Raw genomic sequence first — 72,089 nt, forward strand, 5'->3', positions numbered from 1 at the left:
ATTTATAACAATACATGGATGCACTGAATTAGAAAAGACAGTTTCAGAGCAGTGACATGTTTTTATTCCTACAGTGCACTCTCCACTGAGATTTGTCAAACAAGCTGTAGGAGAGATGTGTGTTCTTGGAAAGGTTCTGCTGCATACTCTCTCCTCTTCCTTCCCTTTCCCCTTGTCCTTTTGTTCCTCTGGTTGTGAACAGAGAACTGCTCTGCCAATCAGAGGGTGAAGGAGAAGGGGTGGAGGTCTTGCTTCATGGTTAAAAAGGACACAGCAGCTGGTCAGCTGCAATCCCAGCTCCTGAATAGAACTGAGCACATCTCTTTGGTGGCCCAGACAGCTCTCATTGCTTTGCAGCTTGGTAATTGAAGACTTTATCCAAATTTCACCCCAAAGCTGCTATGAAGGGCTGTGAAGACTTTGAAATTAGAAACAGACTTAATTTTACTTCTGAAATTTCTAGGGAAGATTGGGTGATTTTTCACTGATAGTTAGGTGTCCTATACTGCTGCTTCATGAGTGTTTTCTCAACAAAATGGCTACATGCATTGATAGATCTCACACCAGTTTTCCGGACTAAGAGACAGTACGTTTACAACCAGACTTTATGTATAAATTTTAATTATTGTATTTAATATGTCAGAGATGTTACTTTAGCACACTGAACTGTGTATTCAATTTAATTTGCAAATCTATGACAATATCTCTTTCTTACCCCATTGTAGGAAAGAGACAGTTGTACCTATTTAGAAACTATGTATGCATCTATATAGAATAAGCACACCCTTTGGATATTACACACATTCCTACTACTGAAACAATTTTTTCCACTCTTCCTCTCTGTCCAGAATGCAAAAGGAAGTTTCTTCCATCCTTTCATAAACTTTCAAATCCCATGAGCAGTGTACCCTTGTAGCCCTAACTTTCTTTGGTTTTGCTACACAGAAAAGAAATAACAAGGAAAAATTTCCTGTAAGAGGTCCCAACATGGATCTGTCTGTAAAAAGCTGAATCCAAACTGAATCTAAACTGACTGCTCCTTCCAGAAAGGCCTTATGGAATATAGCTCAGTGTGCAGAAAAAACACATTTGCAATGGTGTACATACATATATATACACATACATATGCAGAAGTTTTGACAGTGACAAAATTTTTACGTTCAGGATAGATTTTGTCACAGATATTCAACTGACTGGATGAATAAACTCAACCTGTCCACCTACAAATATGGGCACAAAAACATCAGTGAAAATAGCCCTTGAATCTGATCTGCCATTGAGTTCACATCCTTCCATAATTGTTTTGGAACCCTATACTGTTGCTGGGGTCTGCTAGAAGACAGTGCTAGGTTTTCTGGGGGAAAATTTGGACATAAGCATTTGAAAGCAAAGATGTTGACTTCTTCTGTTTTCCAATGACAAAATTTGAGTTCCGTTAATTAAAAAAATAAAAACAGCTTTCAAAACAATTTTATCTTCATTTGCTTTATTGTAACTTACAAATGTAACTATTAACAAAATTAATTTATGTGGGTATGTGTATTCACGTATTCATATTTACAAAAAGGGTAAAGAAGGATTATCTTCTTCTTAGCCAATCCTTAAAACTGCAGAAGCAAAACATTAGTGCAATTTAGGTGACAAAGAGTGTGCAGTGTTCAGAAACAGCAGATATTAAGAAAAACACCTGTATCAGGAGTTTGCATTAGTAAAAGTAAAATGATCAGAATTATTAGACCCCTTGATACAATGGTTCTTATACAATGAAACAACTGTGTTATTACTATTATCATTACTATTATTATTAATAACAATAATAACAATAATGACAACAACAACAACAACACAACAACAATAATAATAACAATATATTTATATTATATATAAAAATATAATAATAATATTGTTAACATTTGGGTTTGTTTTCCACAATATAAATATAATTCACTGAGAAGTTGTGTCATAACACAAAACAAAGAGTTAAGATTATAATTACTGATTTATTGGATAAACTGCAACTTACTGCAACAACTTCAAATGCAATCAGTTCCAGCAGTGTATTTTAAGTACATTTTGTTCATAACTATTATATTTTAAAAATTTTTCTTATAAATGCTCCTTTTCTTCCCCTAGAGTGTAACAAAAATATCTTCAAATCCAGAAGTTCTCTACTCCCTGTGTATTTTTCTCTGAGGAAATGATTGCTTTGTAATCTGCTGTGCATCTCATCCACATAGGAGCAAAGTGGATTTTCAGGTCTGACACCTTTCTTTTGGATCAATAAGGAGTCATTGGAAAGGTGTGTTTGAAAATTACAATAAAAATACATGTATGTGACTCCTGTATAAATGAGTCCTTAAATATGTATGAAATAGAGAGATGTTTGAATCCCTCTTCATCACCAGAGCTCAAGTGGGTTCTTGGCTGGGCTGTGCAAGTGAAGTCGCATTTTGTCAAGGAGATGTGCAGAGCGTTTTTATTTCAGGCAACTTTTTCCTTGAGGTTAAATACATGCCTGTACATAGAAAAATTGGGTCATGCTCTATTAGGTTTTGCAAAAATAAAGGTAGGCATAAAGTAGACTTTGTAAAAGGCCATGGAAATGCCACTGCATGGCTGTGTATGCCTGAGCAGCATGAACTGTTGTGGGAGTTAGTTTTGAATAGTAATGATCATGTTTCTTGGAATTGACCTGGAGTATAAATGATAGATTTTTACAAAACTAAAGCTTTATAAATGAAAGACAAGAATCTGTTCTTAAATTTTAGAAGGAATCAATTATTATGACTGAGGTACAAAGACTGAGCTGGTATTTAAATAACAGGGTTTTCTCCAGTGGGTCTGTCCAAAGCCAAACGTCAGGCTGGCCAGGAAGGCTTTGGGCTGTTTGAGGTTTTTTTTTCTCTAAGCTGTATAAGCTTTATAAACAACTCCCATTGCCAGGTTCAACCATTATGTGGACTAAAGAAATGGGAACTGGCTACTGCTGCTATGTATCAAATGTCCCTCATTTCTTCTGATAATTTTTACTTTTTTGGTTCAGTCAGATTTTGAGTAGTCTTGTCATTAAGGTTGTTTCCACACTGTGGCATTTGTTTCCGTTTGGATCTTAACTTGCCCTGATTTAAACTAATGTCTGTATTTGCTATTGCTCTTAAATCCAGTGATTCAGGACTATTTTTATGACATATACTTTCAAAAAAGGCTGATTTATCAAGTCTGTTTTATTTTGGTTTTTTATGACAACATGTTCTAATGTTTTCTGAACAAAATTAACTCCTTACAAAACATTTAAGCAACTGTATTTTTAACAATATATTAACCTTATGACTTTACTCATCCTTTCTAAGGACCTGAAATGTCTTCCACTAGAAAGACAGATTTTATTCATATGTATAGAAGTATGCGCACGCAGACATGTCAAATGTAAGATGAACCTTGATGCATTCTACAGATAATGTATATGCCATAGGCAGGCCCTTGTACAAGAAATATTACATTGTTCATGTTCTATTAGATTGCACCTCCAAGTCATGTGGATTCTTCAATCTTTTGAAGAATTTCATACTGTTGACAAAATACATTTAGACTGGATAAACTTCCTTTCCTGTTCACATTCTCCTTCCCTTTCCATTTCCTTTTCCCTTTCCCTTGCCTTTCCCAGAAAGAAAATCTTTCAAATAAAATATTTTCTTGTCCTGTGGGCTCTTCCTAAGTGTTTCACGGCTCATTTTGGTCTTTCTTGCTTAAAAGCTTCATAATTTGGATGGGAGTTAATGAGTCCCAGCTGTCCTGGCTCCCAGCATATGGGCCTCAGCATCAGCAGAACTGCCCTGCTCCTTTATGCAAGGCCATGAAACTTGACATCCCTTCTCAATACCTTTGTTACATCTTGTGTGTTTTGATTTGTTCCTACTTTTTAGACGATGCTTGCCTGTCAACAAGCCCTGAAAAAGGAACTGAACTTAGAACATGGCACATTCCCTGTGTAGCTATACAGACAAAACAGCCCTGCAATTGTCCATTCTCTCTTCACTTCCCATGAAATGTGGTGCCAAAATCAAAGTTTTAGACTTGATAAAGTCCTACATGGAAATCACCCATTTTAACAAAGGTTCTACTCTCTCTACAAAAAAATTAAATGGGAGAAAGCCCCAAGTGTGGCACCCACTTTGAATGAATGTAGTTGTGTTGACACAGTCAAGAATGTACTTTATTTTAGAGAGATAAATGTGTGTGCATATATATGTATATTTACACATATATAAACTAGTTTTCTGGCTCAGAAAACACGTCACAATGAGCAGTAGAGAATCTAAGTAATTCTTATGATAAAACAAAAAATAGCATAAGGCATCTAGATCAAATACAGTGATAATTATGGGGAAAGGAAATTTTTTTTTCCTCAACTCTCAAAGAAAAGACTGATGTTTGTATTTTTCCTAGGGATTTTCCATTTAAGGTAGATGTTGATACCTAGCTTTTTAGGTATTCTCTGTTACTGCTTATAGCATTTGTGTACCATAACAGCTCTGTAAGTCACATAATAGGCTGTCATTCACTGAAGTAATTTATCAGAAGAGATTGTTTGAAGGAATGGTCTGAGTTTTTTGTACTTAAATGGATATGTGAAAATTCACACAGAATGGAAAGAAAAGTCTAATTAATTGTGAAAAATATTGCTTCTTAGGGTCTCTTTAACCAGAACAAAAAATAAAACAAATTAATTTAATCCTATTTCTGTATCAGCTTGATTAGTTACAGAAACAGGTATTTTAAGGATATTTTTCTGTGATTGTTTGATGCTAACTAAGTGCATCAGGCTCCTCAGTACAAAGTTGATAAAGTTGAAAGAACTGACTCAGCCATCAATTCTGAGAGCTATCTCAGATCATATCCATTTGCATTTATAGCAGACAGCATTCAGAAGCAAGGTCCCATCTAGGAACAGACTTAGGACTGAGGGAAGATTTTAGGGCTTCATGTTTGCAGACTTAAATATTTTCATCCGCTCCTTACTATTGTAATAAGTGGCAAGAATACTGAGAGAGCAATTTTGCATAACACACAGTCACCCATGAGTAAGGTGGATGTACCAAATGGGAGTCTGAGAACTGGAAACTGTTATAAAGCAGTAGTTTCTTCAATTTTCAACAAAAAGTAACTGATTGGAGGAATTTTTTATGAAGAATAGGACAGAGATAACATTATGAGTCCATTAGCAAAGCCAGGCTGGCTTTATTGGACTCATATGTAAATTTTTATTTATGTAGTGTCTTTAGTTCAAGACTGATTTTTAAATTTTCTTTTCCTTTTGGGGCGGTCATGATTCTTGCTTTAAATATGCAGGGTGGGCATTTGATTTGAAGTACACCAGGCTTTCATGATAAAATTATTCAGTTTTGCAAATTGATTTTACAGTAAACTAGTTGCCTTACAAAATTCTAATGATGCAATGTCAGAGAAGAGCTCTTTCCCTCTCCCCTCTCTCACTATTTGTGTATACATACAGTCACAAACCTGACAACCTCCAGGGCTCTCATGCCCATGAAACTCATTTCACAATTCTTCCATTGTGGAATATCTACTACAAAAAGAAGTAACCCTTTTGCTGATGTGTTTTTGAGGCTGCATAAATTAAACTCAGTAACAGAGATCAGGGCTAGTAATTTTTGAAGGGAAATGTCTCTGAATTGTCCTTCTCAGTTCATCAATATGTGAATCAGTAGACTATGGTTCTCCCTCAGCTGAACAGAGGTCAGATTTTGGTCTCTTCCATGGTAGTGCTTACATAGGTTCAGGGTTTCTTTCCTTTTTTATTTCTATAAAAAGATATATTCTTTCAGATGTGTTATTGCTACTACAGTGCCAAAATTTCTTTTGTCATTCAAGGAAATTAATTTATAAGAAATGGATATCTGTTCAGTTAAACTTTTTTATGGCCAACAGAAATTGAATGTAGTCCACATCAGTAGTCATACAATGGAAGACATTTATCTCCTTCTAATCCTTTCAAAAGGAGAGACCTTGCCTGCTTCCTGGTAGAATTTGGCCCAGTAGCAGATATTTGAGGAGGTGGACTTCAGAGACATTCAGGTATTCAGACATTCCATTAATATATACAATCCAGGGAAACCAGAAACACAGTAGCTCCTTCTGCAGCCTCCAGGTATTTTATTTTACTCCATGTAACTGAAGAGATGGCCCTTTACATCCAAAGACAGACCAAAGTCAGAGAATGGGACTCACCTCCAGTGAAGTCCCTAATGGCACAAGGAAGTCAAATCATCCCAAGCCATCAGGCACCAATGAATTGCAATGATGTTTAATAAGTATGTCTCAGATTAATATCTTCTCAGGTACTAGGTAGGGATCATAACCTTGCTGGATAACTACTAGATCAACTGGTTTTGTGCTTGAATGCTGCTTGACCCAGGAGTATATCAGAACAGAACTTAGTTAGGAGTAATAATATAGTATTATTAACATCCAAAACTATACTCTTAAAATATTCTTGGCTGCAGGTATGAGACATCCATATGATCTAGGAGCAACCTTTAGATTTCATCAGGATTCCATGATAGGCACTTCGGCTGAAATTATAATTCATCATTGCATGTAGATCTTTGAGTCAAGAGATTCCATCCTTCTTGTGCTCAAATAAACAAAGACTTTGGAGTTTATCTTCATTAGTTGCAAATTAAAGCTGATGTTAGAGACATGTAAGGAAAAGGTTCTTTGACATCTTTAAGTGAGCAAAGGTGATCCCTAATGAAAAATAATAACTGTTTAAGATAAAGGTTTGCATAGCTGAAAAAGAAAGCACCCAGGTTTACTTTTCAAACAGGCATGAGGAAATACATGCTGATGGCTTATACAGCATGTATGTCAGGTTGTATATTACTTAACTGGTTTAAAATCAGTGCAAATGTTTTGCCTAAAGTGACCATAAACCAAACTTAACAATAAACCCCCTCAAACTTGTCAAAAATACAGAGGTTTTCTTAATATATGCTTGTACAACTATCACTAGGTTTTATATCTTTTAGAATTCAAGTGACAAATTTTGAGGGATCCTTATTGTTAGCTATTGAACCATTTCTTTATTAAGGAACTAAAAATATATATATTTCAACTATGTTCCAGAAGATATAAAAATATATTTTAAAAAATCAGTGCTGAAACAACACAGTTGGGCTGGAAGTTGCTGAATTGCTCCTAGCAGCAATACTAATCTTTGTAGTGGAGATTAACTTGTGTCACACTTAATCCAGATAGTAATACAGCAAATCCACTTAGACTTTACAATTTATTTTACCATTTTCCTTTTTTATCTATTTATTGAACTTCCTTAACAGAAATTGTCCATGTTTCATACTGGCTGTGCTTCATTTATTCTGCATTTCCTTGGTAGCTTCATTTTGTGATAGAAGTCTACAAAAAGTCTAAAAGTACAAGACAGGAGACCAATGTCTTAAAAACATGGATGCTCTAAAGAAAAGCACCCATGAAGAACTATAAATATGTGAAAACTGTAAAGGCAGGTTATCAAGATATATTTCTATATCTTTTTACTGCACTTATTCCTCTAAAAAAAATTAATATATATACATATAAATATAAATATAGATATAGATATAACACAATTTATTTCAAGGAAGAGTCCACACAGCTATATTTGAAAAGCAAATATTTCACTTAATGTTTAGTTCCAATCACCACGGTATTACTATTTATTGGTGTAGTGAATTTATGAAAAAGAAATGCCAGCTGCCTCATTACATCATACTGAAGTGTTGCAAGATCTGACACAGATGTTTTGGACCATAGAATTGAGGGAAAAATTTGGGTGTACCCATGTTTATGCAGCCTGGTGAGAGAATGCATTCCAGTAAGTTAAGGTTATTTTGGAAGAGTCTTACATATTTATTTCAATTGATGTTCAGTTGAAACAAAAATCTTTCTGATAGAGGAAAACTTTATTCAAATGGTTCCAGAAAAGCACAGCCCATACTTTTTCCATATTTTCTATACACTTTATATCTTTTTGCTGGCCACAAAGGTGTTAAACTTTATAATGTGAAAGGGACAAAACTATTTGAACTAATGGTTTTCTAATGAATTTTGCAAATGCTGATATGTCTACAATACATTTCATACAGTTGATACATAATGCTCTACTTCTAAAATGGGTCTGTGTAAATTAACTTTGAAGGGTGTACATACTGGTCTTTCACCCAGTAATTGCATGATGTGAACCCCCAGAGCAGCTGATTTCAGAGCTCACCCTGGCAGATTCTTGATGATGGAAATTTGCCACAACAATTACTTCATCTTCCAACAAACCACATGTGCATGACAACAGTCAGCAAACAATTACTTAAAACCCTATAATATAATTTGTAATTTGATATAATAGGCTTTTCTTTCAGGGTTCGCATTTCCATGACAAAGCCTGGGGAACTGGGGCACTTCTGCAAACAAGCATAGGCTCTGGACATCATCAGTGGGGAAGATGGCTTTGTCCTTCCTCTCTTCAGTGCTCCAGGCTTGCACAATTTCTGTACTGCCTGGAACTTGTGATTAGAACTGTGACAGTCATCATTTTGGAAAACTCATTAAAATGCTGCCATTTATTTCTTTTTAGCCCTGAGCAAAGCCAATGCCCATCTTATGTTTTCTCTAGCAAGTCAGCAAGGGGGGAGGAAAATAAACCTCTAGTCATGATTTATGGAAACAATAACACTTCCTTGAGTTTTAGAAACATCTGAAAGCAAACGTCATGCCCTTGCCTCCTCTCCAGCTTTCTGTGATGTTTTCCATTCTCCTGTCTTACAAAGACCAGTAAAGGCTGAGTCTCAGGAAAGATGTGTTGTGGTAAAAATATTTGGTTTAATCTAATATTCTTCAGCAAGGTCACAAATCACTAGCTATGCAACATTTGAAAACTACAAAATTATTGCAGATTCAGGCCTTGAAGCCCTTCTGTTTTCATTGTTCATAGACAGAAATCCTTGATGTATGTATGACGTATGTATGATAGATCAGTTTAAATTCTCCCCCTCTTCCTCCTTCCCCTTCTCGCTGCCTTTAGACAAGTTATTTTGTTTTAAAAATGTGTGACTTTTCTAATCATCCATTTATGGGTTAAGGGTTTTGTAGCAATAAAAGGACTTAAGGCCAGCAAAGAGGAATTATGCAGCTTCTATTGTAAGGAAATGTAAAATAATTGCAGTTTTATGTGTGGTCAAGACACTTAAAGGGATGTGAAGTCTTTATCTGAAGATGTGAGTTAATGTTTTGTTTAGACTGTGTCTGCCAGACAAAGATGTGAATATACAGAAGCTCCTACATTCCATAAAGAGCAAAACTTTTACTTTTTTGTCTTGTTTCCAAATTAACTCAAAGGTGGTAAATTGACTTTTTCTGTATATGTTTAAAAGAACAAAGGAAAAAAATGTTTTTCTGAACTTAGTAAGTAGTTGGGAATATAGAAGGGCAGTAGTGACATTGTTACACACAATACTACTGAATCACAGAAAAATATTATAGGCTACTTACAGAAAGCATACTTTAGCACAGATCCATAGAATTTGGTTTTCAGGAATGAAGTAACTTACACAGAAGGGAAAAAAGCAACTACTATGAATAGGTAATGTGCTGTCTGCAAGGCTGTTGATTTTAGGCTGTTTGTAGCTGTTATCTCAATTTGCTCTTCCTTCCCTGAGTGTGTCTCTGTGTGATTTGTTTTCACAGCCCCCTGCCCAGATTCAGAGGCAGAGGAACCCATAGGTTCAAATGAATGATAATGAGCATTGTTAGAGAGGCAAGAAAATTGAGTCCTTGCTCTGGCTGCCTGGCCAAGAGCTGCAGGATCTAATTGTCACAATGGTAATGAGACCAAGCAGGCAGCAGATGCTCACATGCCTTTACAATCTAAATCCCACCAACAAATTCCTCCCACAAAAACTTAGAGGGATGTCTTGGCACCCTGGAGATGGTGATAGACCCAGACTCAGCCACATGCCACCTGCTAGAGCCTTTGTTAAAAAAAAGAAGGAGGGGAAAAAAGTGCCTATTATGATAACGAAGTTGTTTGCTGTCTCTTGCAATGATTTTATGGCACTAGTTTTACCATACGGCAGCTATTGAACAAAAAAAATAGGAACATCTAATTCTTTATAGAGAAACATTTTCATTGAGCATTGTTAACCACTTACTTGAGAAGCCAGATGTTCAGTATGTTACATTTTTTGCTGAAAAACCCTGCCTGCCTTTTTCCCATTACAACTCTCATTGTGTCTGCATCCTCCAGCATGTTTAAATCTTCACATGTTTTCCCATTACACTGGAGCAGGGAGAACATTTTCTTCTTTTTTTCCCAGAAAAATCCAGAAGAAAAAAGTACAGATACCCATATGGAGTACTGCATAAATATTTACTATAAAAGAAAGTAGCCAACATATTTGTTCCTTATTCACAAAGCAGGCTGGGTGATGGATTGTGCCTGAGGTTTTGAAGAGAGAAAGGCCATTATGGGCTCCTTAAAGACAATAGTTTTTAATGCAATCTAGCTAAATTCTGCAGTAGAGAGAGGTTTGGATCCTTCCAGGAAATATTTGCCCAATAGCAGCTGTTTTAGAGAAATCTGATGAAATGTCCTTTCTTGCCACAAAACTTTGTGTCCAGCTTTGCAGTCCTGTGGGGCTCTTGCTCTTTAAGACATTTTTAGTGTCTCTGAAGCTGTTCAAAATCTTTCTGGGCATTGGGCTGGTTCCTTATCAGCCTCAGCATCAAAATCATAAAATAATTAAGGTCAGAAATAGTCTCTAGGACCATCAAGTCCAACCACCAACTTAAAGCTGGCAGATCCACCAGTGCCATATCTACAAAGAAGGCAAAAGCATCTTAAAAACTCTGGAGTTACCTCTGGCTCTGCCATGGCTGAGCATGGCTGAACTCTGGCTGTGCTGAAGATGATTATCCGTTTCCTTCTTGAGAAGCCCCAATATCCTTGGAACATTTTAGTCACTAGCAGCTGCTGGAAGTAGGTGCATAAGTGGATCTGGATTTGGCTTAGGTTGTCAGTGGAAGACTGAACATGTGGTTTTTCTGGTAGAAAGACACTTGAAACACCATTATGGTTTTTTTTTTTAAATTCCCAGGAGTAATGGAGGATGTTATAGCTCCATGAAAAGCTCGGGTTGAGCCAGTAATTTGGCAGACTATGTATTGCAGCCCTTACTAAATTCACATCTACACCAAAGTTCTAATCTTTTATTTCACAGAAACCCCACTCACGCAAAGAAAAGTATCTCAAATGCAGCTGCTTCTTTCTGCTCTTTATAACAAGTGGCCTTGTAAGTATCATCGCATCCTAGATTTTATGTTTCAGGGTACAAGAGCAATACATTTGTCAAAGCAGAGTTGCATCAGTTTAAGAAACAGAAAGCCTTTCAAATTTGTTCATATAAAGTATTTCAAATTCCAGTGCATGTGGAGTATGGGTTTGCTAACATCTGGAATAAAACCAGGTATTGGAAATCCAGTGCCAGTACACCACCTGGTAGGATTGATTACAGTACCTCAGGCTGAGAGCACAGATGTTGCTGGTGCTTTCCCTATGGGGGAACAAAGAGGCCTGGGGTTTCTGCCTGCAGAAGTGACCATCTCAGCCCCATGGTGGCTGCACCACTGGGGCACAAGAGGTGAAAGAGCACCTTTGTTTCTTGAGTTCCATTTTGCATGAACTGAAGGTTATGGCAACTGTTCCCTGAAGCCTTTGGCTCTTTGCATTTTATGTATTTCAGTTGCAGGGATGATAAGAAAGAAAAAATGATGCCTTAGGAAATGGGTGGTTATATCTGCTATACACAACAGGACCTACAGCTCAGTTGGGTGGCTTTGAAAGAAAGTGGAACAGGGCCACACAACATTACACTTGTTGGCTTAAGTGCAGTGGAAATGTGTTACAGTCCTGATTGGTGTCTTTTCCCCAAACATACATAATGTTCAAACCTTCTACTGGCTCTAGTGTATGTATTGCTCTTAAAGTCAGTTTTGGATAAACAGCTATCAATTATAGATATTTTACTTCATACTTTACAAAGAAATAACTAAACAAAATGACAGATGCATGAAAATGATCAAACAATGGAACTTCCATTGTAAACTCTGCCATATTAACTAAACCTCAAAAAAATTCAAAAGCATCTGCTGATATATTGCAGGCATTTATTTATAATAGAGATCTAGTAAACTGAGAGACTTATGCATATTTCTCTTTTTCACTTGGTAAATCTTTGAAAGATAGAAGTTTTATTGGTGCAGAAAGAGGCTGAATATGTAGGTACTTACCATGCATGGAACATTTATTTACACAATTACGCATTGCAAAACTGCCTTGTAAATTTACTCATGTAGCAGAAAACATGATCCCCTGCCTTTTGCTACGATGATTGATGATAATATAAAACCTAATTTTAAACTCACATTTCAAAAGTTTTCTCTCCCATCAGCAGGTACATCAAATTTGGTGGTTTGATGTATTTTAATGACCCATCAGATTTTTTTTAAGCAAGTTGAAAAAGTGAAGGTCAGGGGGCTGAACTAAATTTCGCTGTTTACTCCTTCTTTGTCTTGAATTTTTGTTTCAAGGCTTTGACTGGCTGTTTTTTGGGGCAGGAAAATACTTTTTCCTGGTACAGCTTTTGCCTTTACCAAAAGGCTTCTGGATGTCTCTGAGGTGACAGAGAGGCCTTTGAGACAGCTCATGGAGGACACTGCACAGTAGGGGCAGTACTCTGATGGAAACAGGTACTGTTAAGACAGATTATCTTCAACATGAAGTACTGTAAACCTTAGGTATACATAGTCAAGATACAGATTTTGTGGAGGTCATAATTGACAATATTACACAGACTTTCTGCTTTTCTGATTTTTCTGCCAGAATCCCTGACCCCATTTTTGACTGCCTTTTCATGTGAACTAGGTAACTGATGTCTGAGACACACTGTTTAATATTCCACACATCAATATGCTCTGCCTGAGATATTTGGTTTTAACTAAGAAGACTGTGATGCAGAAGCCATATTTTTGATAGTCCAATGGTCTTTTCTCCCTTTAATATCTCTTAAAGTAGGCCAGTCTCTGATGCCTCTCAGTTCTGAAAACAACATCAGGTATAAGCATGACTGATGAGATAGTAGACTGGACAAATCCAGCATTAATTTGTGATGAGTTCTGTTACATGGTTGTCTATGCAAAAAAATGGACTGAAATGTTACCTTCCTTCCACATATTTGAAAGAACAGTATCCCATTTACCTTTGATCAGCTTTTTGGGCCCAAGAGTGAGTATAAAATGGCAACACTCATTTGCCTACAAGAATACTCCTCACTCAGTCTGAACTCATGCTGCAACAGATGGAAATATTAGTTTCATTTTGGGACACAGGTATGTTGAAGAGGTATGGAGGAAGAAAGAGGGAGAGAAGAAGAAAGAAGGAAAGGGAGAGAAGCAAGAGGGAGATGAAGCTCCTTGTTTTTGTCATTCATTGTGACGGAAATGTTCTTTTAAAATACACTACTGACTTAGGAAAACTTGTCTTTCACATTCATTGCACATGTGCCAAATAAAATTTTATCTTGAAATGTCTTGTGCCTGGGAGCAGAGCTCTTGTGACATTTTGTAACATAATGCAACATAAGGTAATAATTCATAGAGAAGTGAATAAAACCTCATTTTTGTATATGTGTCTTGAGGAGGGGAATGAACCAAATGGCACAATGCTAATTTTACTATGCTTCTGTCATTGTTAAGAATATATTTTTTTTCTCTCCCTTCCTTGCTGAGGGACTATTTATCAAAATAGTTCTTCAAAGTAAAATTCTTTTTCACCTAATTTTTGCATATATATTTTGCATCTAGGGGATCATAAACTTTTAGAAGAAAAGATAGGCTTGAGAGCTCAGTAAAACTCAGAATAACAAGACAGACTTTAAATTGTATTGACCAAAAAAATAAATCTCCTTTCAGCTAACAGAAATAAACCTCCTTTCAGCTAAGGGAAAAATAATTAACCTGTTGTGCAGCTGTGGTTTCTGAAGCAGTACTATAGGCAAATGAAAGTGAAATTTAGAGTCAGTTTGTTTTTCTTCAGTACATCAGTGAAGAACTGGAGTGCAACTTTTGGGAAGAGCCTTATGGTGAATAGGTCTGTTTCAGGTGGAAATAACTGATATTAGTCTCAAGGAGGACAGCAGCACTCCAGTCATGTGCCTAAGAGCGCTCACAATACCACGCTCACTAAGAAGCATCTGCTGCCTGCACGTGGGACTCTTTCTTTTCTTTCTGAGGGAAATCTGTCATGTCAAAGGTGGACTGAAGTTTAAGAGACTTTCAGACAAAACTCTGGATGTTGGAGATACCAGCCTTGGTAGTGCTGTGATTTCTCATAAACACCAAAGAGAAGCATCAATTCTAGAAATGCTACATGCTTAAATATTGCTCCATCTAAGCAAACAATCTGATGATATGTTCCTCCTCACTTGCAGCTTATCAAATGAAAAAAATAAAAAAAATAAAATTGAGTCTTTTTCCCTACTTTAGTTCAGAATTCATGTAAGAACTATTGTGCCAATGACATTTTTACCAACATTATAAGTGCAAGATGTCAGTTGCAAGACAGTGTGGACTTAAGTGATAATATGACATGTAATATGACTGATAAAATTGTAAAATAAAAATAAATTCAAAATGGAAAAAAAGAAAAAATGTGCTGTAATTCCTATTGGTAGGCACCCTGCTCTCTATTATGATACAGACTGTCTCTGAGAAAGACCAATGTGACAAAGTGGAATTACTGCTTGGAAAATGATAAAAATTACATAAAACAAGTTCTGCATATCTAAGTCTACTACACAGTTCCTTGGAAGAACATGCATAATAGTTTTAAAGCAGTGGAATTATTTTTACTATAAATTATTCATCTCCTGTACTCATCATGTAAAGGGGTGGTGACTTCTTTTATCAAGAAAGTACTTTTTATTGACACTAAGAACAACATTTAATTGAACCACTTTTCCCAATTATCGTCAGAAAAGGGTTTACACTTGTACTTTGGAAAAATGTTTTAGGAAGATTTATCAGAGCTGCAAAAAAAGTTGTCCATGAACTAATGGAATTATACTATCTTTGAATTCTTTCCACTAGAACTTAGAATGGTCACTAATTCCTTTCTTTGCTCTTTTAGTGTTTGCAAAGGGGTTCACTAAAGCCTGAATTGATATAATTATTGGCTTGGATTGTTAGAGATTTAGGCCAGATGGCTATGGGTTTCTAAAGTCCCAGTTGCTTGTGTTAGCTTTTCTAGTTTGCCTATAGGGTTTGGGGATCAGCAATTTAAAAGGGCTGCAAACTTGTAAAACAGTATTATTCATGGGGGCAGAATGTTCATCAGCGTGACCCAGTACTAAATACATTCATTATGGGCATTTCTATTCTGCACAATTTGCCACACGGTGCTAGTTTGTGGAAGAGAAAAAAAGAGACAATGGCTTATAAAATGCTTTTGAATGCTTAAAAAGAAGGAGAGTTCACACTGAGCCTCCTCTGCTTTCTTTTTCAGCAAAAACCTTCTTAGTGACTTTGGCTGAGCTCTGCTGAGAGTAAGTAAATTGGGAAAATAAGAGATTTACTCTTTACCTTTTTGGCTATGCCATGGGGGGAACATAAGAGAGGGAGAAGAGCAATAAAGAGTGATGGTATCTTTATGGGCAATGCTAATAAACAAATGGACAAAATTAGCAGAAAAACAAAGAGAAATATAGCAAGCCTGTGGATATAATGATAAAAGATTATATAAAAAGGAAGTAGAAGTCACATAAATTGATACATTTGAAATGAGAAGAATGCATCAGCTTACATGTCCTGACTCAGCCTGAAGCTCACACAAGGATCTGGTTTGCAAACATTTCTGGTTTGCACAAATACATGCTCGACTCAGATTTAAGATTATGTTTTTGTGTGCAAATGTGTGGGAATGTAGTTTTCTGCAACAGAGAGGGGAGGAATTTTTCATTCTCCAAACAATCTGTCTTGTGGCTTCTTTTCCTTTAAAATACTGGGCATGTAGAAGGCGTGCTTTGCACAGACTGTCACGGTGGAGAATGAAATGCTATTTCAAATTGGTTGAAAAAGATCATCTGAAGTAGCACTGGAACAGCAAATAAAAAAGCTCAGAGACAATCGCACACATGAACACACAGAGGAACGGGGGCTCAGGCAGAGGCAACTGCACTGAGGGCAGAGATGCTGCGAGAGGCAGCCAGGGAAGGACCGGAGAATGCAAAATGTTCCTGAATTGGGAAGGAGGACAGTTTTCACGGAGTGGAGGAGCTCTCGCAGGGCTCCGGGCAGGAGCACATATACTGGGAGCACGCACGTTGTAGGAGAGCAGCAAGAAGACGCTCTTGCAGAACGGATATCGAGACGTCACCCCCCAGCTCTTTTACTAAGCAAACCTACTCAAATGCTCACAGCTAGTTAAACAAGGGATAACCCAAAAGTATGTAAATAAGGAGCGCGATCGCATTTCTCGTGGCAAGAAGGTGAGGAATTAAAATCACAAAACCCTGCTTGAAACTGCCATGAAAATTCGGAGGGTGGGGAGGAGAGACGTTGATTTAAAGTTTCCCATTAGTCATTTGTACCCCCAACCCCCATCTCTGGCGGCAAGCGGGCGCTGGCCGAGAGGCCGCCAGCGCTCCCGGCCCCCCCGCCCCGGCGCGCCGTGCTGCGGGCCCCCTCCCCTTCCCTCCCCTCCCTTCCTCTCGCCTCCACGGCTGATTGGCTGCACTGGGCTCAGCACAGGCCCGGAAAAACCTTTGTCTGGGGACTTGGAGTGAAGTTGCGGAGGATTTTAGGCTAGAGCCGGCGAGGGAGTGCGTTCAGTCCGACGGAGAGTGCGGAGAAGGACGGGAGGACGGGCTGCAGAGCCATCCCGCCAGCTCCCGGCGGTCCCTGGATGCTGACGGCGGGAGAAGAGCACGCTGCCCCGGAGCATCTCAGCTTGGAAGAGGAGCGCTGAGTCAAATGAGAAAGCGTGGATTGCTTACAGATTATATCTGGATGTCCGGGCACGGTGTGTATGAAAAAAGCAAAAAGTTTTCTGATCTGTAAGTTACTAATACTTGGCTGGCTAGAAAAGGCGTTTTCAAGTCGGAAAGGACCAGATGTGCTTTGGATTTAAGGTACCGAAGGAAGGCAAAATAATTCCTTTTTAACTTATTGGGGGAAATTAATTGCAAACAGTTACAGATGTATCGAATCGGCGGTGAAATGCACTTTCTATTCATTTTTGCACTGATCATAATATCTTGTAATAATGCCGTGCTGGGAAAGAATTTGAAGTACAGGATTTATGAGGAGCAGAGGGTTGGATCAGTAATTGCAAGACTATCGGAGGATGTTGCTGATGTTTTATTAAAAATGCCTAACCCTTCCTCAGTTCGGTTTCGAGCCATGCAGAGGGGAAATTCTGCCTTGCTTGTAGTCCGTGAGGATAACGGAGAAATCAGCATAGGAGCTAAAATTGATCGGGAACAGTTGTGCCAGAAAAACTTAAACTGCTCCATAGAGTTTGATGTGATCACTCTCCCCACTGAACATCTGCAGCTTTTCCATGTTGAAGTTGAAGTGCTGGATATTAATGACAACTCTCCACAGTTTTCCAGAGCTATTATCCCTATTGAGTTATCAGAGAGTGCGGCTGTAGGAACACGGATCCCTTTGGACAGTGCTTTTGATCCAGATGTGGGAGACAACTCCCTTTATACTTACTCCCTTTCAGCAAATGATTTTTTTAGCATTGATGTGAGAACCAGGACTGATGGTGCTAAGTATGCAGAGCTGATTGTGGTTAGAGAGCTGGATCGCGAGTTGAAATCGACTTACGAACTCCAACTCACTGCCTCTGACAAAGGGGTGCCTCAGAGATCTGGGTCATCCCTCTTGAAAATCAGTATTTCTGATTCCAATGACAACAGCCCTGTGTTTGAGCAGCAGTCATATATTATCCAGCTCTTGGAAAACTCTCCTATTGGGACTTTGCTCATAGACCTCAATGCTACTGATCCAGATGAGGGCGCCAATGGGAAGGTTGTGTACTCCTTTAGCAGTCATGTGTCTGCCAAAATTATAGAAACTTTTAGGATAGACGCAGAAAAAGGTCACCTGACCCTGCTGAAACAAGTGGACTATGAAGTAACCAAATCCTATGAAATTGATGCTCAGGCTCAGGATATGGGGCCAAATTCTATTCCAGCTCACTGCAAAATTATAATTAAAGTTGTGGATGTGAATGACAACAAGCCAGAAATCAACTTAAATCTGATGTCCACAGAGAGAGAAGAGGTAGCTTACATTTCTGAGGGGTCACCCCTGGACACCTTTGTTGCCCTGGTCAAAGTGCAAGATAAGGACTCTGGTGTGAATGGAGAGATCATTTGTAAGCTCCATGGCCATGGCCACTTTAAACTTCAAAAGACTTATGAAAATAACTACTTAATCCTGACTAATGCCACTTTAGATAGGGAAAAGAGATCCGAATACATCTTGACTGTAATAGCAGAGGACAAGGGAACACCAAGTCTTTCCACAGTGAAACACTTTACTGTCCAAATCAGTGATGAAAATGACAACCCGCCCCGTTTCCAGACAAACAGATATGAAGTTGTTATCTTGGAAAATAACTCTCCAGGAGCATACATCACATCAGTCACAGCCACAGACCCAGATCTAGGTGACAATGGGCAGGTGACATACACTATTTTGGAGAACTCTGTTTTGGGAAGTTCTGTAACCACCTATGTGACCATTGATCCCTCCAACGGGGCAATCTATGCCCTGCGAACCTTTGATCATGAAGAAGTAAATCAAATTGCCTTTGTGGTCCAAGCTAGGGATGGAGGGAGCCAGCAGCTCATTAGCAACACCACAGTTGTACTCACCATCATTGATGAAAATGACAATGCTCCTGTCATCGTGGGGCCGGTGCTACGCAACAGCACAGCAGAAATATCAATCCCTAAAGATGCTGAAATTGGCTTTCTTGTCACCAGGATAAGGGCTACCGACAGAGACTCTGGTATGAACTCTGAACTCAGCTGCTCTATAGCAGCTGACAAGGAAAACAGCATCTTTGTGATGGATCCCCAAACTTGTGACATCTCTATCAATGTGAGTGTTGAATCAGTTGCAGCAAAACAATGGGAGTTTTTGGTGATAGTCCAGGATAAAGGCAGCCCTCAGCTTAGTACTAAAGCTCTTCTGAAATGTACCATTTTGGAGCATGTTTATTCATTTTCAAGCACTGAAGCAACTATGGTAAGCCAACCCTCCCTGGACATCTCCATGATAACAATTATATCCTTAGGATCAATATGTGCTGTGTTATTGGTTATAATGGTTATCTTTGCTACGAGGTGCAATCGAGAGAAAAAGGACACCAGGTCTTACAACTGTCGCGTGGCCGAATCAACCTACCAGCACCATCCAAAACGCCCCTCCAGGCAGATACACAAAGGGGACATTACACTGGTGCCGACAGTTAATGGCACTCTACCCATCAGATCTCATCACAGAGCTTCACCATCATCGTCCCCGGCCCTGGAGAGGGGTCAAATGAGCAGCCGGCAGAGCCACCACAGCCACCAATCACTGAACAGCCTGGTGACCATCTCCTCGAACCATGTGCCTGAAAATTTCTCCCTGGAACTCACCCATGCTACACCGCCTGTTGAGGTAAGGTCCAGACCTTGGTTTTGCACATCCATTTATGCAGCCACTAATTTGGAAGCATACACACACCCCTGTCTGCAGTCTGTGAGAGCAAGAGGCAGACAGGTCTATGCCTCATAGATTTCTCTTCAATATCTCAGCTTTTCAATTTTACTCCAGTATCAACAGATTACATTATCCTGAGAAGCAGTGTTAATCTGTTGTTAATAGCATTATTACTTAGTTCTTCCCTGTAAGGTCAAAACAATGGAGTGGAACATAGTGTTTTGCACTGGTTAACTGTTCACTCTTTCTTCCTTGCCTTCCCTCTCCCTACTCTCTGTACAGCTCCATCTGAGAAAGAGTGCCTGAGTATTTATATTCAGAAACAATCCAGGAAACTCTTTTTACTAATGGGGTGCAAACTAAAACATTCTGACACAGTTTGAGTACAGCTGCAGTAACACATTATCACCGTGTCTCAAACTTTGAGAGTCCCTCAGTTTTTACTGCAAATGTTGGGTCATGGCTTAAATAAATGAGAGATGTGTCCTGGTAGCTCTTTACATATAAAGCAAGGCTTTAAATGTTTTCATGTTTTAAATTAGTATCCTGGAATGGTGGAGGCTTGATTCTAATATATTAAACCAAAACAAAGCACCTCGGTTTAATTGCTTGTTTTACTTGTTATGGAATTAATTATTATGAGTTCAGAGGCTAATGAACAGCAGTGAACTTCCTCATTTTACAGAGTCTTCAGATGTTTCTGAAGTCAGACACTACTATTGTACTGCATTATGTATGTGCAGGAATTTGATTTAATTAAATCTTAAAGGACAAAAAAATAAACCACAAACAAATCTGAGAAACAAATTAGTGGTTTTATGGTGAGGAGCTTGAGCTTTCATTTCAAGGAATCATTCTTTCCACCTTTTCTTAAGCAGGTTTCTCAGCTTCTCTCAATGCTTCACCAAGGCCAGTATCAACCAAGGCCAAATTTTCGAGGAAACAAATATTCCAGAAGCTACAGGTAAGAATCCAGATTGTTCTGCTTCCTATGAATGTACACAGATCAGAAAATACAGACATGTATTTTTAAACAAAAAGTGGACTATAACATACCTGAGATAATGTAATTCTCCACAATTCACTTCACAGATATGCCCTACAAGATATGGATAAATTCAGCTTGAAAGACAGTGGCCGGGGTGATAGTGAAGCTGGAGACAGTGATTATGATTTGGGAAGAGAGTCTCCAATTGACAGACTTCTTGGGGAAGGATTCAGTGACCTTTTCCTTACAGATGGGAGAATTCCTGCAGGTAAGAGCACAATGGAAGCTGAGCGGTTTATTTACAGTTCTGCTTGGCTGTCACTTTGATGAAACTACTACTGAGAAAGCAAAAGTTCTTTAGATTTCAAGTCCTATGTTTCCTTCCTTTTTTACTTTGCTTCATGATAAATGCTAAGTTGAAGCCTTGATGTATCTACTAAAATGAAAGCTCAGACAAAATTTGCAAATCTACCCAGAGCAATGCCTACTTTTTTTGTCACTCACATAATAAGCTGGCTCTGGATTTTTCCTAAAAGTATGATCTGCTCCAAGTCCTTTGACTTTAAATGACTGGGTGGATGTTTTTGCAAAGACAGGCAGTTGTGATTTGTTAAAAATACAGTGAACTATAATTTGGGAGATAGGTTTTCCACAGTGGATTTGATCCATATGATACAAACTTTTACCATTTAGAAACTGAGTGTGAAAGTGAACTAGAAATATGGATGGAGAAGAAAGAAAAGTGTTTTTCCCACTGAAAAATGAACTTGAGTAGCAAGGGAAAGTTCTAAATATTTCCCAGATTTTAAATCTTGCTACCCTAATTTCTGGAAGCAAGAGCTTAAGAGGTACAGTTCAGGGACAGAGGGAAGAAAAGAAAAAAAAAATCAGAAAAGGGTGAGTGGCAGTAAGAGAAACACATATATACATATTCATGTGTATGAAGTATGAAGTATTGCTTTTAAATTTATGCCTGAATAAAAGTTGAATAAAATGTCATGGGAATTCATGCTTAGTACAGAGAGAAGAACTTTGTAATTACTTTAATAATTATACAGCCCTTGGTTGTACCCTAGATCTTGTTCTTACATCAGATCATATTTAGTTTTCTCTGTATAACCACAGGGCCAGATAAGTTCAGTAGGGTTCACTGAACCAAGTTTATAAATTTAACAAGTTTATTAAAGTAATTTTATAAATGGAGTCCCTTTGCCTTGAAGGGTGGTGCAACACATGACCTTCCTAAAGCGACCCCCATGTATTAATCAGGGTTTTTATGCTAGACAAGACAGAACGCCGAAAGTTCAAATTAGTTTTCTTACACATTTTAACTTTAAAATTTTCTGTGCATATTTTGCTCCAGTCTAGGTCTTGTATTACATATCCAGCCATTCACCTACCTTCTCAAATGTGCTCAAAACCAGAGGCCTTTAAGAGTTACTCTGTTTTCAGAATCTTTAATCTACATCTGGACTTCTAAAATATTTTTATCCTCATCTATCTTAACTCCTACTGCTTATTCCTCTGCCAGCTAGCGTAAGGCGTGTCTCATTCTCTTCTATGCTTTAGCAAAGAGTCAGGGAGGGATCTGCTGGAGCTCTCAGTTGGCCTGGGGAACTTACAGTGCAATGGTGTTTGCACTGGCATCTAGCTCTGCTGCTGCCAAGGAAGAGTGGTCCCTTTACAGTGGGCAAGTGGGAGCTGCCAGCAGACAGGAATGGTTGTCCTCTTAGCTGTCTGAAATGCCTGTGACCCATTTTCAGCTCTTACAATTCCCTCTCTAAACAGTAAGCCTAAGGACAGGATTTCCAAAAATGCCAGGCTAATTAAATTCAAAGTGCAGGAAACTCCTCTCAGTGCAGATGGAACTGGGTTGGGCTATCAAGATTGATATTTAGTCTCACCCAGATGTCGATTTACTGCTATGCATGGCATTAATCCTTCAGATAAGTCTGTTGAACCTCTTCAGACGAGACCTGAATTGATCCCAATATTTGAAAACTTCCTGAAGGTTTCCTGTTCTCAATTCTGAAAGGTTTCTGCATTGTCAGTCTGGACACAGGCAAAATGCTTGTCCTTGAAGGTCCTTTCAGTTTGTCTATTTAAGGTGGAACAAGAAAGGAATGGAGCCAGTCCCTCAAAACTCCACAAATTACCTTATCAGAAAGTTCCATAATTGTTCTTCAAAGACTTGTTTCTTTTTCTTTTTAAATCTTAACCATCAAGCTTTAAATTCTGGAAAAGAAAAAAAAAGAAAAAAGAGGAAAAAAAAGTTGTTGTGCATCTGGACATTTTTAAATTTATTGCAGATTTAAGGACAGATTGTGTCACCATTTAGTTACTTCAGAGTTTCTTTTGATCTTATGTTCAGGTGTCATAATTTATTATTTTAAACCAAAACTATTCCTGATAACAATGTCTGTGAAACTGACACTAGACAAACTTGGCTAGTAATGAAATGCTACATTAGATACTGAAAGTATCTAATGAATTTAAAGGAGTCTTAAATGAGTCTTCTTAATTAGAATTGTAATCCTCACCTTCTGGGATGATTTGAGAACTGGTCATGGATCACTTAGATGTCTTTTGACAGTTCTAACTCTTGGGCATTTTCTGTAAAACGTCATATATGAGAGCAAACACTTGCAGGCATTTCAGTCACTTGTATCAAAACTTCAGCCACTGATATATTCTAGTTTGCTTTGTTTGTTTGAAACTTCCTGGATCAGCAGTTATTTTGCAATAGATTGTGCAATATCCAGGCTGCTATCTGAGCTTGTAATCTCGAAGAAATTTGTACTTTTGCATCCATGACATGGAGAAAGTTTATCCTCATAGGAATGGAAAGGCCATTAGGAAAACAAACAATATGATAGGCTGTGTAAAGTGCAAAAATAAATAGTGCTAACAGTATGAGAGTAGGACTTTATAAATCACTAGTACATCTTAAACTGAAATACTCTGTTCAGTTCTGCCTACGCTACTACAAAAAGATTTTTTGATAAACAGCGTGGATCCAGAGCCAGATGGGAAATGTATTGAGGGAAGAAGGAAAACTTCCAGGGCATGACTGCAAACATTTCTTATGCAGTCAGCGTATACTGAGAAAGAACAAGAAACTCTGTTCTGTGCAGGATAATATTGCAATTTAAGTGATTAGGGCAGGAGTTTCTTATGGTGAAAATATGCATAATGCAAAGAGTCCATCATTTCTGAAAGCTGTCTTTCAAAGTTGGTGATTCAAACCCGTTAGGGTCCCAGCAGCACCCAGATCTTCTGCAAATCTAGCAGGCACACACACACCTACCCTGAGGCGAGACTTTGTGTCCTATGATTAGTTTATTTTGGAGTGGAAAATTCAGCATCTCTCCTGGCACATCCCTCTCTGCAAGTATGTCAAATTGAGCTTTGCCTGTCTCTGCTTCCAGGAGCCATGCCCTGACCTCTTGGAATGTTTGCAAGGGACTCTTGCAGTGCCCCTTCAGTGGGCCAGTTTGGACCAGTGCAGCACTCAGGGCTGCAGTCCTTTGCCCCATCTTATTGCTTCTGCCTGAGAGTCATCAACAAACCAAGAATCTGAGAGAGCAGCTCTATTGTCTTCTGCTCTTCAGCCCTCATGGCTGACCTGGATCACCATCCAGTGGGTGAGAGCCCTTTTTATACCAAGGCCTGAGCCAGCATGGGCCAGTAACCTGAGCTACAGAGCTGCATGTGCACCTGAGAGTATAAATCCAGTATAAACACCAGATTCACACAGGCTGAGAATTAGACCCTAGGTATTCTGATAGTGGATTAAAATTTAACTGATTTAGTTAAAAAGGTAATACGGCAGTGAATCACCTTGAGTTCCACATTCACTGTCATTGTCATAGAAAAGGAGATTCTTCTGCATGTTATTATTATTTGCTCTTTATTTCCCCTGTCCATTTAGTCCCATTTGACTGCTCTGATATGCCTCACTAGTTGCATGTAGAAGACTTCTCTAAAACTCAAGTGAGTGCTTGGAGGTAGAAATTTCTTCCTTTTATTTTGTATTTTTTAATGAGCTAGAACTGTACTAGGGCTTGTGTGGCTTCAAGCCGCAAGTGCTTGTTTTTCCACCTGAAATTTACATATTTATCTTCAGCCTTAGTTCAGAGATTGCATTACTGTCTTACATGAACTGCATTGGTTGTTTTCATTCTTTGCAATGGAGGTATGAGACCATTTGTATTTGACCCCTTCCTGCACACAGAAGGAAGAAGAACATCTCTGGGAGAGTTCAGTCCTGGTGAGTGCAGGTGCTACGTACAGGAGGAGGGGCTGCTCACTCTCCTCGTGTTTCTCTTGCAGCCATGCGCCTGTGCACGGAGGAATGCAGGGTCCTGGGCCACTCTGACCAGTGCTGGATGCCACCACTTCCCTCTCCCTCCTCTGACTACAGAAACAACATGTTCATCCCTGGGGAGGAGTTCCAGTCACCCCAGCAGCACCTGCAGAAGCAGCATCATCAGGGCCTCGAGGAGGATGCCCAGGCAGCTGACACCGGTGAGAAGAAGAGCTTTTCAACATTTGGGAAGGACTGCCAGAGTGAGGAGGAATCAGGGGACACCTGCACCTCCTCCCTCCTCTCTGAAATGAGCAGTGTCTTCCAGCGCCTGCTGCCTCCCTCATTGGATGCCTACATGGAGTGCAATGAGATAGATCGCTCCAACTCACTGGAGCGCAGGAAGGGACATTTGCCAACCAAGACTGTAAATTATCCATCGGGGGTGGCAGCCTGGGCAGCCAGCACACATTTCCAAAACCCTGCTAACAATGGGCCCGCTCTGGGGACTCACTTGGGCGCGCAGCCTTCATCCAAATGGCTACCAGCTATGGAGGAGATCCCAGAAAATTATGAAGAAGATGATTTTGACAATGTGCTCAACCACTTCAGTGATGGCAAACATGAACTCATGGATGCCAGTGAGCTGGTGGCAGAAATTAACAAGCTGCTGCAAGATGTCCGGCAGAACTAATTATTTCAAAAGCCTATTTTTCCATATTTATGGAAAACTGGAAGGGATTAAAAAAAAAAAAAAAAAAAAAATAGACTGAGGAGAACTGGCATTGCCAACTAGTTGCATTTATCATAAATGTGTCTGTGTATGTTGAATATTAAAATACCTTATTTTCATATGTACACAATGCAAGTGTGATTATCTGTATTTTAAAAATACATTTGTACCTTATATTTATGTGTAATTTAATAAATAAATTTTATTTTTGTACACTCACAGCAAGCATGTTTTCCTAAATGTATATAGATGGTACCACCCTTGTCAAACTTAGAGCATTCTTGCCACACAGGCACGTTTAAAAACAAAAAAAAAAAAGAAAAAAGAAGGATACTGTTTCTTTCGAGTATTATTATTTCTTTCAAGTATTCCAAATACAAATTCAAAACACTGAACAAGTTATGCAAATGTTAGTTTCAGTAAATGATCCAACACCTTTTTTTGCAATGTTTTATTCTTATAATAAAGACTTGTAACTCCCACAAAACCTAAAATGTCCTTTTTTATTTTGATGCTTTTGGTCTATGGAATAATTAATTAATGGATTATTGCAGGCTGAGGTCTTTCTGTCTTTGGCACAGAAGTGTTTTCTCCAGTGAACAAATCATGGAATTCAGTGATGGGTCTTTGACTGTGATCTCTGCAAGAAAATGTAGATTTGTTGTGCTGTTGTTACACTGCAAAGACAGTTGAAATCAGTGGTGTATACTTGAAAGACAGCAATAAAACCAGCTTTTCTGACCTCAAGCTGAATTCTGAATTTATGCAAATACAAAAATTGCAGTGAACTGATTTATCTTTGTAAATGACACCAAAATAAAAGGAATGTTGCATATGCCAGAAAAACAGCTTTATTTTGCCTCTGCACAGCAGCTACATTTTTATATTAGCTGTATTACCTGTTGTAAGTGTGCCTGTCCTTTATTTGCAAATTAGTACAGAAATGTTTGAACTTCCTAGAACAGGGCAAGCCTGCAGGTACATTCGCTCTGGCTGCATCCCATCCTTCCATAGAGGGGCTTCTCTCTGTCTTGAAGCTCAGTGAAAAGTCATTTATATTTGGTTCCATTGCTACAGTGGGGGTGATGTAGCTAATAGTTCTCAGATAAAAGTCAATGCCATCCTTTTGGTTCCTTTTTTCAAAACTATTTTTTGTCAGCCTGTGATACACAAGGAGATCTTTGTAGTAGTAAACAGATGGATTTTACAGTTGGGAAACATGGGTGGGTTTTGAACCCCCAGTGCTCATTTCAGGAGTGTTAAGACCTGTTAAGTCTTAAGTGTTAAGTGTAAAAACCTGTAATTTTGGCAGTTATGCTGATGCAAATTTTATAAGATATATATTTTTACCAGAACTGTGAAAAACTTTGAATAATCCAAGTCAACCTGGGCTTAAAACTGATACATTTATTTTGGAGAACTGCACTTGTAAAATATCTTATATTTTTTTATGCTAGATACAAAAATTCCTGCTTAATGTTACCCAAAAAAGCAAGAATTTTGTTGTATGCATAAGCTTCATTTCTTTGTATGCAAGGAAACTCTTCTCCTTATTGGTTTCACTTACTGTTTTCTCCTTCTCCTTATTGTGCTGTAGATAGGACATTTGAAGATGTGTAGGCATTTGTTGACACCTGAACAATGGAGAGATTTTCATCTTGTTTACACAGCAGGAACTCATGCTATGCTTTATTGGGTAGAAATACCACGACCTTACGTTGGGGTGTTAGTTAGAGCACCTTTGAATGCCAGCAGGACTTGAGTCTCATTGAGCTGCTGTCTGTTATGGAGAGGAAGAAATTGTAATACCTCATTAAATATTTGACACCTCTTCCCTGTTTTTACCCTTCATTCCTACTAATAGGCATTAGTGGTCCCACAAGCCTCACCTGGGTCCCATTCTCTCACTCCCCCTCACTCCAGGGGCTCAGACAGGCAGGCAGCTGTTCTGTGAGTGTTTGTCTTCTTTGGCCAGGACTGATTTTATAGCTGTGCCTCCAACTCATATCCAGCTGCTTCTCACAGGAGTCCTTGGATCCTTATCCTCGTTTATCACCTTGGCATGCTGAGGGCTGCCAATGGATCCTTTTGCCAGCACCTCACAACCCACTGCATCCAGGTTCTGAAGCATTGCACTTTGTCTGTGTGGGTACTTCTCATTCTGGGGTTGCTATCAGCTCCTAGTCTTCTTCATGCTTTAAAACAACAAGATCAGGCTGACACTGAAGCCAGGATGCTTCCTGAAGTTGAAAGACGAAGTCCTAGAAAAAGGTAAGTCTTAAAGTTCACAAGGGCGTAACTTCCTCCTCCATAACTAGGTTGTTTCCGTCTCATCTCAACCCTCCCCTTGCAGTTTCTCTCTTCTTCAGTGTCCAATTTTAGCCTTGTTCTCCAAGTTCCCTCACCCTAACCTCATGTTAATTCCTCTTGGCTTTCTCACTCTATTTCCCTTAAAATCTGACCCATACACTAATCCTGCACAGCCCATAGATAGGCGTATAGAGTATATCGTATCTGAATGACCCCACCCATGACTGAATTTTCCAGTTTCTATCTCTTTAGTTGGATCTAGCCAGCATATCCCTCACATTCTCTCTTGTCCTAACTTTTTGATGTGTACTTGTTAATTACAATGTAACTGTAAGCTCCACTGGATTTCTGAATTCCTCTACACGCAATACCTTTTTTGGGCATCTGTACAGCATGGAAAGGGCTGACCTGCATGGCTAAACCTCACCACTTCTGACTTTTCACAGAAGTGGGAGGGTCAGGAAAGCAATTCTGAAGACAGAACTCATGCCTGCCTGGTTATTTGATTCCAGCCTGGGCACACATAGTGTGTGAAGTGTACAGGAGGACTGGTGGTTACGATAAAAACATACAAGGTGGTAGTTTGAGAATAGTTATTAAACTTTTAGATTGTTTTTCTGTTGACCTGGATAAAACATTGCTGTCTGTTACAAAATCAGCAGCAGAATATGAAACTACCTCCACAAGTTGCCAAGTTTCCTCCATAAATAAATGCAGATAGCTGTTTCTCATAATTTCTAGAGAAGGAAATATTAGATATTCAGACTCAGACTACTTTTTGTCTACAAGCTTGCAGGGCAGCCTGATAAGCTTCATTTTCACAGTCATATCATCCACTAGGGATTACCAACCTGTTTTAAATTTAAAACCCTTAAATCAGTTTATGCCTGCTGGCCTATGTCACAAGGATAGTCTCAATGTTTTAGAGAGCCATTGTTTGCAGAGAGGACTTTCTAGAAAAAGGAGATTGCAATGAATTCCTCTGGTAGCAATAGGCATCCAAATATCAAAAAACACATAAGGTTTTCCTAGAGGGTACTTCTGTACCAACACACAATAGTAATATTTTGTATGTACATTGCTGACTGAATCCTGTAATAGAAAGAGACCAGTCTCCAGGAGCAAGAATGTTTAGTTCTTTGTTTGAAGAAAGTTTGAGTTGTATTTATTATTGATAGGAAGCTTATTAAAAGATCTTTAATAATAACAGTAAATGAGAGAAAAATCTGTCTTATCACTGCTTGTTTTAGCGTTCCTCTTTTTCTCAGGCTTCCTTTTTAAATGACAGAAATTATATAATATTGATATACGTGTATGTACACAATATAAAAACCCCAGCACCAAATCTCTTTTGTGTAAAGAACAGGGAAAACTGATATTATGCATACTAAACAAAATAGATAATAAATCTGAATTTGCTGCATTTTGACAACTAATAGAGAGTTAGGCACTGTTGGTGTGGTTTAAGCACCAAACATGAGGATGATTGTCCTGCCCGAAATGCCAGTTCCTACTACTTCTCTAAATGCTGACTAGTTTAATCATTCTTGGTGGTATAATGACAGAAAAGGTTGTGAAAATCATCAAATGGTAATTACCAAAATACTGGTTATATCTGTAAGTGTTCAAGGCCCAGTTGGGTGGGGCTTTGGGCTGAGTGGTCTAGTGGAAGGTGTCCTTCACCATGGTAAGGGACTGGAACAAGATCATCTTTAAGGTCAAACCCAAACAATTCCATGGGCTAGTGGTTCTGGCATTCCTTCTATATATGGAAATACTGAGACTTTTGAGCAAATACAAAGTTTATTAATGGATGCTCAGCAACTGCTTTTCTGCGTGCTCATGTAAGTTTTTTTATATTCACTTCTGAAATGGTTACATTAAAAAACGTACTGAAATAATGATCAGAGTTGTTTGACCACTTATTTGTGTTTAAGCATTTCTGTCACTGCTGCATCACACTTTGCTATCAAGTGCACCTTAGGAAAAACATATGTGGCTGTCAACAATGTCTTTGCTGCACTCTTATCTTCGTTTGGAAGACAGGTGTCTTCCTGTCTTCCAGGAGGGCAGCAGCTTTCCTTGGAATGGAAAATGCAAACCCCCTCCCTCTGAATTACTATGATTTTGAAATCAAGGTGTTCTCAGGCAGAGATCGGGGACAGGAATAACAGTTCTTTACTAGTGTGTATACAAGGCACACAAACAACAATAACTACAGCATTAACAACAAAACAGAACCAGGGACCCTGGGACAGCCTTCTCGGCTGAGACAGGAAAGGGTAGGAGGAGAGGCTTTGCTTCACAAACTCCTTTGGGCAGTCAGTCCCAGTGCTCATATAGGGCTCTGAGGATCAGCCAGCTGGAATGGCAGGAATGAGCAGAGATCCGGGGCTGGTTGATGAGGTGTATCAGCAGCAGTGCCATGGTGGTGGCTGGCACTGCCACACGTCCTGGCAGGGCAGGAGGTGCGAGGGCCAACAAAAGAAAGGACACCTTAACCCCCAACAATTCTTTACCCTGGTTCCATTTATAGTTGCTATGTTTAAGAACAGCAATAGAAATCCAACAAAGGCATTACAAAATATTTAACCCTTACAGTTTCCTTACCTTTTTTTAATGCAATATTTGAATTCATAGAAAATACCTAGAAATTTAATTTCTTTCTCTGCACCTGCAGAGGATTTCAGTTTCCCAAGATTAGAAGAATTGTGAGCCTCCATTTTTTTAGCATTAGGTTACCATAGCATCTGACCTAGGAGACTACAGTATACATGTGTTTTCTTTCTATAATGCAGGCAGGCACATTTTCAAGCACAATTTCTCTCCTTTCAGTATCCCAGGGTCAAACTCTGCCTGCACACAAAACTTGGCCAGCAACATTTTCTTTAATGCAGTTTATATAAATAATAATAATAAAGTGATAATATAATTACTTCAATCAATAAAAATATTCATAATTAAGAACCCTGCTGTATTTTGCATCCTCAGAGCTGTAAATCATAAATGACTGACCACTTGTAAAAAATAATATTCTGCGATCAAGTAACCTGTAACTGAAAAAAGCCTCTCTGAAGAGACACATAGGAACAATTTAAACCATATAGTAAAAACTATTTCCAGCAAAGTTGATAAATAATACTTTGTTTAATTAAAACTCAGTGGAGACCCTGGAAAAACTGGGTAATAATTGAAGCTGAAATCTGACCAGTGCACACATTCTCTAGCCCCTTGCCCAAGGATCAGTTTGAGAAACACAATGAGAAATCAGTCCACAGAGTTTTTACAGCAAATATCGACATGGGCAGCCTTGAATATTTCTTTTGTACTAAACTATTTTCCTGGTTTGAGAGACAGTTGTCTGTTCAGGAAGGTGGGAAACTTCTTGCAATGGAAAATATGACCCCCTTCCCTACAAATTATAACTTTGAAGTTACAGGGCTTTCTGATGAAGATGGGAAAAAGCAACAACAGTTTTTTACTAGAGTAGATATAACAAGGCAAACAACAACAGCAGCAGCACAGCAAACAGAGCAGAGCCAGAAACCCAACCGCAGCCTTCTCTGGGCTGTCAGGCACTTTCCACTTTGGTGCAGTTCCGGGCGCAGCCGGCAGGGGCGCTGGTGGCTCCCGGCCAGGAGCAATGATTCCCCCGCGCCGGCAGGGGGCGCTGTGGTGCGAGCTCAGCAGCCTCACCTCTGGCAATGGCGGTTCAGGCGACAGGGAAAGAGAGGAGGTGGTTCCTTTCCAAAACTTGTGGGGAGCAGCTGGTCTCAGTGCCACTCCGCGTGGTGAGCTGGACCGTAGCAGTGCTCTCAGAGCAGTGTGCTGGCGCAGCAAAGATGAGCAGACTCCCAGGGGTGGCAAATCAAAGTGTAGCACTAACCCCAAAGCAGTGGCAGGAGCAGTGGGATCCTGGTGGATGTGGGGTGTTGGGTTAAAGCATAGCAAAACTCCTGAAGCAGTGACAGAAAACAGGGAAGAGCTGGGTGGGGGATTGCTCCTTTGCACAGCTTACCAATGACAGCTGGTCCTGAGGTTGGGCTGCCACACAGAGGGAACAGCCCAGCATGGAGTGCTCCTGGCTGTGTCTTGGCACAGCACACTCAGGCTCTGGGCTCCCAAGTGGCAGAGGAGCAGAGAAACAAGCTGGCAGGCCCTGGTCACAGAGCCCAAAGAAGAGAAAAAAAATCCATAAGAAAAAACCCAAAAAACACAGGGCAACAGGACCCCAGGTCAGACCCACTGTGCCACATGGCAGCAGTGTTGATCACCTCACCAGAAGGTAGAGCAGCCCCTAGCTCCAACCTCTGCAGGATCCTGGGTCGCCCTTCACCCATCATGATATTCCTGAGCTGTGGGATGGGAGTGGGGGGGGAGGGAGTTGGTGGGGGGATGGCAGTGGCAGTTACAGTGACACTTCTGGGCACAAAAAATGGGTATGGGATACAAGCCATCCAGAAACAATTATTCAGTGCAAAATAGTATTTTGAATTGCAATTTTACCTGCCTGGAAAGATTCATCTCCTCCATAACACCTGAGTGTCTTAAGGTCATAATGGAGATTTAAGCAGACACTACAGATTCGCATAATTCCAGAATCGGCTAGGCTGGAAAACTGCTTTGAGATCATCCAGTCCAATTTACAATCTAACACCGCCTTGTCAACTAAACCATGCACTGAGTTACCATACTTCCTTGGTCCTGCTGGCCACACTATTCCTGATGCAGACCAGGATGTCACTGGCCTTCTTGGCCACCTGGGTACACTGTTGACATTCTGGCTGCTGACTGAACATGATTACTAATTTTCAGTCAGAAGCTAACCAGTACCCCCATGTCCCTTTCTGCCTGGCTGCTGTCCAGCCACTCTGTCCCCAGCCTGTAGCACTGCAGGGGGTTGTTTTGGCCAAATTGCAGGCACTTGGACTTGTTAAACTACCAGTGATTGGCTGCCAGCTGCATGTAGTGCTATTCACCACCACTCTCTGGGCCTGGCCATCCAGCCAGTTGTTAACCCAGCAAAGAGTGCTCCTGTCCAAGCCGTGGGCTGACAGCTGTTCCAGGGGTATACTTAGCAGAAATTATGCCTTAAAAGGACGTATTCTTTCTGCTGTGTATGGAAAATGAAAGTCTCTTATATATGGTACTCTGGTTATAATAAATCATTTTACTTTTTTAAAAGATAAGATTTCAGAAATGATTGTATTTAGATCTCAGAAGAATTCAGACTCTCCAGTTATGATTATGTACAGCTAAAACAGCTAAGACAAGGAAAATAAGCAAAGTCTACATGAGAGAAGACTGTGTTTGTGCCTAACACACTTCAGCTGATCTTGAAATAAGATATTTTCTCTTTATACAAATGTATAAAATACATTTGTGATATGTGTAAAGGTGCACTGATATGAAACTTAGGTGAAATGCAGGCTCATGTCTGAGCCTGGTAACAATTTTATAGGGAAAGATTCTTTCTATTTATTCCTGGGTAGGGTAGTAAGGCTGTTGCCCTGGAAAAAGGCTAATTGTAAGAGTCTTCTGGTCTAATGAGCTAAAGGTGCTGCCTGTGGGTGAGGGGTGTGCGGAAAAAATCCATATTCAAATTAATATGGTACTGTGCAAGAGAACAAGGAGAGGAACAGGTTAAAAAAAAGTTGAATTGTCTTGTTATTCAGGCCTGTGTTGCTTCAAGGAATGGCTGTAATCCACAATATTTGCAAACTGGGAGGTAATGTGGTTGGCTTGTATAAAAATTATAACAAACAACCACAGCAGCCTAGTTCACCTCTGGCAAAGAATGATGGACATTTTTTTTATTCAAATATAACAGAAGCATAAGCTTAGCAAATTGGCAGGCTTGAGACCACTTGGGTTGTTTTGACTCACCTGGCTTTCTTAAATTCTTACAATAATCTGGTCACCTAACTAGAAAGGACATGCTGATTTGTATCCAGGCTAGAAAAATGTTTGTGGCAAAATTATTTATTTATAATCTTTTCAAAGAATCAGAGACTGAAATTACAATCCTTATACATCCTCATGTTTGGATTTTTTTTGGTGATTGTGTGTGATCTGATTGTGGAAAGTCCTATAATTTAAACTTTTAAATACTTTTAGAAAGAGGATATAATTTTGGTATCTACAGTTTCAGTGGTGCAATATATCAATGGGGTTTGCACTGGTTTAAGGAACCAAGTGATGCTATTTCAATCATCCCTTATGATCCTATAACCCTGTGAAACAAAATCCCAAATGTAGATGTGTTTGTTGAAGGGCAGCCAAAATTCAGGTCTCTCTGATGGTTCTCATCTCACTTACTGCAGCACTTAGAGCAGCACATGTTGGAGTACATAACTTCATATGGGAAACAGCAGAGATTTATCACTGAAAACATCTGTAAACTGAAAACTCAGTGGCGTCCTTCAATCATGGGAGGACAGCCGTAGCACATTTTGATGCCCTGTATTACTCAACACAGATTTCTTCAACATTATTTACAAAAGTCTACAACAGAACATTCAGAGAATATGCAGCAGTTCAAGTTAACTGCTCAGAGATACAGTTTCTAGCTTGTGTAATTCTGCACTTCTGCATATATTAAACGACCTCATTCCTTCATATCACAGTGAAACTGCTTTCTAGAAAAGGTGTGCACGTGTCATTAAATGTGGTCTTAAGGTGCAAGTTTTAGACAAAAGAAAGCATGTAATATAGTGTGTCAGCAAAGAGCCAACAGGATTATTTCACAATTAAACTAGAATCATACTTCAAGAGTTTAAATATGAAGCATAACCATTGGTATCCATGAAAACTTTACTCAGTTGAAAATAAGAAAAAAAAGCCTATGTTCTTGTGAAGGACTGCATGCTATAGAGTTCTTAATGACATAATTTCTGAGAAGTATATAAATTCAAATATAAAATAAGAGTCTGTATGTGGAACAGACAACTGTTTTGCAAATAAATATAGTGGGTTTCTTTAGATTGAAACATAGATGCTGAAAGAGAAAACATTCATATGTCTCTGCTTTATTGAAAGACTAAAGGTTAGATCTTACATCAAAAGAAATTGTGTAGGTGTTTGAGTGTGGTTATTTCAGCTATTTACAACCCATCTTCGGTATCATTGCCATGACTAAACACTTTGGAAAGACTGGTGTTAAGAATAAGGTTTTAGTGGTTACTGCATCATTGAAAATGAAGCTGCAGTAGAATGGCAAGTCATGCTTCATCGGTACCAGCTTTATTTACCATGTAGTAGAAGAATTAGAATAGACACCATTTCCCTGAAACTCTTTAAGAACCTCCCAAAAGTCACTGTCATTTTTTTAACAACTTAGTTTATCACTGAGTGATCCAAAAAATTGTCTTCTTCACTTCCTATTCTGCTTGTTATCCCAAATATCCAAGGAAAAGGGAAGAGCAAGGAAAAAACCTGGCCAACTGTTCTGCAGTACCTCACTAAAGGTACATGTTTGGACGTGGAACATGGTTTTTCTGGCTAAATCCTCTGAAGCCAGGTGCTGTGCTGTAGTTGAGAATGGAGACTGGTAAATCTTTTCTGGGGTCTGTCACCTCCAAGGTATAGTTTGTCTGAGGCTGATGAAAACAGGGGTAGATTCTCTTACTGCAGAGCTGATTCAATGAGGCCAGTGGTGCCATCACAATCTGTTTACAGCTTGGCTGAGGCCTGAAAAGGCTGGGTGTCCATCAGCACTAGCAAGAGGAATCCAAATGGATTTGATGCCTCCAGCCAAGGGCTGTTGGCTCCATGGGTGGCAGCCAAACATATGGTGATGCTTTGGGCTGTCGGAACAGGAGCAGCTGGCTCATTGCCACTGGAGGCTTGTGCTCACTCCCTCATTTCCTCTCTGCTTTTTGTACTGTGCAAAAATATTCACATCCTCCTTATACCCTGGGGCTCTAACTGAGCTGGCCAGGTAGAAAACAGATTCTGGAAGAAGCCTAGCTTGGCTTCTTCCCCTCACTTCCCCTAAATTGGGGAGTGAAGGCTGAGATCTGGTATCTTTTTTGACTGAGTGCATTGTCCTCAATAATGGTCTTTTTCACTGAAAGCAGCAACACTATTATTATCCCTCCATGGAGTCAACAGGAAATAAATGAAAGCCCATCTGACTTCAGAAGTGAAAATTGATTCCTTCAGTTTGGAGACATCTTGTGTTCTTTCTATTCCTCTTGGAACCTGAGCACACAGAAACTGCTGCCAAAATTAGGATGATGCTACAAGGATATCAGAAACAGCTCTCATAAATATCAACAGGAGGGGCAGCACAAACAAACATGGGTACAAAGGATAGTTAGGGTCTGTTTGGTTGTGCTGGGGATAAATCTTGAACAAGAGATAGGAATGTTACTCAGGTAGAGGGCACATGGGAAAATATTTTAAAGAAAGAGTATTTTGTGAAGTAGGGCAGAGTCTGCCATAGCTTAAAAAAAACCACATATTGATATCTATGAGAGCTTAGTGCTATAAGACTCTGTCTTGGCTGGTTTGATGATGGAATATTTTTTTTTCTGCTGTATATTAAAAGTGCTTAATATTTTGAACAATGAGCATATGCTTAATGTAACTCTTCACATACCTGGGTTTTAGTTCCCTCCTTTTCTCTTTTCCCTGATTAGACATAGTTTATAAAAAGCTATGTGGTTCCCTAAACCAAAACCCTCAAATGTCTTGTCTCCCATCTACAATGGTAAAAGCAAAGATTGAGAGACAATAAGGGGGATGTATCCTAGGTCAAATTCAAGAACAACTTTAAAAAGAAAAATGGTACCTGGTTTACTGAACATGAAACCTGATCTCCAAAATATTACAAATGGAAAATCCACATCTTCATCTTGCTTTCACATCTGAATTTGTTTTTAAACAAGTATGTTCTTTGATGTGAAGCATTATTAAGAGAATATAGGAGGATCAGAAGCTGGCTGTCCAAGAGAAGTCCTGAGGCCCATTTTGACCAGCTAGAGAGCAAAGAACAACAGAGGACCAGCATCATGGAACAGAATCACAGCTAAAAGCCTTAGCAATCATGGATTACAAGAACTTGTTTGGAGACAGGGGCAACATTAGGAAGAATATAGTATCCTCATGATATGGTCTGTATTACTGAGAGTGAAGGTAATTTTGTGTTCTCTGTGCATGTTTGTTTAGCTGGAGGCAATTGGGAACTAAATGATGAGTAACAGAGATGTATGTTTAAATTTAAATGAAGGCTTCAGTTTAAATTAGGATTCCAGGACTTGCAAGAAAGTTCTGTAACAATTAGGCACTTGGAGGAATTGCAAGACTGCAAAAGGCAGTAAAATAAATGGCAGAGTCATTAAAAAATAAGAAAAAAATTTAAACAGCAGAAGTGAAAGAGCAGAGCACTGGTCTTAGTTCAGAAACTGGCAAGGAACTCTGTGTAAGCAACTCATCCAGTTCCTTCAAAGAGTAACAAGATGGAAATTACAGACATTATGCAGGCCATTTTCCAGTGCTAGCACACAAGGAAAGAAGTGGAAAGTATATCTCCTGTCACTCTCACGTCCTCTTTGGCTATATTCGGAAATGGCATGAATAAACTCTGGAGGGAGCCGCACCCAGTCACTTCTAGCCAGAGGCAGTTTAACTGAAATGCTAGGAACTGGGAGGGAAAATCTGGGGGATGTTCACATAGATGGGAAACCCCTTTACTTTGTGACTTGGAGTTCTGCACAGGAAGTGACCAAATGCTGCAGTGATAATCTGGTTTGCTGTAAGAGTTGTTCTCTCTTTGTGCTCATGCACCAAACCCTTCTCTTCTGCCTTCCTCCCTGAGACCATACTTCTCCCATGCTGGAGGTGGGCGTGAGAGGCCCTGGATAATTTCTGATGGCCAGAATATCCTCCAACGGGATACTTGTCAGCAATTTGAAAATTCTGCAAATAAATGAAAACAAAACCACCATAAAAAACCAACCAAACAAACAAAAAAAGATGAGACAAGCTCTTCTGACTTAGTAGTCAGAATTGTAAAATTGTAAAAGAGATATCAAAGGTTCACTGAAAAGGGGCAAAGTCCCTTTGACTCACCTCAAGCAGATGACAGCTAAAAATAATAGAATTTTAACTAAATTAAAACCTGCCTCTCTCTGTCCCACTTTATTTGCTGTTCAGCTCTGTGCTCTTTTTTTATTCTGGTTTTGAAGTTAAATTCCTGCAACAACTACCACCAAAGTCAGGTCACATGTGTAGTAATTCAAGACTGAGTAATTTTGTGAGCCTTTTTCAATCACTCAGCTGCAGGCTTAACTGCAGCTTCTGTAAAATAAGCTTTTTTTTTGTTTGTTTGTTTGTTTCCCTGTTAAATTTTGTTCAAGTATTTTTTTTTTTAATTGCATGTTTTAAATATGTTGGCAGATTACTCTGAAACCACCTGACTGGGCTTTTGATTTGTTTAATTTTTTGCAAGCACACTTACACTTACACTCCCCCTCCCCCTCTGTTTGCTGATGGTGGTTGCTGATATGTCAAATTAAAATGTAGTCCCAAGTAGCAGAGTCAGACAGATACTGTAAATGACATGAGGTATGAATGTTTGAGTTGAACTAAGAAACAGACATAAAAGGTATTTTAAAATTTAAATTATTCATCCTAGCATGTGAAAGGTATGAAGTGAACTAATTATCAGCTTTAAAGATGAAGGAAATATTTTTTTGATTGGTATAATTTTTTTTAAAAGAAATACTCTGGAATCTTGAAATGTGAAGTGGTGGGTGTTAAGGAAGCCAAACTGTGCTGGAGTCTTCTTTTAATGGCAAAAATATTCTACTCTTCTCCAAGACTCCAGTCAGCAAATGTTTTTAATTATTACCATATGACGTCTGTGATATCTTGAGAGTCACCAGTTTATGAGGAAGTATGGGTATGATCTTTGTGGTGTCAAAATGGCTGCGTCTTTTGAAGTCATAATCACTGAACAGATTTATATCAGCTACTACATCTTGCCAAACTGATGAACTAATTATTGCTATGTTTTGGAAAAGGCTGGCCTTTGATCTCAGGTACTTTTAAATGAAAGGACAGCTGAATGCATTACTCAGAGTTTTATACTGTATCAGGGCTTTCCTGTGTAAAGTGAGGGAAGTTGGAATGAGATGGTCTTTAAGGTCCCTTCCAAACCAAGCCATTCCATGATCTTGGAGGACGTTTGTACTGGTGCCTGAAGTAGCTTGCTGCTCACAGTTTGATGGGGATATTCATGGTTACCTTCTTGACCTCATGAGATGAGTAGCTACCCTTAGCCTTTCCTTTAAGTAGTGATGAGCACAGAGAAAGAACTGTATCCCTTTCGTCAGTTTGGGTCAGCTATTCTGGCTGTATCTTCTTCAGCTGAGATCTTGAGAAGTCTTAGACTAAACACTGCTCAGCCACAACTAATTCATCAGTGTGTTATCAGCATTGTTCTCATCCAGAATCTTAAACACAGCACTGTACCAGATACTAGGAAAAAGAACTATCCCAGCCAAAACTAGGACAGACTGTTCTACCTCATGGGAGTAAGAAACCCCTCAAAACAGAGACCCCAAACCAAAAGAAATCCCTACTCAATATACATATGTGAAACTGTTATTTAGATAAATATCTGTTTAATATTAGAGTGTTCTTAAAAAAAGAAAATTCATATCGTATGTTGTTTTTTTCTTACTTTTACTCTTATTCTTCCTGGGGCCAGTTCAGGACTCCTAATGAGAACAGGGGAGAAAATATGGGAAAATAGGGAATGGGTGTAAATACTGTCACAATTACTTGATGGAAGACCATTAAAATAACAGCTAATCAGCCATCTTTTTTTTTTTTTTCTATTACTTCATAATTATATCTTCCTTTATACTTTGGGAAATAGAGAGAATTTTTTTTAACCTGTAAAACATGAATTAGAATTTTTAACTATTAAATTAGAAATTAAACCAAGGAGAAATTGTGGTTTCAATCTAGTTAAGTTCTCTGTGAATATTCAACACTAAGACACCAAATTTGATTTAGTTATTTACTACCAGATCTTGACAGGTTTCTATACCTGCTCATTTCTCTTCCAAAAGATTACCAGTTGGTTTATTACACAGAGGTACATAAAGGTCAAGCAAAATAAAAACAAGATGGGCTGTATGGCAGAGAAATACATAGATATGAATCAGAATAAGAATGATGTTAGACTTTTACTGCTAGAAAGACTGATACTCACCATCATATAAATTAGATAATATTTTAAGTAAATGCAATATTAGCAGAAACTGGCAAACAAATTGGGGAAAAATATAAATGGTATAAAATATTTATGCTTATTTTCATAGGCAGTCATACAACTTATCAGTTTCTCTTACTGAGAATGTATTCTGCTAGAACTGAAAATAGAATGTGAGAGAGAGATAAGTGGTCCATATATACATTTTTTGTCATTTAGTGTTTGTCTGTGTTCTGAAGCATCTAAGTACATAATAAAATTCAATGACATACTGAAGTATTTTTCCAGTGAAAAAATTAATATTCACAATTTAAAAACACTTTGAATTACAAAAACTGTTTAAATTGTTATATTTTCATTATTTTTTATAAGTAGAAAATGTCATTATTGACATATTTTTCTCATTAAAAACCTGTAAATATACATATTTTTTCTTATTTTGAAACAAAATATGAAGTTAAAGAATAGCCAAAGATTTTTTATTTAATGACTTATAGTATATGCCCATAAATACCTTCTTTTTTCTGGCAAATAAAATACTTTTTTTTTTTCATAATTCAATCCATTATACTATGCCTTATTCCATTATAATCTAAATGAGACTTCCATATATAATATTTTTAAAAATACACTTGATGTGTTGACTGTCATTGTCTTACTTTTCACATTAACTGTTGGACTCAAAGATCTTAGAGATTTTTTCCAAGCTAGACAAATATTTCTAAAAAAAACTTTCCAAGCTAGACAAATATTTCTAAAAAAAATATTTCTAAAAAACAAATATTTCTCTGTTTTCTGACATAATGGCAGCATGTTTGGGACAGTAAATCCAACTGCTTAACTGTGTATTGCTTAAGAGAAATAATTTTATTAGTATTTAGAGAGGCATAATAGCATTTGAAAGAAAACAAACCACTTGATTTGCATTGTCTGTTTCAAATTTTTTATTTTATTTGGAAGGTCAGCATTCTCTACTAAGTGTGAATATAAATGAAAGAAAATTTATGTACAAATTGTTATGCACTACTAATTGAATTACGGGAAACGATTGCTTAACTTCTGTTTGAGGAAACTGTCTACCTGATGGGAGAAGAAGACAAAGTTCTGTCCATCTGAGGGTGTCAATGAGCTACTGACATTCTTCTTAAGTCTTACATGCTTTTGTAAGCTTAATCCTGTTCAAACTAAAGCCTAAACACAACCAAAGAACATACGCAAACTCTCTGCTACCCCTTGCATATTCATCAGCATGTAAACAGAACCCATGAGATGACAGTAAAGGAATGTGAACTATAATTAATCTGTCTTTATAAAGTCCACTTATAAATTATTGCTGGTAAACCCCATCTGTTTTTAGACAGGGAAAGAAAAGCTGGCCTTACAACAAATCTAGACATTCAACAGCTATGAGGGCCCCCTTGGGGGAAAAAAAATAAATCAAAAACCCAAGAGTTCTGAGAAACCTGAGGGAGATGCTACTCATCACTGTTTCCACTCTAGATCTTCAAAAATTTGTGCTAAATAGAGCAAGTTCAACATGAATATTAAACTGAAAATCAAGACCAGAGCTTTTGGCCTTGTATACCTATACATGTTGCTTCCTGATTCCATAATGAAGTAAAAACCAGACTAACACAGGTAAAATCAGGTTTGGTTTTCATTAGAAGGGAGATGTTCATAGTCATGACAACTATATTATGTACTAATTATCAATTGAGTCAGAGACTCTTAAAAGTAGGCCTGCCTGTCCCCTTAAATATGTTTAAATCAAACCCAGCATTTACAATTTCCTTTTAGAAACCAATGAACATTTCTATTGGTTCATGAGGCTTAAAAAGATAAAAAAAAACAAAACAACAACCACACACTATCACAGAATCACAGATTATGCTGTGCTGCAAGGGACCATAGGATCATTCAACCCTTAGCCCTGAATAGCACCATCTGCAAGAGTCACACCATGTGCCTCAGAGTGTTGTCCAAATGCTTCTTGAACTCCCTCCTTCTCTTCCTCCCCTCTCCCAGATTGGCTTTTTTTTTGATGGTTTTTCTGGTGTCACATGAGGTGTTCAGTATTTCCAATTTTTCGTGATTCTGAGAATATCTGGAGTCTAAATCCTTAGCACTGATTTTAGTTATTTTTTTTTGTGTTTCAGCAGTAGCTACATGATACTAAACATCCCACTGTGAAATAGGCAGTACAATATATGATAAAAACAAACTTGTCACATCATAGTGCTGGGGAGGAAATAGGTAGAAACAGGCAATCTGTGGACCGAGGGTAGTGTGAGAAAAAGACAGCTCTAGCTGATAAAGAAGGTTGTAACCTATCTTTGGGTATCTACAAAAGTCTTCAAGACTAAGTTATGCAGATTTATATTGATGTATTCCCCAGTTTATTTACAATTTTGCAATACAGTCACCTTCACTTCACCCCAGTAGTGCCCATATTTTCAGTATTTTAGCTTATATGAGTCAGATTTCATCTCTGCATTTTAAATCATATTTGAATTAATTATAGATAAATGATGGAAAGATTTGACATTTTGATACAAGGTAGAAGAAAATCCATCAATACCAGAATTACCCAGGATTAAGATGGAATTTTGACAGAAAGCAGAAATCCGAGGCAGGCTAATTAGGAAAAAAATGGTCTGAAATTTAAAATGAAAATGTGTCGCCCTGAAAACTCAGCTTCTGAGCTTGCTGACATGGTTTTCTAAAGACTTTCCCAGGACAGTAACTGTAAACATAGATATGTGTACATTCTTTCTGTTACATGTCTTGTGACGGGCATCTCTCATGGCCAGTGCAGTGAGAAAGTGTTATCCTGACCATCCAATCCCTGGCCGTGGTCAGAAGCCTGTAAGTCCTGGGAGGAAAAATAAACTCTCTCTTCCTTTCACCACACCTTGACCTGTGTCCGTGTGATCTGTTCATCTTCAGCAACATCATCTGGTGACCCCCGATGTGTGTTGCAGGTGGCGGTTACAGGGTACTGTCTAGCCTGTGGCTATGGCTGCTTTTGGGCTCTTTCCTACGGAGGGCCTGGTTATGGAAATACGGTGTGCAGTGTCTGATCAGAGAGGGATTGATGTTTCATATGCTGACTTTCAGTGATTGTGTGAGCATGGGAGAATTGAGGCATTTTTCCCTGTGGTTGAAGCGATTTTTTCGCAGTCAGCTTGGGACGCTTTAGGTAATTCCCTGATCGAGGCTCTGCTGGTCGGTTATGAGCCCCGGGTGGTCCAGCTGCTGGGGATCTGGTGAAGGTGCAGCGGCGTTCTGAGGTCGGGTCCCGACGCCGGCTCCCCCGGGATCGCCGGGGCCCCCGGTGGGTTGAACGGGGGCACCGCGGGACTGGTGGGCGTGACCCTGCCTCGGCCAGCGCCCCGATGGTGTAAGCCTGAGGCAGGGTTGGTTCCTTGCCAACAGGCCGTCAGGGGTGCCTCGGAACTGGGGGGCGTAACCCTGCCTCGGCCAGTGCCCTGGCGGTGGAAGCCTGCGGCGGGGTTGCCTCCTTTGTGCGCCCTCCCGGCAGAGACCAATGGGGGGGTGCTTGAACGGGGGGTGCCGCCGCCTCTGGGGGATGCCTCAGGGCAGTCCCATGTCCCTGCTGCGGCTGGGCCGTGGGGGATGGGACGGGCCCGGGCCCTGTGCCGGCAGCCGCGCACGCTGTTCCACTGGAGGAGCAGCTGGCACCACTTCTTGTACCTTTTGCCCCTGAAGACACATTGTTAGGGGCGATTCTGAGTGCTGCCCCGCCCTGCGCTGGATTCGTCGAGCATGGAGACGGGTGCTGCAAGTGGTGCAGACACTGGGCCAGGTTCTGCTGGCCCCATGCTGCGGGTTTCACCTCCTGTGAGCCTGGGTTGTCCCTTGGCAGCAGAGCAGCATGGCGCCGCGGCTTTGCGCACTGTGCCTCTACCGGCGCTGGAGGCGGGCCGTGCCAATCTGGCTCCAACCCACCCCGCCTTGGGTTCCCAGGCATCGCCCGTGCCTGCGGCTGGAGGTGGCCCTCCCCCATCGCCTCCTGTGGTCGCGGCAGACCAAGGTCCTGCACTGTTTACCATTGGCTCCGGTGGTGCTGCCGCGGGGGCAAAGCCAGTGGCCTCCACGGGCAAAGGGTCCCAGGCTGCTGGAGCCTCTTCGGATGGCCTGTAGACTCTGTCCTATTGTCAAATGACTGTGCAGCTGAGCGTATCAGGCATTCCATGTGCTTCTGAATGCTTTGGTCTGGAGGGTGAGGGCATGAGTGCTCTTCTTGTGGCGTGGTTGAATACCACTGCTCAGGGCATCATTGCTCACCTAGGGGATGATCATTCGGATTTCCTGGGGTGCATTTCTGCCATGGGTTCCACACTCATCCCTCCTGTTCCTATCCCTGTGGGACCCGGGTTTGCTCACCTTGTGCCTTTTGAGTCTTGTGTTCGCAGAGCTGAGAACCAGCTGCGAGGAGATGGTGGCTTCGGGTTCCCTGGACCTCCCTGGGTCACTGGACTGCTGTTCTGACAGCCAGGGATCATCCTGAACGGGTCTGCACCCTGTCCGTCCTTGGTGAGATGCTGTCAGAGATTAGCCTCTGTGGGTTTTTGACAGTGTCACGGACATCACGATTGTCAGGTTTGCTGATGGGCCCCCAGAGTGACTCTTGGCCCAATGCTGGCACATTCAACACAAAGAAGAAATCGAGACTGACTCTTTGTTCAACATTTTCTGTTGTCTTCCCTCATGATAGACTAGTCACCCTCCGTGACTTGATGCAGGAACAGTTGGATCACAGTGATCTGGAGCTTCGACCAATCCCTGGGACATTCCTGTTTTCTGTATCAAGAAGAAGTCTGGGAAATGGAGGTTATTGCAAGACCTCCAGAAAGTTAATGCTATGATGGAAAGCATGGGGATGTTGCAGGCTGGCATGCCTTCAACTGCCATGCTTCCTTCTGATTGGCTAGTCCTCATTGTGGCTCTGAAGGATTGTTTATTTACGATTCCTTTGCATCCCAGTGACAGACCGAAATTTGCCTTTCTGGTGCCAGCTATCATTAATGCTGAGCCCACACAGAGATATCAATGGAGATTTTGCCGTAAGGCTTGTGAAAATTTGCTGGCATTTGCCAATGATATGGAGCTGCAAGTGACTCCATAAACAACCTCCTTGAAATTATTTGAGGGTCAAAATAATTTTTGGGATAAACAGTCCTGCATCTGGAGGTACAATTATTTTTTTTTGCATTCAGTGCAGACACTGCATGAATGATGTCCAGATATGAATAGATTTTACATGGTTGTGTCCTTATATGGGACTGACCTCGACACAACTGTCTCCCTTGTTTGGTCTGTTAAAGGGGGACTCTGATTTCAAGTCACCTCTGACACTGACCCCACAGGCACAGTAGATGCTGGAGGAGGTTCTGTGAGCAGTTTCTGCTCATCAAGTTTATTACATTAATCCTTCCATTGATGTAGCTGTTTTGTTTTCATTGCCACTCAAGATTTGTATTCCACAGGTATCATTGTCCAATGAAGACACTTGAAATGTCATTGCTACCTGGAAGGATGGATCTGAGTGGCAGGTTTTAGAGAGTCATGAGGCTGGATCAGCCCAATTGATAGAATTACGGGCTGCTGTAATAGCATTTCATAAGTTTTCCCAGGCACCTTTCAATTTGGCCATGGATTCTGTCTCCGTGACCAAATTGAGAGCCATCCACAAGCAGGTGTTGATGTTGCACATTTGTTTCATTTGGGTTTTTTGGGTTTTTGTTGTTTCATTTGGTTTTTTTAGGTTTTTTGTTGGGTTTTTTTTTTTTTTTGTAATAATGAAAGGGTGAGATATCACCCTGAAATTACAACCTTCTGATTGTATGGAGTATTATATTTTCCTATTATTTATCCTTTTGATTGTTTATAATGTTGCTAGGTTCTTTGTTCATTTTTCTTTTTTCTTTTTTTTTTTGTTAAACCAAAAAGGGTGAGATGTCGCCCTGAAAACTCAGCTTCTGAGCTTGCTGACATGATTTTCTAAAGACTTTCCCAGGACAGTAACTGTAAACATAGATATGTGTACATTCTTTCTGTTACATGTCTTGTGACGGGCATCTCTCATGGCCAGTGCAGTGAGAAAGTGTTATCCTGACCATCCAATCCCTGGCTGTGGTCAGAAGCCTGTAAGTCCTGGGAGGAAAAATAAACTCCCTCTTCTTTTCACCACACCTCGACCTGTGTCCATGTGATCTATTCATCTTCAGCGGCAACAAAAATGTTTGATTTTACTAGTACTTTTCAAAAGGTTTAGTGGTTTAAACCTTTTCTTATGCCAAAAAAATCTCTGCTCAGGACAATGCAGACATTTGTAGGTTTCTTCACAAACTGGATCCTGATAGTGCACCTCATTAGGAAAATCATTGCTACACTGTGGGAGATGAATGCATATAAATATTGTTGTATTACTTATTAATTAATGTTTATTATATTATGCTTAGACTATCAGCCAATGGACACACAAGAATGTTAAATAAGTGATCATGAACAGGGACTTGGCAGATTTGAATTAGACTTTTAACTCTTATTAAATTTTCTTTTGCTTTTCTGAAGAGAATCTTAATCAATCAATCAAGAGAATCTCCTTTTCTGAAGAATCTTAAACAAAATGCTGCAATCACATTATGATCTAAACATCCAAAATATTTTTGAACATAACAACTGTTCCAGAAAGAAATGTTAATGAATTTTCAGCCAACATCACCAAGAACCTAGATCTTTGCCATGATCAGTGACTTGTATCATCTTTCTTCAAGCAAACTATTGGAAGCCATTTGTTTCAAAGCCTGCATTAACTGTAGCCCTGAAATATTTGAGAAAATTAGGGGTTCAAGGCTTAATACTGCAAGCACAGATGGAATTCTCTTGGCATGGAATAACTTAATTGGCATGAGAAATTATACTGAAATTAAGTTTGCTAGGAAGGCAACATGAATATCTCTCCTTATGTGCAATACCTAAAATTTAAGTAGAAAGTATGTATTTTGTAAGTATAAAAATATTACTATTTTAGATGAAATTATTATAAAAATAAAGATAATTGGAAAATTATTTATTGGTTATTATTATTATTAATTATTATTGATTGGAAAATCAAATCTAAATTACTTGCAAGAAGCCCACAAATACTATTTTTTGATGAAAGCAGGGTAACTTTCAGGTAATAGTTAAAATTCCTTTGGAATTCATGGAGTAGTTTAGAGGGTCAAAACCCAAAGATGCATAAACTTTTATGGAGACAAATCAGGGGCATTAGCCTACCTTTAAAATGGGGATGGTGATTTCATTTCCTAGGCAACTAAGTCATAAGACTAAGTCATATATTTTAATTTAAACAAAGATGCAAAGTTTTCTGGCCAGAAGCAGCAGTATGGATGATCACAATCAAGTAAAATGAATTTCTTAATTTACATTTATATAACATTTATATAATTTATATACATTTATATAATGTATAACATTTTTCAAAAGCTATCTTCAGTGAATCTGTCCTAAGGATGTACATCCTAAGATAGATGTTACTTTTATAAATTAATTTTTTAATTTCTATGGAAGGATAAAAGAATCAATTCTTTGGTAAAGCTGCTGAAATACTATCATATGTGACTGGTGAGGCATGAATAACGGTGTGAAACTACAGGAGGGAAGCATTTGTGTGTTTTTTTTCCCCTCTCTTGCCTGCTTTATGGTTTGTAAATGATAAATGAAATTTATTGGCAATACCCTGCAGTAATATTTCAAATTATGTTACAGTATACACTGTGAAAAGTATTGAGTCATAGCAGAACCAAATAAAAAGGCCCCATTTTTTTCCTTTCTGGAAAAATGTGCTGTATTAGAACATTCATCACCCAGTTTCAATATTACAGGATCAACTTCCATAGGGAATTTTTTTTTATTTAATTTTAATAACTTTAAAATTCTGCCCAGTATTAATATTGAGACTTTAGAATTGAGTGAAGTTAAATGTCAGTTTTACAGTGTGACTCTGGGTAGTGGTGGATAATCAGCCCTCAAAGCAAAGCAGGAGAGAGGAGCTGGAGTGGTGCATCCCTGTGGTATTACTGTGTAGACCTCTCTCCTAACAGCAACCCCCCTTGCCCCCTCCCATGATAAAAAAATTTCATTTTTATTATTTTTATTTGTTAATGTTGTTGAATGATGAAAACCAAGATAAAAAAGACACAACCCTAAACCAGGGCCATAGGTAGTGTCTGCAGTGTCCTTTCAGCCCTTTGAAGCAGGATCTTTTTGTTGGCTCGGGTGAGTGGTGGCTCTTTAACATTCTGAATCTGCTGTGGCTGCTGGAGCAGTTCATCACCGAAGAATAGAAAAGGGCCCCTTGCATATCAAATAAAAAGGGGGGAAAAAAAGTGGGGGAGAAAAGGAGGACAGAGAAAGGCAAGTGTCCAGCACACAGACTGTGCATTGTGCATGCAGGGTTTCAAGAGTCTGCCGTTAGGTATATTTCATAATGTGAAAAGACAGACCAATTTTGGCCCCCTCGCCTTGTGAGATCAGTCCTGTCACTGCCATTTATTTTCAATCCCCCATGATTTCTGTATTGCAAACAACCCTTTTTGCATAAAAATGAACCATAAAGGCAGTCAAAACACCTGCTTTACTGACAGCCCCGATTAAAGCTTTGATTTATCCTTTAACGTGTAAGCTGATCTGCTGTTCCTGGAGCCTGGTGCTAGTGTGTAATTCATCGGGGGCTGAAGGTCTCCTTTCTGTCTCCCCAGCTTCAGCTGTGGGCGCCTTTTGTACCTGCTTGAGAGCTGGGCTAACTCTCAAGCTGTGGAGAACACCCACCCCAGCTGAAGGCTGGGATTTTTCCATCCCTACTTGGTCCATTTTATTAAGTGATAGTAAATTACAGGACTAATTGGAGAGCCCCCTAATGCAGGACTCCGTGTCTCTAAGGAACCAGCCCCGCTCCCACTGTGCTCTGGGGAGCAGCCATTCCAGATGGAAAAGAATAGTGTTGGTTACTCCCACTTCATGCTTTCCCATCAGTAAAAAGGTTGACATTTGATGTGGAAATTTTTGGTCATGTGGGAACCCCTTCTTTATAGTCAAGTTTTGTTCTGTAATCTTAAACCTTCATTTCAGAGACTGCAATGGCAGGGCTGTGCACAGTGAACTTCTCCCCAGGCTGAAAAACTGCACGGCAGGTGGGAGGGAGCCTTTCAAGCCCTTTTGGGGCAATAAGTTAAAAAGCTTTATCACTGTAAGTGTAAAAATAGGTATTTCTTAAACCTACTGAAAGGTTAAATTGGGTCAGAGTTTTTTAAAATAAGCTAGCTTGTATCCTGTATATGAATCCTTCCCTGCCCCTCCCCTACCCAAAATAAAAGCAAACAAAAAACCCCAAACTTTAGCCTTTAAAGTATTTAGACAGAATTGTCTTGTGAGTATATTTGACTTATGTACCATCATTGATCCATTAAACCACTAAGCTGCTATAGACACAGAGCATGGTATAGAAGGAAGCTGAGTAAATCATCCCATGTGGCTCAACACACAGAAATTTTCCTATGTGAGATTTCTTTTATTTGAAATGTTTTCACTGAAATGAAAACATTCTGAGGAAAAAATATATATTATTATTTATGAACTGAAGAGGAACAAACAGGATGATTTACATTCCAACTCTTTGTTCTGAAGCAAGATGCAGTTTTGCAATGTTGATTAAGTCAACACATAATCTAACATATGCAATATGATGTTTCATTAAGATCAAAACAAAATTTAATTTAACCAGGTGCACAGCAGAAAAAAAAAGTGCCAGGAGAGACTGAAAACATCTGTTGCACCATGTGTGGTGGTAAGCTGCTACTACCAGTCTGAAAGTGTCTCCACTAGGAAGTGTTGGGGCAGGCAGACATACAGCTACATGCTCCTGCCGGGCAGCCACAGATACCAGTGGAAAGCTGATGAGTGAAAGGATCTTTGCATGGAGTTCCAGTGCAGTTTATGACAGCCACACACTGAACGAGTCTAGGGACAAAGACAAGGAAAAGCTGAGAGCTCAGGATTATATATGGGTAGAGGGGGGTGGATCAGAGGCGCAGGGTCCAATGGGAATAGTGTAAAGTGGTGCATAGGCGAGGTCACGGAGAGGGAGAACCAATGGGATAACAGGGGCAGAGGATTGCCCCAAACTGGGGTCAGTGGGGAAGCAGGGAAGAGAGAACTTTCTGGGGGAAAGTCATAAAAGGTAAAAAGGGGAGGGTTAGCCAACAGGCCAACTGGGTATATAGAACTTGGGTACATTAAAATGGCTGTGCAAAGAATTGTGGGGGAAGATATTTTCCTTATGTTTTTGTATGGGGGAAAGCCTTTTCTTTTATACTTTCACCTTATACCTCAGAGACTTCCTTCCATGTCATTACTGCCCTTGGCTCTGGAGCCTCTACAAACATCCAGTGAAATTAAGCCAAATCCTTAATAATAATCCCCTGTTTAAAAAAAAAAAATAAACAAAAAAAAAATCAATTTTTTAATTGCTGCATTTCTGGGAGCTGAAGCATTAATTTAAAAATAGCTTCACTATAAATTCTTTAAATGATAGAAGTAAATGTAAAATTTATGTTTGCAGTTGAAATAGCATTTGGCATAAGTATAAATTTTAGATAGTTTTCCTGACTGTTCGGAATGTAAAGTAATGGGATAGTTCTATTTGTGCAGTACAGGTGAGCAGATCTGAACTTCGGCACCACAAGGGCTGTGGTGAAGTTGCAGAAGTCCAGAGCAGCAGGCACTCAGCACCTCTGTGTTCAGGTGTGAGATAGGCATGAGCTTGTCCTTACCTAGATGATTTCCTTGCACAAGAGGGAGGCGTGGGCACAGGGAAGGCAGGATCCAACCAGTCTTAGCAGAATGTTGGCAGCATGTGCTAAGAAGGTCTTGAACTGCTTATTTAAATGCTAAAAGTCTCTAGAAATTTGGAAGTATGATTAAGGTAATCTCAATACATAAAAAATTAGTGCTTTGGAAAACCAGTCACATTTTAGGTTGGCAATAACATCTAGATGGTTGTGGGGTTGTACAGAGCCATCAAAGAACAAAGATGCAATAGTTCTTAATGTTAAAGAAACTTCATCTTGTGGCAGTGGGAAAGAAAGGCACTAAAACATCTGCTTATTCTTTGTCTATCACTGCCTTTCTCAGTCTTTGCTTACGCATCCCACACTATTTCCCTGTTTAGGCTGGCATGTGTTTTATAATCCTATATACGATAAATGTAATTCTTGATTTTAAGGCTGGAAAATCTGTTGTATCTGATACTCTTTAAAATAGAGCAAAACCTCTTTAAGAAAATCTGAAACAATTCATGACAAAAATGAAATTCTTGAATAATTTTGCTGTCATAAATACTGCTTTTTGTTGTGAGAAAAAACAAACAAACAAAAACCAAGGGTCAGAAATAAAGATAGCCAAACTAATTTTGCTTTGGTTGTACAAAGGAGGAGACATTTTGTATGAAAATTGTCAGTCCTGATTTTTGCCTAGTGTATGTGAGCTTATCAGTCTTGATGTTAGTTTTAGTTCCTGCTGGAGGGAAAACTTTCAGTCAGCTATGACTAGCTAATGCAGATTTGAAGAAATTACACACATATTATGAAATGCTGACTTTTTTCATTTATACAGAGCATATAAGAATTTTTTCATGTCTTCCTCATCCATACCTGTGTCTGTCCCATGCTTCAGTGACTGTTCTTTGCTCCCTTCAACATATTTTGCTTCTGCAAATGAGAATTAAGTGCCTTTCTTCTAAACTGTCATTTCCATGCACTTTCTCTCTTGCATTGAATGTATAAGCTATATATATATACATACCACATAAACGTATATACATTTTATTGTATAATACAGTTAGGATTTGACTGAAAATATGTCTCCCAAAGCCTGTAACACTCCAATTCACATAGGAACAAGTCTCTCTTAAGAAATTCAGAGATGTTTAATCCAGAAACCATGCCTGTGAGAATATCAGTTCCTCTTTTGTTCGTTGTATATATCAAATTCAGTGGTGCACCAGAAAAAAATAACACTGAATCCTAGTTTAGTATTCCTAATGGAAATAATGATTAAATATACAGGTTAAAACCTGAGCCCACCACTGCTGTGTTTCTCTGCACTAATGTTGACCTATAATGTCATGTCCTGATGGAGACTTGAGCAAGCGAGAGAGATGGGCAATGGATGTTGTGAGGTGGAGAAAACACACTGGAAAAGGGCTCAGGCAGGAATTCTTACTCCATAGTCTCAAGCCTTTACTGAGACTGCTGCGAAAAGGCAGTAGTTAGATGATTTAAAGCAACTTTATCCCCAGCCTATATCATCTCTAACTTTTGAATTTTCAGCATCAGAGGTGCAAGAGCTGAGCAGCTTTAAGTATCTTCTAAAGAGAAGGCATGAAGGTCTTTTGCTAATCGGCACATTACTGTCCTCTATATGTGTTTGTTGATGCACACATCCTCTCATAACCTACTCCCTACACCCTATTAATAACCTAAAGTAACTTTTTTAAATGCCAGCCTTGGATTTAGATTTGTTGATTCTGCCTGACCCTAATTACCATTTTCCAAATGAATCCAGCCTCACCTTAATCCTTATCTTGTATACAGTTTCTCCAGTGATGGCATGCAAATTGCTCCCTGCTGTACCTAAAAGTTAGAAGGAAACAATCAGCATCTGACTGTAGTTTAACTGCACATCTAAATACTGTGTAACATAACCTGTGTAACAGGCTCTTTTTTACTTGACTGCCTTCTAAGGGATGTCAGAAAACTAGGTAAAATAGTCATCTGACTTCTTGTGTGTCAGAAGAAATAAATATTTCGGAGGTACAAGACTAATGCTTCTGTATCATTTCCATGCTAAGCCTTATCAAGCCTTCTTTCAGAAAGTTTTAAAGGCTGCTTTCCTTACTTGCGTTATAACCTTGAAGGTTCTCACAATGGTGTTCTTTATAAAGAAATAGTAATGACCGTTATTAACTATATATTAAAAAAAAATGTAGGTCTTAGTAAACTTTGTAAAACAAAATAAAGGAAAATTTTCAGACTTAAATCTCCAAGCAGAGAGATTGGCAACCCTGAAAAAGCTTTGCAGCCAAATCTCTTTAGGTTGAGGTAAGCACAGGAGAAGGTGCTCAGTGAAATTCTGGCAAATATTCACAGCTTAGCTGTGATTGAAAAAAAATACAAAAGAAAATAGAAAAGAAACCCATACCTCTTATTACAGATATGTAAATACAGATTTTATTATATTATAGATCAGTTTTAAGGTATTTTTCCGGCAAAATGCTTACTTTTATTTTTTGGATTAAGTTCCCCTTTATAAAACAAAATTGCTTTCTTATACAAACCAGAGCAACTTTCTGAATTTTAAATCACCCATAGCACATATAACAAACTTTGGATGTTAGGCACAACTGGTTTGAATTAAAAATTTATTTCTCTTTTTTTTGTCTTTAAAATGTTACTTAACCAAAAAGATATTTTAATAAATACATAAAACATGTTCATCAAAATGCAAAATTAATAGAGTGCATATTTCCTTGCAGATACTTTTGTAATTGGTTTTGCCAAGGGTAGTTTAGTTCAGCTGCAATTCCTGTTTGTTAACTGAGGGCCTATTCATTATATTTTATACAATTTCACTGTATTTTCTGTATCATGTATTATTAATACTGTAAAATTTTAATTTAGCCTTATGACAGAATGGTTTTATTTATTACTATATGCAATCTAGGCTCATAAGAGACAGATATGAAAAAAGACAAGAATAACCTGAAGTAATAAAAAAACATGAACTTGACCTCACAGGGTCCTGCTTGAGCTGGGTCAGAATAAAAAACTTTGTATACAAATATTATGTTGCTCATAAACATTCAGAACCAAACTCTGTATATCACCCTGGGGTTTTGTTTTTCAAGGCTTTACCTATGGCTTGGTTTGTTCATATTTGTACAGTATGCAGAAATCCAGCTCTGCAGTGGGACATAGAAGAGTCAGTGAGACTTCTCATAACACACTCATGGGAATCAATCTCTTCTGGGAATAGCATCCAAACCAATCTTGGCTAAATGTAGGCATTTAGGGATGCTGTACCTGTTCAGAAAGCCAGCCCTGGGAGTACAGCATGCCAGAGAAATTCTGCTTATCAAACATGTGGTGGTCTAGAAAAAGGGGAAAAAAAAAAAAGACCAGTATTGTACAGCACTAGAGGTGTATCTCTTTGTCTAAAGGAGTTGGTTTTTTGTTGTTTTTGTTGTTTTGTTTTTGTTTGTTTTTTTGTCTGTTTTCCTTAAGGAAGAAATAGCTAAAAAGACTAGAGAGGACTGTTTTCAAGTATAAACAGAAAACTTTACAACCTGGTAAGATTTTCTCTTTTCTTATTTGAAATACTCTCACATTTCATAACTGTGCCACATAATCTGTGCAACAATCTGTGGCAGAGATCTGTTATAAAAGGGTTTATATATATATGGTCAGAGTAGACTACTTTCTTTCCAGGTTTTCTAATAGCTGCCAGTCAAAGTTACCTCAGGCAATGCCTGGCTGGGCTGAGTGAGTTCCCACTTGACAAGACCTTTCCTAAGACAGATATAGCCAAAGAGAAAAATGTATTCAAACTGTGGGAAGCCTCATTTTACTGACAAGTGGGCAGTCATATTAAAATTATAGAATCAAAGAATGATTAATCATAGAATCATTAAGTTGGAAGGGACCTTAAAGATAATTTATTTCTAATGCCTTGCTGTGGGTAGGGACAGCTTACGAGGACCAGCTTGCTCAAGCTTGCTTTTGAATCTGAAAGTCTCTAGGATCAAATGGACCCTGTAATTGCAAGCAACGGAACTGGTGAAAATTAAAGTAATTGTAACAAAGCTTGAGTTTATTAGGGTTAACTGTTTACCTTTGATTAGTTTAAAATTATTTCCCTGCATATACATAAAAAGACTCACCTTTAATTTTTTTGTATTTAGAATCTTCCACTGATTTTACTGCTCAAAGTTGCAGCCAAAAGGAGAAAAAGAACATTAAAAAATGTTTCAGAGCAACATGGCCTTCTGTCACACCATGATTTGAGTCTGCATGGCTGTAAGTTTTAAAGCTTGAAGGGAACGGCAGGACATCAATAATTCCTGCTCTCTAATTAAACACTGATGACTCTGCCCAGAATTTTATTTTAAGCAAAAAATGTTTCCTTAATGTTTGCTGTAACAACAAATTGGCAGCAAAGAAAATGTGTTTGTTTTCCCAGTTGGTTCAGAACATGCCAATGGATTCAGTATTGGTTTATCAATTCCTTTGATGGTTTTGTTCATAGTCTTGAGAGACTTACCACCAAAATCTGGCTTTATATTCATATATTCTCTGTAAGCTGCACATGTCAAGGAACCAGGTTCTGCTTGTCTTCTCTCTGCCTGCAAATAGCTCATCTTCTTCTACACAGAATAGAAATATAGCTTGAGTTAACTTTATTAAGTCAAAAGGTGTTTAGAAAGCCAAGTGCTCTTTAGGTTGGCTGTACTTACATTTTGACATTTTATCTTCCTTACTACATAAATCTGCTTTTAAATATATATAAATAAGCCACCCATCAATGTTTCAGGCTAGTTTATCTATCCTATTCTATTTCATTGTCTGCAGTCATTCTACATTTTTCTGAAGACGAGTCCAGACTCATAAGCAACATCAGGCTTGTTCATCCTTTAGATAGGTGATGTTTAATGAATGCTTAGAATTAATTACACTGTTGATTACATGGGAGGGAATTGTCTGCCTCTTGTGAAGATTGGATTAAAACGGAAGTAATTCCTAGTCCCTCCCAAAATACAAAGTAAAATAAAAGTCTAGGGGATGTGCTGTTGGAAAAGTTGACCTTATGCAGAAATGTGCCAGCTGTATGTAGTGTTTAATGGACAGCTGGCTTGCTCTTACATCAAATTACAGCATTCTCTTACAGCTGTATTTGCATATTGGACATTCTCTGTTCCCTTCAAGAATTAGAGACTGATAGCACTCCAGTATTAAGGAAGAGTGTCTGTAGGAACACCTAGCAGTACAGCTTCTTGGAAAAAACACAGCTTAGTTTGATGTTTTTCTGTACACAGTTGGTTTGGGGTAACATTAGAGGTAGATGTATAAGTAAGAAGATACTGCCAGTGACCACAGAAAAATTACAATATTACAGTGTCAGAATAGAAGCTTTGTCATCACAAAACAAAAGACTGAAATACCAGTTAGCGTCTCTGCACATGTCCAAAAGTTATTTTGCCAATTGTACCCAAAACCAACAAGAATTTCTGTACCTCAAATTTAAAACAGGACCTTTGAATGCAGTGGAAAACTGTAGTGTATCCCAGGGGGTTACTTATATAACTTATTTATAGGTGTTTATTCTGGCCATGTTAAAGAGGATGAGAACTATTTGTAATACTTTCTCCTATTTCTTAAAGATAATTAGATTAAAAAAAACAAAAACAAAACCAAATCAACAACAAGAAAAAAACAAATAAACAAAGAACCCCCCAAAACCCAAAAAAACCCCCCCCATTCTTTATAACAAACATTTACTTAGAAATCTAAGAGTCTCTGAAGAGATGAATGCTTTTCTGTGACACTCTTTAATATTATCAAGTCAAACTCAAGCAATTTTTCAGCACTTCTACTTAGCTTTGAATAACAACTACTCCTGCTTCTTATGTGAAAAAATCTGGTGTGTTTGAGAGTGTGTCCTTTGCTCTAAGTTTCTTAGTTGGCCAAAAATTGATATCTACTCCATAATATTAATGTTGCACTTAACAACAAGAAATACACTCCCCATTGTAAGAATTTCTCATGAAAATCTTTATTGCAACTTCCATCCAAATTTTTAAGGCCTAACATTAAATTTATTTTTTTTTTTCTCTCTTGGCTGCATCCCGTAAACTGTTAATATAATCAGTGTTGCACAACAAAATTATTGAGTGGCAAGGCACAGAGTTCCTGAATGTCAGAACACTTTGATGAGATGCTCATAAAGGACATTACAGTTTAATTGGAATATGAGAAAGGTGACATTAATTTGGCAGGGGCCTGTGCTATCCTGCACAAATTTCTTGAACCATTTCATGACACTATGAAAAATGTACTTGAAATACTGTTTTCCTGGAGAAAGAATTAGCACTTGATTCAAGGAATAGAGATACAAAATAAAAAAATTGCCTCCTGTGTGCTTTTTTGTGCTGGTGTTATTAGTATCATAACATACTTATGAAAATAAAAAAATAATTCCTTCTTTAGCAGTATTTTTATTTTACACTGTCAACTTCTGTCTGTACAATGACGTGTGGATATGTGTCAGCCCAAGGGATATTTTCCAGTAACACAGTGTTCTGAATAAGTTATTCGTGAACAGATGAGCAAGTTTCATTATCTTCCTGTGTGATTAAGAAAACAACTTCAACAATTTACATTCTCCTTTAACTTTGTATTCCTAACATTTTCAGACTAACCAGAGATTTGAATGAACTTTCTGTCTGTGGTAAATTCAAAACCAAATCTGACATGACTTAAACATGCTTAGTTTACAGACACTTACTGAGGAAATGAATAGAAAGAAGAAATAGAAGAGATCACGCTGCATGTTTTGCAAGAAAATCCTGAGGCAGTGGGATCATGTAATTTATTTTTTCCCTTTCCTATTTAGTAGGGCTAGCAATTGATGAATTGCTTAAGAAGTGCATTTCAAAGGATGAGGAAAGTAAAAGCATGTGAACGGTTAGTAGGTGACTAGAAGGTAGCAAAACCAGGGGATACTAGAAACCTGACTTAGAGTTCCAAGGATGGGCATTCATACTCCTCAGACTTCCTCTGTTTCCACTCAAAAGTACTGCTGTAAGGATAGAATAACAAACTAACTTCATCCTCCAATGTAAGCTTTCATAACCAGAGGTGAGTTTCATATTCCCACTCTGAGCAACGTTTCCAGTATTTTTTTTCTGTCCACTAGTGATGGAAAATAAATTTCACTGGTGGAAGACCACCTATTTTATTTCAGGAAAGGGAATTTTGACCCTTGGCACAGATAAGTCTACAGATCACTTTGAACTATAAATATATGTTTTGTTTTTTGGGTTTTTTCCCTCTCTCTGTATTCATTATTTTAAATTGAATAAAGTTTAATTTTAACAGGCCTAAATAGATTAAAACTTCAACTTTCTAAAACTATTTGTTTTCCCCATCTCTTCCCCTGCACAGGAAACTCTTATTATGTGGTTTTATCAGAAACATATTTCTGGGATGGGAATAGACATAATTCTAGCCAGCTGAGGAACTGAGACAGACTTCTTTGGAAATCTACTATCTGATGAAACAACAAGGGTTTGGGTATGAATTATTCAAGACCATAGTCATACTATTCAGGAACACTGATATGGGGTTTGAATAAAACAAGCCTGGAATCTATTTAGTGAATTTCTCCAACTTTGGTCTCTTGAGGCTTGATGAGTTCCCCACATGAGAGTAAAAGAGATGCACATTTTTGTGGACTTGGGAATGGGATGAGAGGCGATATTATCATTAATGATGTGCCAGCGTTTTCACCAATAATTCATATCTGCAGGGATGGTTGTATCACAGTTACATTGATTCTATATGGTTGCATCTACCATGAAAACTAAATTTGATTGATACACTCTCTATACTTCAAGTCAAGCATATAAATGAATAATGGTTCCTGGACATCCTTTGTGTTGAGAAAAGTACTCTTGTGGGTGTGGGTGTGGGTGTGTGTGTTCAAATGTGCCTGTGTATCAGATTTTTCAGTGTAAATTCCAAGTTTCTAAGGGAAAGCAAATAGTTTCTGTTTGGTTTTTTTTTCAGAAGTATATTTAATGTAAGTAATTTAAGTGTATTTAATGGTAAAGAAATGAGGAAATATCACATTATAAAAATTAAACTATAGATTTATAACTAATCCATGAAACTGTAAACCTTACAAAATTCTGGGATCAGCAGTTGAACTCACTCTATTTCCACAAAGAGCTACATGAAAGCATATATCTTTGCATTATCTAGGTTAGACTGAACACCTATAACTCAGTTATAAATTCATCATTTGTATTAATATGTAGTAATAATTGTTTGACAAAATAAATAGCCATTTTATGAAAATATAATATAAGAAGTGTATTATCACAGGTTAGAAACTCGGTATCAGTCATTTGAACTGTAACTATTTCAACATGCCAGAAAGAGGAACAATTGAAGCCGTATTTGATTTAGTTACTACCTAAACTTTAAACAGTCCTAAGGTCATGTCAAGATTATCACAATACTCCCTGGAAAAAGTAAGTCAGCCATCATCTCAAAATGAGTAACTTCGCTGCATACAAAGGTATTATCCATCTGCACTGCTATTATCAATTCACAGATTATTTGCTAACAAATCTTTCTACTTTTCAAACAGTCCTGGTTTTTTGTGTTTTGGGGTTTTTTCTGGGGGTTTTTTTCATTTTTACAGATATTCCAAGTCTCTACTTCTATTAGCCTGAGCTTATGGGGCCAATAGCAAGAGAGAATCATCAGTACACAAAACAGGTACATGAAAACTTAAAACGGGACTGAGTCCTGTCTGATCTGAAGAGAAGTAGGTTTAAGCCAATTTAAATCACTTCAGGCAAAGAAGGTAAGAGCAATACTGTCTCAAGATCTAACACTGCGTTTCTTATTTTTTTGTCTTGCTAGGTTACAAGGATAAAATTATTGCTAAAATAACTATTTCAGAATATTAACATCCAAGTAATTTTGGGTCATGATAAGCTCAGAAATGGCTAAAAGAGGCAATTGTGGCCATAGTTCTCTGAATGGACTCAACCTCTTTGCCCTTTGAGTGGTCTCAATTGCATTGCTGTAACTCCTGCCTTAACCTCATGGTACTGCTTACTTTTGTCCATATTTGGTTTGATCTCAGATCTTCTCTTGAGCTTTTCATGTGTATGTAAACATTTAGATGCCCTGTAATGTAATTTTTAAACAGTAATATATGCTATTTATTAGCATTGTCAACAATAGTCAGACCACTTATAAATGTGTTGTTTTAACATGTGGATGAACCTAATCTAAACCTCAGTGTGGCATACAGTAACTTCTTCAAGAGGCAAGGCTGTACTACAGAGAGATTTTGATATTTAATGGTGTTTTCTATGCTGAATCAGCTGCTATTGACAGCAATTCCTGGGTGACTTAAAAGTGACTGTCTTCCAGAAAGTCAGTATGATTTGACCTCTGTCTCATTTGAAATTCAAACATATTCTTCTAAGACACTCAGGGACTGGAGAAAGTATTCTATGCCTACTAATTTTAGAGTTTAATGGAAATGATAATTCTATAGTGAAAAATCAATTACAAAAAACTGCTTTAACGTTAAAAAAAATAGTATATTAAGACTGTTACTGGAAAATAGTACAGAATTTCATTAAAATATTTTGGCTTTGAATTAAAGGAGAGGATCAACAGTGTTCTAACTTTTGGCATTTAAAACACATGTGAATATTTACCCAGCTACTAATACATATTAGCAGAATTTACATTTGAATTCTTGATTGTGTCAAAGTTGTAACTGTACAGAGAGCAAAGCAAAAAAAAATTCTCAGTTTCATAATTTGAAAACTAATTTTCATCTGTAAAGCCAATATTATAAACACTGACTGGGCCGATGTCCCTGTGTTCTAGGGTGACTTTATGATGCTTTTATCTCCAATCGTCTGTTCTGTTTATGCTGGCTATTTAGTTCAGCACTTTTAAACTGATTCCGAGAGTGAAGGTGTGGGGTGAAGAAGCTGCAGTTTGTTTTCAGAAACTGCACTTACTCTCCTGCATTCCTTCTCACAGACTGTGTTGTCTGTAGCAGAGACAGAGAGCTCTTCTTTGCTTTTAGTTATTTTTTGCTTTTGGTTTTAAGATAGCTGAGGCCAGAAGTTTTTTTGGAACTGTTCAGCTATTGTTCAGTTTGGGAACACCAGGACTATAGTCCGAGGGCTCTTTAAGCTGCATTGTGGCCAGAACACTGGACTCAAGTACCAGAGAGAGACTTGAGCCCAGGAGAGACTGAGAGAAACCAAGGCCACAGCTACGAAAAGGACTTTCCCTCCGATATACAGAAAGACTTTCTGAATTTGCCATCTCTTCAGAACAGTGAAAGGTGCCATTGTTTAATATAATTCATTTTTTCATGCTTGTGAGTACTTTGCTTGTTAAATAAACAGTTTTTTTCCACTTTTCTCCAAGGAAATATTTTCTGATCCAGTAGGGGGGTGGGGTCACTTGAATTTGCTTCCTAGAAGGACCTCATTCAGAGGTTTCCTCCCAAATTTGCCCTAAACCAGGACACCCTGTTAGTTAAAACCTTTTGTTTTCCTTTTTCCCAAGGGTGGATCACATCAACAAATAAAAAAATAGTTTGTTTATCTAAAGGAAAATTTTGTTATAAAACATGTTATGAAATTATTTATCTTCTGTCTTTATAACTTTAAATTTTAAAAACTATATATATAATGAATTACCCATGCAGGTTTAGGTTTCTTTTCCTTTTTGAGGTTTTTTTTGGCACTTTTGTGGGATTTTTGGGTAGATTTCTTTTTTTTTCTTTTTTGTTTTCTTAAGATGAGGAAATGAGAATTTCTGCTTATTTTCTGTTCTGATTTTGAAACTCTAAGAGTCACGGTAGTTTCATAGCCTCTGGCAAATGTTAGTAATTTTTCCATGAAATTTATGTTAGAATAGATTTAGCCAGAGGGAAATTTTGAACATTGTCGCTAATTCAACTGCCTCAGGAACAGCTCCTTTATGGGATGTGTGCAAGACAGGTATAGAGTTACTTAAATGAGTCATGGATCTTTGAGTAGGGAAGTTCATATTGTGAAAGATATCTGCATTGAAAAACAAGCTGGAAATGCAAAGGAAGACATTCTCTATGTAAGAGAAGTACAATTTTAAAAACAAACTTCAAGAATCCAATTTAGCAAGGGTTCATTTTAGAAAGAGAATCTTGAGAAATCATAGACTGAGAAGACAAAGTATGTTGAAATCCTATTTCCCCCCTTTTTGCTCATGTTCTCATTACAGCTTCTGTAATAACCTGCCTCAGATTATGAAAAGTCGAGTTCAAAATAACCTTTCTAATTTATACCATGCAAGGCCCCACTGTTATAAAGCATAGAGTATTCACTGATAATGAACCAGCCTTAGGCATTAACTTAAGACCATGGGAATCAAGCCTGTAGGCAGGACATTAGCAAGCCTGTTCATATAAGATTATGCTTCTAGAATTTTCTTAGTTGTCTCCCCTGAATGGCTGTTTTTTGCCACAATATTTTTCGTAGTCTTAATCCTGGTTTGTAATCGGAACCTTGCCTTTGGACCTACCCTCAGATCTTCCATATACATACTGTTGTATCCACCCTTTTATTGCCTTTTTGTGGTTGACTCTATACTGTGTGTTCATCATTTGCTGTTTCTTATTTTGCCATTAAAGCGGTTTCACTTTTCAGGTCACCCAGTTGTGCCTTTTTTACTTGCCACACTACTCTTGGCTGGTCTGGGTCTGAGGTCACGAAAGCCAAAATGTGACAATTTTACACTCTCCTGAGTAGGTCCGTGAAGAGGCAAAAGTCGGATCTCCTGAAGCCCAGTGCAATGACCTTGCTGTGTGCCCTCCTTAGCACCCTGGGGGTCTCCAACCCCACTATCTTATGGTCACTGCAGCCAAGGCTGCCTTGGAGCACTACGTTCCCCACCTGCTCCTCCATGGTGCTGAGCACAAGAGAATGATAAACAGAATATTACAAGAGAATGATGAATACAGTATGAATTATATTAAAGCTTGACATTCTTGACATTTCTGCTTAATTTTTCTGTTGTACTGAATAGCCCCTTGTTGTAACTGTTCAAGAATTCTATGTTCCAGAGCTGCCTTGGCTATGAACATCTTCACGTATGTCTGCCAGTGCAAGCCAAGTCTTACTTTGGACTTACTTAAACAAGGCTTACTACAGACTAAACAAGGATGTCAAGAAGCAAGAAAATCTGACATGAGCTTTCCCTTACATATTATCCTTTTTGCTATTTTAAATGGCATCCCCCATCTTCTATAATTAGAGCCAAAGCAGCCTGAATTTTTTCATGTCCAGCTGAAATTCAACCTTTCTGTACTCCATTAAGTGGTGGTTCATGCATCCTCTTTCCAAATTAGAGGTAGCCATAGGCTCTACCTTCTTGTTTCTTACCCAATCTGCATCAGTTGCTGAGAAGTGAGTCCCAAGGACTTTGTTGAGTAATACAGTAAAAGGAAGTACTCTTTATGGTTTATGCTTTCCACAGCTGAAATACTACATGAGCTACAACCAAATGAGTTTTACTATCTTTATTTTAATTATGTGCAATTAAATATTCTATCAGAATTTCCTGCAGTATTTCTTCAAATGATTCTCCCCAGTTAGTGTAATGACTTTACTGACTTTCTGGAGTGCAAAACTATAAAATAAAGAACCTAAGCAAAAGAACAAATAAATTAAGGCTAGTCTGAGATATAACCTTTTATTGATGCCTATCAAAAAATAGGAATAATTTTTTTAAATTATTAAAAAATTATTAAATTTTACCTATTTTTGTGAGGAAATTATTAGTGTAATCACCAGTGATAATCTCTGTACTCCATGTTGTTCCACTGAGTGTAGAAATACATCAACAAATAATGAAGGGAAGTTGATGTATTGATAGGTTTTTGTTTGAAGTTGCATCTGTGTAAATATCCTCAAGCTATCCTGACACAATACAATAAGACTGAATTGAAGGAATTCCCTAAAATAGGAATTTAATATCAGTTTAACTAGGATCTCTGGAACTGATCAGAAAGTCATCATTTACTGCATGTGAACAAAATGAGATTACAGGGGAGATGCAAAATGTGAACTAACCTATAAGAAATACCTAATCTAGACAAAGAATAAGGCATCAGGTTTAAGCAAATGCTGTTCCTGTGACACAATAACAAAGCATCATCCCCAGCATGTGGCACTTGCCCCTCTGTCCTTGACTTTGTAGAGAGACAACTGTCACCTTTTCACCGATGCACTTTACCTGGGCTCTCTGTGCCCCAAACCAACACACCAAAACTTTCCTTTTTGTCCAAGGAAAGGGACAAGAAGGGCGCTATGGCAGTGCTTTCAAAGGGCTGCCACATGCTCCCTCCAAGCAACTTTATATAAATCTGAGCCCAGGGTACTATAATTTAGCCTAAATTCTGAGCATTTTTACATGGGAAACCTGATGGCATTTGGGAAAAATGCAATGTCATATTCATCCACTGTGCATTGATAGAAATTGATAGGCATGCATTAATCTTGACAGCAAGCTCTGAATAACTGAAAGCTGTGTACAAAAAAGTTGGATCCTTGCCATAGATTGAATAGATACTGTGAATAGATTGATAGGTACAGATTTTCTTTTTGAGGAACAAGAAAGAACAACGAAAAGGTGGCTTACTCAAGAACCATATATGGGATGAATTGGTGACAGAAGCCAGCTTAACGTAAAAAAATAGAACCCACAACACACAACTTTGAAAGTTCCCATGTTTGTACATGCCAAATCCTGACAACTTTCCCTTGGGAGGTTGATTCATTTTATAATACATCTCTTCACAATGTCTCTGCACTTTTAGGAATACCAATGGGGCATCTGAGAGTTAAAACAAAAGCAGTGGACCTGCAAATAGTTTTCAGATTATTTTTACTAGTGAGAGGGATGGATGGGATAATGCTATTAAAAACAAACAACTGAATTAGGTATAGAAACAAAGTGGAATTTCGATTTTATAAAGACAAATTCTGACCTATGTGAAATCAATAAATGAGAAAATGTGATGCTTTTGAAACATTGGCTTTCTCTCTGGGTACAGTGGAACCTACAGAAAGAGGGGACAGTCCTCCCCTGGCAGTGCTGAGCAATAACTGAGCAAATATTTTATCCTGTTCGGCCATCTTCTTTTGAAGAGTGATGGGCAAGGCACTCTACCCTCAAACTTAAGGGCTTCTTGTCTTCCAAAATGGCTAGAAAGTGCTTTATCTCACTGGAGTTCTTTACGTTGACTTGATGAAAAAAGATTTCTCTCACTTTTCATATAGTTATGTTTGATTTGTTACAGACACCTTATTACCGCTACAAACCACTGCAAAGTCACACTGAGTTGAAATAGAGGCAAACACTAACTTCTCCCTGTATTCTTTCATGTAGCTGATGGTGTAAGGGCACAAGCCAGATGGGAGATGAAAAATGCTACTCTTGGCAGTGTATCCTTACAGGAAATGTGCCAAGTCAGCTTCTGTGCCAATTGATTCCCCCATAAGCGAAATGAAAAGGAAGCACGTGACAAGGGTATAGGGAACAAGTACGGGGGACTCATATGCTGTTTATGTCTGTTTATAACACAGACCCTCTGCATGCAGGGTGGTTCCCTCTCTGCATCCATTGCATTTTACATCTCTTGTATTCCAAGAGGAGATGGAGCAGTAAGTGCCAGAGCAAATACGCCATGTTCCTGTTTGTGTTTGTGGCACAGTGAACATGCGACATTGAAACAACACCCCTGAAAGCTCCCTGGGAACTTTGTGTCTGCTGAGGAATGCTGCAACTCTGAGCTGTGAAGGGGGCGGAACATAACCTACAGTGACTGGTCTGCAAACCATCTGTGGGACATTCCCTCATAGTCCTCAAGGAGCTAATTGATTGCATGACATTGCTTGCCTTTGTTTCTAACTGGGGGAAATAAAAGGAAAGGAAAGAATAAATAATGTAAGGCATAAAAGTGGACTGACATCTAAAAACATAAACATATGTGGTGCTAAAACACTGGGAAACACCCTCATTAAATGTATTACAATGTATTTTTATGCACTGTGGATTTGACCCATTATATTTGTAATAGAGAGTGTGATAATTTTATTTCCCAGATATGGGATTGCTGCAACTGCTCTGACACTACCTGACTGCTACAGTTCCCAAGTGTTTTAAATAGTATCTATAGCTTTTTGAGGAGCACATGAATGTGTCTCCTGGGTTAACACCAGCAACAGGCCCGCTGCTTGTCTGCAGCAGCAGCCATGTTCCTCTAGAGAGGTTACAATTTTGGGAGGGACTTTTTCTCTGGAAAGATCACCTGGGTTAGAAATAGTCTGGATTACTTCTATAAAGGATTTTGTCTCCCAGCTGAGATGAAGTGTTAGTCATACCTAAGCAACATCCATCAAAAAGTTTGGGCATTGGGATGCACAGTTTTAATTTAATTGTACATTCTTAATTGAGTTTGCATTTGTAATTACAGCTCTAAATCTTAACAGACATGTTTTTGGTAACAAACCAAACTTTCAAGTTGTCAATTTTCTTTCCTAAAGAAAGTTTTCTAAGATGTGCAAAAATAAGTACCTTTATTACTTTGTAAGTGAAGGATGTATAATGAAAGATAGTTTTTCCATTTCATTGTTATTATTTGTTCAATATTATATATTGAGATGAAGTCTAACCCCCAAACCTGCTACAGAACTTAATTTCTTTCATATATTTTGTTTATATTAAATTAGGTATGTATGACAGCTAAATGATTTGTAAGCGAAGTATTTCTTTAAAATTAAATCCCTATTTTAATTCAAGTTTAAGCTATAAATTTAAGCTATAATTTAAGCTATGAAGAGGGGAAAAATGTGTATCATTAAGATTACAATCACTTTGTAACTCTTATTGAAAGAAATAAAAATTAAGTCAAGACTCAGATGACTATTTTAATTTTTATTGTTGTTTTCAATTAAACCTGTGTAATCTTTTCTAGTTTTTCAAAGCTGAAGAGGTTAGTATTTTGTGACTCAAGACTCATCATGAATACTGTTTCTAATAATGGTCTAGGATTTACCTAGCTTTGGAGCATGAAGTGCTGTTTGAAGTGTCTGAAATTGTGTTTGAACTACATGGCATGTTGAATACACAAAAGAGGTTGTTAATTGTTGTCCTTATTAGAAGTTGTTATTCTGAAAACAATATCATACTGCCAAGCTGAAACTTGGCCTTAGTGATGGCCAAGGGATGAGAAGTGTACCATGGAATCTTCAAGATGAGCTACATGAAAAAAGAGATGTATTTGAAGGGTATGATGAGTTCTTGTGGAAGAGATGCCAAATTCTTTTTGCTGTGTCTGTCTTTATAGTAATGGGAACACTGGTTTAAGACACTGTCTGTACACAAACACAGCACTTGGGGCAACTCCTAGGAAAACATCCAAGGGAGATCCAGATTTCATAACTTGCAATCTATCTCTCAGATTCACTGAGAAATCAAGATAAAAAGTATTACAAGGAAGATTCTTGGGACAGAGTTATTCATCTGTGCAAATTGACACCCTGTTAACACTCTTCTTGCCCACTTGCCAAAGAGGGAATTTAACAGCAACCAGCAGGCTCCTCTGTTTGCTGCCTGTGGCACTGGTAGCCAGTCTTTCCTTGAGCTTTGGTCTTCCTGAACAGCCAGTAGAGAAAGCCCTGTAAACTTCAACTAATTCTCCTGATGAATACACCAGATTCTCTGTGACAGCTTTCAAGATACAGGAGTCATATTCCCTGATTGTTCAGTGAGGGAAGGGAGTGGAAAATATCTCTGTCTGTCAGCCTCACTGGAACCATCTGGGAAACCTCACAGATTGCTTCCCCTTTGTCCTTCTCTTACAGGATTTTCCATGGGAAAAGGAAAATCTAGCCAAAATCCATGAATAACATTTTTTTTCCATTAACTTTGCTGGTTTTAATTATCTGATAACTTATAATAAACACCTAATAAAAGTTTTTCACATTCTTTCACAATTTCTTTGCCAAAGCAGAAAAGAGCAGAAAACTTAATAGTGCAGAGATAGGATGTTGCAAGGGGATTTTGATATATATGTATAAACAAAGACTTCTTCCATATAAGGATAAGAAGATTAAATTTCTTTAATAGCTGGGGAAAGGCTTGCTTGCTTTAAATAACTATAGAAGCTTCCTTTGTGTGCAGCATTCCAGAGTGAGGCCACATAATCTCTGGGTGCATGTAAATTACTGTGTGAATTATGTTCCAGTTATGAATTTAGAACTTAACTGTGACTGACTCTAAAGGGAGGAAAAACACTTACTTCACACAGCTATGGAAGAATTACCAGGATCTTTAGTGCTGGAACTTTGACACTAGTATTGGCAATGTCAAATACTTGGATTGTTCTCAAAACAAAATGCAGGAGAAGTGGAGTTTATTCCACCTTTCCATGTGTCAGCCCATGTACATAGAAATATGATGGATTCCAAGGAGCAGTACCCCAAAAAATGCTGCTGATTTTCTCCTGCTGGTCCTTCCTAAACATGATGGGAGTCTAAGAGGTATGTGCCTGGTTGATTAAGCCAATGCCTGCTGTGTCTCATTTTCGCCCAGGACACTGCACATATTCCACATCCTTCCAAAGGCTAAGCCTGAAGGGATGGTTTATTACTGGGCAATTAGTAATCCATTAAAGTAATATTGTAACAGCTGAGATAAATATTTTGATAGTAACTTCATTTTACATATTTCACCTTCCTTTCTCATCTGACTGGTCAGAAGGTTTGATTAGCTCTTGTTTCTTAAGTATATGTAAACAATTAATGTAGTTTTGGTGTTATGCAGCCTACAGCAGTGTGGAGTTTGTCTATGAAACTACAGGTGCTGCAGCTTCTGAAAACACAGTTTCTAATACAACTTTGGAAAAGAACTGAATTTAGAAATTTAGAACCTAGTACTTTAAATTCAGCAGAAAATACTTTTGAAGAAAATACCTCACTCAAATGTATATCAGAAACACATCTGTGTTTTATTATACTTTGAAAAAGTATAATAAAAAAGGATATCTTTTCTTGTGCACAGAAGCTGTATTTTTCCTTGGAATTGTTCTGGAGTACCATGGGAATCTTCAAGATGAGCTACATGAAAAAAGAGATGTATTTGAAGGGTATGATGAGTTCTTGTGGAAGAGATGCCAAATTCTTTTTGCTGTGTCTGTCTTTATAGTAATGGGAACACTGGTTTAAGACACTGTCTGTACACAAACACAGCACTTGGGGCAACTCCTAGGAAAACATCCAAGGGATATCCATTCATTGCTGATGATGGGAAGACATCTACTGTCTCTTCCTATTTAGAAGCAATGAGTTCTAAACCATCTGCTGTGTCCTCTATGCAGATCTGTGGAACACTTGGAGAATGAAAAAATTGGAAAAATTTGACATGGACAGAGAAATCAGTAAGATTTTCAGCTAGAGCTGAAAAATGTAAAATCTTATTCAAAACATGACCTAAAATGTAAAAAAACAAAGAATTTGCTGTAGCTCACTAAATCTTTATTACAGTGAGATTTATGGCTTTACTATTTATGACAATTTTCTCATTTTAATATCTAAAAATATTATCTGTTATATCATTAAGGTTAATTTAATCCCTGTCCCAGTCCACTTGTGCAGCTGCTGACAGGAAGATTTTTATATCCATTTTTGGTGTGCATTACAAGATCCATTTGGACACCTATAGGTGTGCTTATGAGTATTTTTATAAGACTTACTTTAAGTGGGTTTTACTACGTGCAAGTTTTAGGAGGGAATGTATTGTGATTTCACATAATTTAAGCTATAAAAAGGGGAAAAATGTGTGTCATTAAGATTGAAACTACTTTGTAACTCTTACTCCTCCCTGCAAATGGGAAATAATCCTTTTCATTAAATGTAGCTCATACAGTTTCAGTGCACTGTATCATCTTAGCTGAATTCTGACTGTAAATTCCAGATTATCAATGGGGTGATATGCTCTTCTAGATTTCTTTATCTGTGCCAAATGTTTGCCCCAAGTATAATTTCTCCCTAGAGTTTCTCTGTGTGTCTGGCTGCATACCATAAGCAATTTTACTGGATGTTTTTGAGACCTGTCCTGCTGAGTCAATCGAAGTTCTGCTTTGTCTTGTGTGGAAGAAGGAGCTAGATCCTAAATGAAAAGGCTTTCCCCTGTTTGGAGACTTTAGCAGGATTACATTATCATTTTTTTCAGCTGAGCTCTGGCATATGAAGGTCACTTCAGGATATCTTTATGCTTGGGACCAGATGGAAAATGTCTTTTGCAATCAACAGAAAGATTCCATTGTTGACATTTCAAATTTTTTTCTACAACTGTAACTGATTTGCTTTCTACAAAATTTAGTAGTGTCCAGAAATTATTACAAATACTTTGCAATGAGATTACCTTCATGGCTCAGAGGCTATGCAGTGTCATAGAAATCAACTTTATTTTGGTATGCTTAGATTCAGCTTGAGCAGAATCTGTTGCTTGGCTAGCTTAACTGATACATTGTTTGACTTCCATGTGGCATAACTTTATGGTTTTTCAGTCCATTAATGAATCTATCTGAAAAACCTACTCATATCCTGGTAATTGTATTTCTATCACAAACTCTTCCCTTCTTCACAAAATAATTCTGTGACAAAAGGCTCTCATCATGCAGACAAAGAATAGAGGAGCAAAGGTATGTGAGGGAGCTTTCTTGGCAGATGGATGAGCACCTTGATCTGCTTCTTCCTGAGGCTGTGCCAGAAGTTGGCCCATCAGTGGGTTGGCCCCACAGTCTGAGGGCAAGGCCCATCCCGATAGTCTGAAGGAAAGGCCTCCCTAGACAACTTTTGGGTGCTGCCTTGAAAGGATAGTGAATGGGATGCAAGGGAAGACACTGGGGAGAGATTATGAGATTATGTATCTGGTGCCAGCACCTAGTGTAGCTGAGGGGCTGTATGCCAATGCCCTTCTCAAAATAATAGGAGTTACAATCTATACTCCTGGAAAGAAAAATCCTTCACAAACCCAAGGAAAATAGCTGGTTTCTTTGCTGGACATTTCACCATATACTTGAATAGACCTTAGGCTAAGAAATATGGGCCCAGGTAATAGAATTGATTCATGATTTTAAAAAAAGTGTGGGGGGAGAATGGAGGGAATTACAAACTTACAGTGTTTTAAGATTTGCATATGGGAATCTTCTTGAATTGGCAGCTTCTAAATCTTGAAAAACACGTAGAGATTCTTGTAGAGACATATTTCAGAAATCTTCTTCCAGAAACAGGTGAAACAGTTGTTTTAACTATGCTATTTTTTTTTCTGACTGAGGCAGGAGACTACCACTGGCTTCACTATTCTGCAACATATGCCCAAACTAGTTGTCTCATTTCCAGAGTGAAACAAATGTCTTCTGTTTATCAGAATTGGTTGTCTTCAGTTTCTAAAAAATAGCTACTGTTTAGGTCTAAAATCAACAACTGTTTAAGATCCTTATTAATCAAAATCTGGATGTAAAGATAGACACTGTGTCAGGATTTTCTCTACTTTAGAGAGTAAATAAAAATTTTAAGCAGAAGCTCTCACTTGAGACATCAGTTTATATGTTAGAGAACCTCCGGTTTTGTAACCCAGGTATGTATGTTTGATCTTTTTCAAGATAAGTCACATGCCTTCCACTCTCAGTGGTACAGAAAAAATGAATACAGGACCTCCTTACA

The 72,089-nt window shown here is 38.5% G+C and overlaps 1 protein-coding gene across 1 annotated transcript; it reads left to right on the forward strand.

The window, feature by feature from the left end:
- Positions 1-16,079: 16,079 nt before the first annotated feature.
- Positions 16,080-26,619, forward strand: PCDH18 (protocadherin 18). The gene is made up of 4 exons (XM_023926420.2): positions 16,080-19,803; positions 20,724-20,809; positions 20,938-21,101; positions 25,166-26,619. Exons 1-4 carry the CDS (start codon positions 17,320-17,322, stop codon positions 25,831-25,833), a joined length of 3,402 nt encoding a protein of 1,133 aa, XP_023782188.1. The 5' UTR covers positions 16,080-17,319; the 3' UTR covers positions 25,834-26,619.
- The last annotated feature ends 45,470 nt before the right edge of the window (positions 26,620-72,089 follow it).

The sequence above is a fragment of the Cyanistes caeruleus genome, chromosome 5, assembly GCF_971803275.1.
Source record: "Cyanistes caeruleus chromosome 5, bCyaCae1.hap1.1, whole genome shotgun sequence".
In the NCBI taxonomy this organism is placed as follows: Eukaryota; Metazoa; Chordata; class Aves; order Passeriformes; family Paridae; genus Cyanistes; species Cyanistes caeruleus.

What these genes read in the sequence shown, in the direction of transcription:
- PCDH18 (XM_023926420.2), top strand. Translation starts at nt 17,320, where the DNA reads ATGTATCGAATCGGCGGTGAAATGCACTTTCTATTCATTTTTGCACTG. An exon ending in AAATATTCCAGAAGCTACAG is followed by an intron (nt 20,810 to 20,937) that starts GTAAGAATCCAG and finishes TTCACTTCACAG; the next exon opens with ATATGCCCTACAAGATATGG. An exon ending in AGATGGGAGAATTCCTGCAG is followed by an intron (nt 21,102 to 25,165) that starts GTAAGAGCACAA and finishes TTTCTCTTGCAG; the next exon opens with CCATGCGCCTGTGCACGGAG.